The sequence below is a fragment of the Triturus cristatus genome, chromosome 2_1 (assembly GCF_964204655.1).
Source record: "Triturus cristatus chromosome 2_1, aTriCri1.1, whole genome shotgun sequence".
In the NCBI taxonomy this organism is placed as follows: Eukaryota; Metazoa; Chordata; class Amphibia; order Caudata; family Salamandridae; genus Triturus; species Triturus cristatus.
The window spans coordinates 651,024,787-651,096,875 of NC_140581.1; positions in this window are offsets into that span (position 1 = coordinate 651,024,787).

A 72,089-nucleotide genomic window follows, 5' to 3' on the forward strand; every position below is an offset into this window, starting at 1 on the left:
TCTTGGCTGCTAAGATCGCTTGTTTATAGGTTTTTAGAGCCCCGATATAGACAAGTTTTAACTGGGGGTCATAGTGGTGACGCCAACGACGTTCAGCTTGCCGCAAGGCAAGTTTATCTGCTTTAAGTTGGTCCGTGTACCATCGTTGCGCGTCATGGGGGCGCTTAGTTTTTATCTTGTTTAGAGCGGCTACTTTGTCACTGGCCTGGCGTATCCATTCTTCAAAGTTAGCTGCCTGAGCCTCAAGAGAGGTCAGAGATATGGGAGCAGAAGAGGCGAGGATGTCATGGAATTCGGACAGGTTAGCACTTTTCCAGTTACGGGCCATGAGATTCTTGATGCGGGGGGGGGGACACGGGATGTGCAGATGAAGATAGAACGAGATGAAATAGTGGTCCGACCAGGGACAAGGGGAGACTAAAGGGGATGAGATATCAAGATCCGATGTCCAGACTTGGTCAAGGATATGACCCTTAAGGTGAGTGGGGGTGTGGATGTGTTGAGAAAGATTCATGCCTTTCAAAAGGTCGGAGAACTCGACCGATAATTGACTTTCATGAGCATCTGAAGGCCAGTAATTAAAGTCGCCAATCACCACCAGGTTAGCGTGGTCTATTGCTAGTTGGGCAATGGAGTCGCTGAAGAGTTTGGGGAAAAGAGGCATATAGTCAGGCGGTCGATATACAAGAACACAAACGAAAGACGATTTAGGGGAAATAAATTTCAGTGCCAGGAAATCTGATTTAGGGATAGAAATTGCCGTAACCTCGGAGAAGGTGTGCGTCGAGCGGATAATGGCCGCCACTCCACCACCAGACTTCCCCGCAGGCCGGTTAGTGTGTATAATATAGTAACCGGAAGGGATTGCTGCAAGAATATCCGGAGCTGAATCTTCAGTGATCCAGGTTTCTGCTAGAAGAAGGATATCTATGGTGCTTTGATGTAGCAGTTGGAAAATCTCAAGCTGATGGCGAATGAGGGAACGGGTATTGAGATAATAGATCAGCAAAGAGGCAGAAATAAGCGATGGCAAAGGGGAAGAGTCATACACAGAGTCCGATGCCGAGGGGTCAGAGGGAATGTGTATGCCACATGCTTGAGCCGCTCTGACAGTGCTGGAAGTGCTGGAAGTGCTGGAACGACCTCAGGATGAAGGTGCGTAGCCTGGTCTTAAGGCAACACATGGAGGCCTTGAGGACTGGTGGTGTCTCTCCCAGAAAGCCTTGCCATTACTTCCCTGAAGGCATGCATGGAATACCTGGGGATGCAGAGTCTGGTAAGTGTCTTTTCACAAGCTCACACAAAACCTAAATTGTCGCTTCAGTCACTAACCAGATCTCAACAACTTGCGTAACAAATATTTCCCTAATTTACACACTGGAAGCTATCAGTCTCAGAGGTGAACGTATTCCTGTGTGAATATGTTGTGTCGCATATAGGCTATAATGCAGCAAGTCTCTCACCATACCATGATGCCTGTAAGTGCATGAGAAAATAAATTATCCCAATACATCTGATCTCTGAAGGTATAGCTCATATCAATGTCTACAGGTATGATACTAATCATCTAGATGTGGCAGGCAATATGGCATTGAAATGACTACTGCTACCATGATACCCTGTGGCAGTCATTCCCCAAAAATTGAAGTTTCCATGTGCACAATGTCAGATGTTACACAATCAACATCTAATTCACAACTCCCAAGGAGTGCGCAGGCTACATCCCATGCCCTCCTCAGAAACATGTCACTATAATGTCCTTTATGTAGCCCTGGTCACATCAACAGTATATAATAATATGGCATGATATATGACACAACAAGTGGGTAGGGACAACAGAGAAAGCAAGTTACATATCTAAATATATGAAGTGGCAGGTGACCCTTTGACTCAGCACTGCTGACATGAGTACAAATGGCAAAGATGAAACAAAGTTGTGTCAACCACTGTCTTGGACTTAGTTGGGCCTTAAAAAGTGTAACAATACAAACACATCTCTAATGTGTTTGATAGAATGGATGTTAAATGTCATGTGTGCTACATTAACAAAACCCCACAGTTCTCTGGACATGCTATGACCTGTGTTTCCAAAGTACACGAGTATGTAATCTCTAATTGTCAGAATAACATGTGCATGAAAACTGAAACGATCAACAAATGAATCCCTATCTATAGTTTTACTCCCTCTAGGTCTCACTAACTGTTTTACAAGATCAGAAGGTACATATCACACATCAAACTATCACAATAATCTCCATTACCAAACAGGTCTCTTGTTCATACCAATTGGCTGGAGCTCTGTCAATAAAGAGAACTCCACTACATACCAGGAGCATGCCGATATTGAGGATGACAATGCAAGGCAGGCTGACATGGAGGACAGTGCTGGTCCATATTGTCTGACTGAGCACACCCCAACAGTGAGTCTACCTATGCGCACAAGCCTATCCCCCATGCAAATTACTCAGCCACAATTGTTGCCACAACTTGTGCCCCTAGCACAGTGGCCCCCATCGTGTGCCCCCAGTCCAGGTTCCTGAGATCCTTGGCACCACTTTTGCAACTGAAGAGCCAGGACTCAGTGGTGCATCCCAAACTGTAAAAAGGGCACAGGGCTGCCAGGACAGGGGTAGTAGGAGGGTATCTGTGGGCCAGCAGAGTGATGCCACTAGATACAGTCACCCCCAGTCGAACATCGACCAGGTTTTGGGAGCATACAATCAGTTCCAAGACAAGATGGACCAGATGATATCTGAACTCAGGGAGATCGAGCAGATGTAGAGGGACACACACACAGTTAGCAGCCCACAACACCAACATGGGCTGCCTCATTGGGGTGCCGATGGTCATAAACCACACTCTGGCCAGGGTTTTCCACAACCTTTCACCTCTTCCTGTGGTGGCTCCCCATCGGGCCCCTCCACATTAGCTTCAGCCACAAGAAAGGAGGGCTGCCAGAGGAGAAAACAACAGCCAGCACCCCAGTCACTGCATCTGTTGATCCCTCACACTTGCAACAAGGGGTGCCCACGGAAACATCCAGCCTCTTCAGTTGGCCAGACCATAACCAGCAAGAACCATCAGACCTTATATCCCTCTTATTGGAAATGGCCCTTTTTGCATGGTTATCCGCAAACTTTTTGCTTCATCCTCCTTTATTTTTCCTGACCTTTGGCTGTTGGCTCTAGGACTCTGGGCACTTTATCACTGCTGATAAGTGCTAAAGTGCATATGCTCTCTCTGTAAATTGTTATTGTGATTGGTTATCCATGATTGGTATATTTGTTTTACTAGTAGGTCCCTAGTAAAGTTCACTGAGTGTGCAAGGGCTGGTAACTCAAATGCTACTAGTGGGCTTGCAGCACTGATTGTGCCACCCACATGAGTAGCGCTGAAAAGATGCCTCAGGCCTGCCACTGAAGTGCCTGCACGCAGTTTGTTAACTGCCATGTTGACCTGGCCAGTGTACCCACTTGCCAGGCCTGACCCTTCCCTTTTCTTACACATTGGACACCCCTATGGTAGGCCCAAGCGACCCCCCTGGGCAGGGTGCAGTGTATGTGAAAGGTAGGGCTTGTTCTGGTGTGTGTAACATGTACTGATCGTGAAATACCGCCAATTTTGTTTTTCACTATTGAAAGGCCATCTTGTCCTTGGGACAGAATGGGGACTGCTGTGTCCCATGTGTACCTGCATATCTCCCCATAGGAGCAAGATGGAAAATTGAAGTCTGGTATCCCTGAACTCAGAAATTAATAACACATCTTTTAGGAAGGATGCTTTTTAAATTCTGTGTTTGAAAGTAGCACTTTTAGAAAGTGGCTATTTCTTGTTCAACCTTTCTGTGTGCCTCTGCCTGTTTGTGGATTCACTGTCTGGTTTGCAAGTGATAGGGGATGGGATGGCTCCAGGAGGGAGGGTGAGTCAGCACTAGGCTGAATAGACCTATCTGCATCTTGAGTGGTGGGAGGAGTAGCACCTGGGCCTGAATAGGGCTGTGCCTGCCTGCAACAATGCTGGCTCCACCTCCTGCGGTGAGTCTGATGTCCCTGGCCCACACTCACAAAGGAAGAAGATGTGCACTGGCAGAGTGCACCCAGAAATGGTTTGGACTGGGTCCAGGACCCCTCACACATAAAGAACAAAGACGTTTGGGGTATAATTAGGTAAGTGGCAATAAACAGGTAGTGCCATTTTACTAGGGACTTACAAGTAAATTAAATACGGCAACTGGGCACAAGTCAATCCTAACAGGTTTTAAGGAGAAAGCACAAGTACTTTTGCACTGTTTAGCAGTGGTCAAGTGCACAGAGTGCTAAAAGCCTACAAAAACGGGTTCAGAAAACAATAGGATGAAGGGAAAAACTTTGGAAATGTCCAACAGGCAGGTTCAACTCTCAGGCAATTCAGGGTTAGTAAAATGTAGAGCGCGATCCTTGCTGGAAACTTACGCAGCATCTACGAAACAAATCAAATCATTATCTTCACTGCAAAGAAAAAGATGGAGTTATGTTGTCACTGTTGAACAAGAATACCTATCCCTATCATTATGGGCTAAAGGTGTCCTCAAAGCAGCGCTACAGAAAGCTTTGTGATGCAAAATGGTAGGAGTGGAAGGCCTTAAGTGCTGACCATTTTTGTGCATTGTACCCCCTCCTTTGAGTAAGCTATGGATTGCCAGAACAAAGGGAGGTGGAGCACGCTTTTGATATGGAAAGTCACTTTAGGCTAATGGAAGAAATCCACGTGCTGAGTTCGCAGGGTTGTTGCAAAAAGGATGGAAGCCATGACAGTTGAATTCAAATAAGAGTGGTATTGAAACATCACTGAGGGTAGCAGGTTCTTGTAACTCTGCAGTATATTTAGGAGAAGATGGGTGCATCTCCCATTTTTGTTCTGGGGATAGCTTGAGATTGGGAAGAGATTGTAACATTGCTAAGGGCATAGAAGGGGGTTCTTTGTGACCTGGCTGCAGTCCGAGAAGATGACTAGCACCATCATTGCATGTTTTAAAATATTTTAGTGTCCCTCGTGGAGATAGGAGTATACCTACTTCAGATCTGTAATGTGGAAAGTGCCCAGTACTGTTATTTCCAAAGGATCTTGGGGAACAAATGCAATTGTGTGGGAGGAGGGCTGATTGCAGGGTAATAGATATTTGTACATTGTGTCTGCAGTTCACAGATTAACTTGATGTTGTAGTACATGTTTAGTGGATCTTTGGGTTATTCTACATTTGTATACTGTATTACCAAGGCAATGAACTCTGTCTTCCCATTCAAGGTAGCAATGGAATGAGTTTAACTCCTAAACTCAGCAAGGCACTTAAATTACCCATAATAGCTGGTAAATCAAAATCTACTCACTCATTAAAACTCTGCAAAGGCTCAGAATCTCTCTTTCATCTAATGTTAACTTTATTAGATCAATAATTGCAATTAAAGGTTATAGTCCCTCTAGTCTAGGTGTGTGATGAATTTAGACCTCATTGTTTAATAATTTTGATGGATACATCTTTCTGCCTCACTTCAAGTCAATCCTCACAGACATCAAACTTCACCGCAATGCTTTCTTTCCAGCGCTGCCAGGTGGTGCCATGCAGCTTTGGTTATTATTTTAACCCATTGAACATGACAACGCCTTGTTTTATTAGATGTGAATCTGCATGCTAATGCCAGTTTCTGAAACTTTTTCAACCCCTGCGAGAATTGCAGAGTAGAACCAAGAGAGCATCTACAACAATAAGAGTACATTATAGGTTTGCATAACATGATCTTATTATATAAGGCAGTGACCCTTCTTGGGAGGGTAGAAGGCAAATAAGAAAATGCAATACGATTCTGTATCCACCAGAAATATACTTACGGAAGGAGTTCCTCACCTTAAGAGTGAGTCCCAAAGCGGTACCCTCCGAGAGGTGGGAAGGAGTAGTGGCAAATATCCAAGGAAGTCATGCAGCCCAGCCCTTGAGGCTGTAATGTTTAGCAAATGTACTTAGACATGATCACTAGGCTGACCCGTGGATGTCAGAAATGCAAATGCCTCTGGTGAGAACCAAAGAAGCTATCTTGTCCCTAGTTTTTTTTAAACTTTATTGTCCAGTTTTTCCCATATAATAACTATACATAAATGTTGGTTCGCTGTCATATAAAATATCATATCAATCATCAACTCAATTACATATTGTAGCATTATAAATTCAACACTTCCATAGTTATTAGAATCTCTGCATCTGTACATTATTGGAATCATAGTCCCCATTGCTTCCCCTGTCCCCTCCTCGATCCACAGCTGGAATTTGCTTCCCCTTCTGGTTTTCAGTGGTAATATACATATAAGGCCAAACAGTACACAGGATCCATTGCCATACTATGGAGCCCCATAGGTATGTAACACCCAATCTAAAGGGTAACAGCTATCACCCCACACCTTCTGGCACTATGCCACATTCCAGTTGTGAGTTTGAATTTTGCCGTAGTGCTTCCACATATGTCCGATAAGGGCCCCATATGTCTTTAGTGCACAATGAGCTCGCATGATGCTGGCATAAACCTCGCTATTGGTGTTTCAGTATGCCAAACTTCAGAGCCAACCCTGTAGGTCTGGAGCCACCCTGCCGCCCCAGAGCAGGGCTATTTCTATTTTGGCCAGCAGCAATCCAAGGGCCGCAAATCTTCTAACTTTTTTCGGGAAATTAACAGTATGCCCATCAGCGCCACTTCGGGTGTGGGTATAAGAGACAGGTTTATCATGCCTCCCAGTGTGCTGTGTATTTGCTCCCAGGAGGTCTGCAGTTTGGGACATATCCATGTGAGATGTGTAAAGTCTTAGTGTGGGCCAGTGCATTTCTGAAAATTATGTGATCTGGACGGGTCTAATCTGTGTGCTTTGGCAAGAGTACAGTAAATGCGGCGTAGGAATTTGAAATGGAAAAGTTTGTGCCTACTGTTAGGTGAGACTACCCTCGTTACCTCGCAGCACTTCGCCCACTGTTCATCCGTAATGACCCGACCTAGGTCCTTTTTCCATTCTTTGCGAACTTTGTCATCGTTCACCGGCCTCATGCTATCGCATGCTTTGGATAGCTTAGATATGAGGAGGGCACCAGTCTAGCCCTTGATGATCAATGGCGTGAAAGAGTCAGGTTCAACGGGGTAATTGGGTAGTGTGGCTCGCAGAGCAGAACAAATTTGTCCTAGTATGAAGTTATCCATGAAAGAAACGTCTTGATAACAGGCGTCATCTAACACCGAGAAAATATGTTCCTCTGGGTACAAATCTCCCATTTTGATAATGTCGAATTTGGCTAAGGTGCGCTGTACCAGCCTTTCCCCTGTTATTGGCAGCTGGGGGGGTTAAGGAGGGGAATGGCAAATGAGTATAATGTGAGGCCGCCAGACAGCCGCCGCAGCTTGTCCCATGCCCAACTGGTGGTGGAAATTGTCTGTATGTCTTTTGGGTCTCTAGGAACGCCCTTCGGGTGCACAGTGGCCAGCTTTTCCAGCAAGACGAAATCGGCCTCCGGGCGTAGAAATGGAATCTGTGCGTCCGGATGAAACCAGGCATATGCGTAGCAACATTGGGCCACCAAATAATACAAGAGTAGATCCGGCACACCATATCCCCCCTCTCATATGGGAGGGTAAGAAACTGCCAGCGAACCCGTGCCCGCTTCCCTCCCCACACCAGTCTGATGAGGTGCGTGCGCAACGTTAAAAAAAAAACGTTTGTTAGAGGTATTGGAATATTGTGAAAAAGATATAAACATTTGGGTAGCACTACCATTTTAAGGATCGTAACTCTGCCTGCTATAGACAGCAGTAAATGCAGCCATCGTTCCACTTGAGCCTCTAGGGCACATACTGCTCGCCCGTAATTCAGGCTGATGATCTGGGCGCTGTCCAGGTGAATATGTATACCCAAATTTTTAACCGAGTCCCTGCACCACTCGAGAGGGAATCCGCAGACCCATGGAACTGTACTGATAGTTAACAGAAAGATCACAGACTTGTGCCAGTTAATGCCTAGTCCCGAAAAGCGGCTGAATCTGATTATTTCTCTGATGAATGGTTCTAAGTTTTCCGGAGGATCTCTAACATATAGGATAGTATCATCCACATATAGCGAGACTAATAAGGGACCAGTGTTAATTTGCAGTCCTCTATGTAAATGTCTTTCTTGGAAGTGGCGGATAAAATGGTTGATGGCCAGGATAAACAAGAGGGGAGATAGCGGCAGCCCTGCCGAGTGCCTCGTGAAAATGAAAAGGGTTGAGACAGAGTGCCGTTCAAGCGGAGTCTCACAGTTGGCCGCCTGTATAGAAATGCGGTGGTGGCTACAAAGCCCATGGGTATGCCCACACGGCGTATTACCGAGAGAATAAAAAACCATTCCAGTGAGTCGAAAGCTTTTTCCACATCTAAAAGAATTGTGGCAGCGGGAAATTTCAGATCAATTCTATGAGTTATAGAGAATAGTGTTCTAAGATTTAATGCGGTGGATCGGTGTGGGACGAAACCCGATTGGGCCGGAGATATGATAAATTCCATCAACTGGGATAATCGGTTAGCGGTAAGTTTTGCAAATGTTTTATATTCTAAGTTTAATAGCGAAAGGGGTCTGTACGAGCTACAGTGGGACGGGTCTTTGCCAGGTATGCGGAGTAGAATAATGACCGCCTCTCGAAGCGTGTGGGGCAGTATCTGCTTCTCAAGTGCTTCGGCATAGACCTCTATCAACTGCGGTGCAAGTATATCTTTGTATGCCTTATAGAAGTCCCCTGTGAAGCCGTCCAAACCAGGGGCAGATGAGCCACTGAGGGAGTCAATGGCACCGAGGACATCGACCTCCGATATAGGTTCTGCTAAAAAATCCTGCATGTCTTTTTCTAGATATACCGGTGCAATTTCGGACAAATAGGCTTCCTGGGCCGAGAGATCGCTCCCTATTTTAGTAGTGTATAGGGCCTTGAAGTATTCCAGGAATTCTTTATGAATTTCTGTGGCAGTTTGAGTGTCTGACTTGTGGAAGATCGCAGTTCGGTGATGTAAGCTCTGCTATATGGGGTTCGGAGCATCTGTGCTAGAACCCTGCAGGGTCGTTCACCCTCGACATATCGCTCAGCTGACTGATACTTGCCTAAATATAATAGCTCGCGATCCGCAGCCTCACGGAAGTCAACGAGAAGGGCCAAACGTCTACCCTCCGTATCCGGGTTCGAAGTGCAGTGGGTTGTGGCGTCTAGGTCCGTGAGTTTGTGTTCTATACGTGCAAGTGTATTTCGAAGATCTTTAAGAACTCCGGCATGATAAACAATGCAGACTTCCCGGATGTATGCTTTGAAGCCCTCCCATAAGACCGCCCATGTGTCTACTGAACCGGTATTAATGGCCCACCTCAGCATGAAAAAGATCATCGTGCAGGGTGCGGCCCGGAAATCGCCATTGTCGCTCAAAGCCCTCTGGGCGGAGGACCCTTAGGTGAAGTTGTACTAACGCATGGTCAGATAACGTCCTTGGCAGTGTCACCATTGACCGGTACCAGCCGGCAATACCTGGGGAAACTAGCCAGAAGTTGATTCTGGTCCAAGAGTTGTCTGGGTCGTAATAATGAGTGTACTCCGTGAGTGCAGGATTACGTTGGTGCCAAATGTCTAGCAGGGAGAGTTGCTCACACAGTTCTAGCAGAGCACGGCGTGCGCATGGTTTGGTGTCAGGAGAAGTAGCGGTGCTATCCAGGCGTGGGTTAAGGAGCAGGTTGAAATCACCCCCTATCAAGAGAAAACTAGGTTCTAACCTCACTAATTGGGCTTGTAATGAATTAATTTGGGGGAGTCAGTGTTCGGGCCATATACACACACCAGTATCATGCAATGTCCCATGAGTGTTCCTGTGACTATGATGTATCTGCCGTCACTATCTCCCACCACTGAGTTGAGTCTGAAAGGCACCCTCTTATGGATGAGTATAGCCATACCCCTGGCGTAATTACTGTAATTGGCGAAGTACCTTTGTGCTCCCCAGCAAGCAGCAAAACGGGCCGGATCTGATTTGGGTAAATGCGTTTCCTGCAAATAAGCAATTTCCACCTTGTGCTTCATTAGTGCTTCATTAGTTAATGAACAACCTGTCTCCATTTGCGGTTGTCGTTAATACCCCAGACATTCCAGGACATCAAGAACAAGCCAGAGGGACTTTCAACGTTACCCAACTGGGCCATCAGGCGTACGTGTCAAACACAGCATAACTGAGTAATAGTGAAAACAGAAAAACTGTGACAGTGACCATTGTCCTAAACAACCAGAAACATTTGAACAAAAAGAAGATTCCCCCCTTCACTCCCCACCCAGCCTCACTGCAACCCAAGCGAGGCAGATCCATAACAGAAAGAAGAACTTGAAGTACCAATTGTCTTTACAGTTAAATGAAGAACCCCAAGAAGGGCACCTCAGTAAGCACGGATACAAACCCAAGGTATACACCTTGAGGGGTGGCAACGCCACGTCAGCCGACCAGCTACTGAAATGTTACAGAAGTATATTGTGCATTATCCCCATTCAGCTGCACAAAAGAGAAAGAGAGCCATCCCAACAGAGTCAACCAGTACCGGAGCTGGAAAATCATTCAGCACTTGCATCTGGGCCGCTGTGCGGTGGGGAAGGGCCCCGCCGCCCCTGTCCGATTATTATTTTGTTTGTACGCTTGACAAAAGTCTTGTGCCTCTGTCAGAGTGTCAAAGATACGGGCTCGGCCTCCCACATCGACCTTCAACCTGGCTGGGTATAACATGCCATACTTTAAACCCAGGTTCCTGAGGGTGGCCTTGACCCCGTTATACTTCCGGCGAGCATCCTGCACCATTACAGTGAAGTCCATGTAAAAGGATAGTTTAGAGCTCTGCCATGTGATGTCAACTCATTCCCTGGCGAGGCACAATGCCAAATCCCAGTCCAGGAAGTACATAACACGAGCAGTGATGGGTCTGGAGGAACCCAGGGATAGGCCGGGGTCCCAGGGACCGGTGTGCTTGCTCTACCACAAACCATGAGGTGAAGGACTCCCTACCGAACAGGTTAGACAACAGAGTCTCGACAAACACGTCCATACGGCCAGTGGCGGTACTCTCAGGGACTCCAAAATGCAAATGTTATTGAGGGGTGGGCGGAATTTGCGAAAGCGACTTTCGCAAATTATCACGCAAACACACGGAAATATCACGAAGATGGGTCGGTGATGTAGCTACTGCATATTCATATCATGAGTACACACTTAGATCCTCCATGCATTAGAACAATATCTTTATATTTCTATATTAGAACAATGTGTTGCACACTTGGATGCGTTACTCACCCTATGAGGTATACGGAGTTCACCACATCGGTCACGGCCACTTGGCCTACTGGTACGAGTGCTACAACCTGTAGAGAGAGGTTTGCAGCATTTTAAAAAAAACACAGAAAGGCCCAGGAGGTAAGGTAAGGGCAAGACAAATTCAAAAGTGCGAGATATGCAAACAGCAGAGCAAATGCACAACTGAGCTAGTAATGGCACTCATGACTTATTGCTACACACTGAAAACCAAAAACTAGAACCAGGAATGTGTGAGCCAGGCGCGCTAGATAGGGACTCCAAGCACATCACTCAGTGACTCCCTCCCGTGCAACTGGCAGAATATTAACAGGGTAACAACCAGGGGGCCAGACATGGTAACAGCTGGGGGGTCAGATCTGTGGAAGGTGCTCACAGGGGGTGGAGTACCTTCAGGAACTGTGAGGGAAAAGAAAGTGTACCGCGGCATTCCCGGTAGCGGTTGTGAAAAAGAGTGTGCCATACAAATGGGACCGGCCCGTGGGAGAGTAGTGGTAGAAAGGCAAGGTGGCATGTTTGCTAAATAAGCTGGCACATCCTGGGTGGCAATAGGCCTGCCCACTCAAGTGGGAGAAGAAAGCAAAGCTCACTGAGTGGAGTAGTGTCAGAGGGCCTCTGCCGGCCCGGCTGTGGTGAAGGCATGGGCCATAAAGACCAGCATTCTGCTAGCAGCCGCTCGGGTGGCTTGTACCGTGGGCTGGGGTGCCAGAGCAAGCCGGACTTGGCGTAAATAAGGTGTGGGACAGAAGGAGTGAGCGTGCACCCGCGTGGGTGAAATCCAGGCACTTACCGCCAATAGTGCGGTTCCCCAGGTCGGCAGTGCTCGTCCAGTGGCAGGTAGGAGAGCGTAAGTCGATTGGTGGGGCGTTTTTAAAGTGGCCGTTGATTGACTGATAAGGGACACCTGGTGAGAAATTGTTTCCGGAAATCCGCCGGAAACGGAGGGTGGCTGGGAGATGTATTTACCGGGTGCGGTTGTTAAGGCAACCGGGGCACGTGTGGCAGTGTTGCCGAAGGAACGCAAGCTAGGAGAAGGCAAGCAGTAGCGACAACGCGCTACTCAGAGAAAAAAGAATAAAACATCACTGTGCCCCAAGGGGTTCACTCGGATGTAGATCTGCATGGTGAGACCAAGGGCAGTGATGTTACAAGCGCTAGGTGTGCAGCGTGTGTGAATTAGAAGGCAGATTCTATGACTTGACTCTAAGAGCGATTGGTCAAGCAGGGTGTGGGAAGGGGGAAGGGGCGTTGTAAGCACAAGTAGTTGTGCTTGTGGATTGCAGACTCCTGGGGTAGCTGGTTGATGGCAGGTGTTTGGGGAGTGTGCGCCCACAGAATCGGGTGTGTAGCACAGGAGTGTTGGGTGCAGTAGCCGTCCCTAGGGGGTCCTGTGGTGCACTCAAAGGACCTGAGGCTAGAGCTAGGAGATGCAGCATCCTGGGGTGATACATGTGCTGTTATATGGGGCGGAGTTCTGTAAGTGCCAGCCAGGAGATATCATCATTGAGTCCGGTGCTCGCGGTGCCCAGTCTATACACCCACCTCTGCTCTAACCTGATGAGTTTGGTTGACAACCCATGTGTGGTTGTGTGCAGGTCAGGTTTGTCGAGAACAGTCCAGCTCAGCGTGTCTGGTCCATGTTGGAATTCAAAGAAATGTTTAGTAAGTTTTGTTATCTGTTTGGCAAATCTAAATTTGCTCTTGTGTTCTAGGATCCTGGTTCTGACTTTTCTGGTGGTCATCCCCACGTACCTCAACCCACAACGACGAGTGATCAGATATATGACCCGTTCACTATTGTAGTTAGAGTGTTTTTGTAGTACCCAAGGTCTTGACGTGCCTATATCTATGCTTTTAGTCATTTTGGTTTGAGGGCATGTGGCGCATGACCCACATGGGTAATGGCCTTGTACACTGGGTAGGTTCCATAAAGTCATGGGTCTCGGTGTATTTGTAAGCTCAAGTCTAGTATGGATCAAGGTATCCTTCAGATTACGCCATCTTTTGTATGTCAAGAGGGGTTTGTCAAGGGTTAGATGTCATTATTCAGAATGTTCCAGTTATATAGTATAGATTTTTTTACTTTGTGAAAGGGTACTGTAGGTGTTGATGCATACTAGTTTGGATGAGTTCTCTTTGTCGATGGGATGTTCTAGTAGTGCTTCCCTATTGTTATTCAAGGCTTGTTTTGCGCTTCTTTTGATGAGATGTGCTAGATAATGTCTATCGAGGAGGTTGTTTCGTAGTTTACCAGCATGATTGTTGTAATTCTCAAGGCTGGAGCAGTTTCGGCGGAGTCTCAGAAACTGCCCGTATGGCAGATTATCATGCAGCGATTTCGGGTGATAGCTCTCGTATTGGAGTAGCGCATTACGGGCCATTGGTGTCTGATAATGTTCGGTTTCTAGGGTACCTCCTCTAGGATAGATCCACAAATCCAAGAAGGCCAGTCCTTCCTTGCTGTAGTCACATGTGAATCTTGGATGGTCATTCCTATGATTCAACCATTCGTGGAAGAGTTTGATGGTAGAGTCATCTCCTCGTCAGATGACGAAGATATCGCCTATGTACCTCTTCCATAGGATTATCTGTGCTAGAAACGGATTGTCACTCCCAAAGACAACACCTTTTTCGAAGACGTGCATGTAAAGGTTCGCTAGACTAGGCGCGTAGGTGCTGCTCATGGAAGTTCCGGAGATTTGAAGGTACAACTGCATCTCAAATGAAAGGAAGTTTTCTTTCAATGCCAATTTGGCGCAGGTCCTGATGAAGGCAATAGGTGTGATGGACTCGGGTTGATGTTCTGTCAGTAGTTGCTCTACCATTGCAAGCGTCTGGTCCTGGGGAATACAAGTATACAATGATTCAACATCAAATGTAACCAGGTAGTCTGTTAGTGGATCAAATTGTATATCTTCCAGGAGGCGTAGCACATCTGCAATTTGCCTCGCTTCTGGATTTGTACTCCCAAACTCTGTGTCTGTCAGTTCCAGGAGCCAGCCATGTCATCCTTGTTCTTCCAAGCAGCAACATGCGGCCGGAAATGTCGTAACTCTGAAATTTCCAAATGAAGATGACAAGATGTAGGTACCTAGAACATGACAACATATAGAGGGTGCATTAGTATTGAAACATATACAAAATGCAATATAGTCAATACCTGGAGAATAGAGTCTTTCCCTACAATGTAATGTGAACACTGCAATAGAAACAAGACTCACATGTGTCATAATCTTGTTCCAAATACACTATTGACCACAAATTGTCCAGGTGTGGGTTGAGTTATTAATATGCTTAACAGAATTCTGTTATCATCACAACATGAGGTGCTGTAGCAGTCCCAGTAATATAAAGTCATAAAGGTACATACATGCAGGAGAAGAGGTTGTTGATGAGATCCTCACAAAAACACCCTCCATCTTCTTCATCACTACCATCTTCATTTGGAATTTCATGGTCTTCACCTGGTGGGTTGCTGTGCTAGTCATACTCTGCGATAATAGGGATTTTCCTTTGCAAAGCGATGCTGTGTAGCATGTAGCAGGCCACGGTGAATTGCCAAAACTTCCTGAGTGAGTAGTGGAGAGCTCCCCTGTCTTGTGCCCACATCTGAATCTAGCCTTCAGGACTCCAAAAGTCCACTCAACAGGATGCCGTGTTCCCCCCCTAGGCATCATTGAAGCTGACTCACCCTGGCATTCTCGGGGTCCTCAGTGTTGTCAACAACCATGGTTGTTGGTTTGGGATATGCTGAATCGCCTAAATGTAAGTCAGACATAAGTTAAAACATTAGTCACACTGTCAGTGTTGCCCTGCCTTAAGATTACCTGTATAGAGTTAGGACAGTTCATGCTCACCAACAAGCCAGTCCCTCTCTGTCTGGAGTTGTGACATCAACTGCGGTATGCTGTTGTTCCGCAGTATGAATAAGTCATGTGCTGATCCTGGGAACCAGGCACAGAAATTTGAGATGTACAAATATACAAGGCGGGAAATTTGCATGTTAATTAAATGGAAGTGTTTGAGGTTTTGGTAAGCTTGTTCCCTGTTGTGCGGTGTTACCAAGGCAATATGGGTGCCATCAATTGATCCAATCACAAGTGGCATGTGAGCTATTCCATAGAACTCTGCCTTCGCATTTGCCAAATCTTGCTGTCTGGGGAACTGGATGTAGGTGTCAATGTGTCTCATTAAAGATCAAATTACTTCTCCCAGCAAATACCATACCACCAGAAATAGCCACTGTGTTCTGGAAGGAACCTGTGGCAAAAAAATGCAGTGCTACCAGGAGTTTAATTATTGGCGTGACGCAAGTTGGTTGTGTTTTCTGTGGAAGAAAATCAGGCTTCAACTGATGACATAAATCACAGATAATTTGTCTATTCAGCGAAGACTTTTTTAATCACTTCCCTCTCCTCCTTGGTTTGTAGGTCTTGAAATGTGGCTACACAGAAGGCCACCACCTTCTCCCTCTTCCAGGGTACCTATGTGTGGTTTAACAAACAGTGTTAACATTGGGCACAGTGTCCAGAGTGACATATGTTTCACAGAAGGGTAAAGTTATGTTGAATAAAAAACCCTCTCTGTGAAACCGTCATAATGCAGACATAAATTGTGTACAGTCCAACATGCACCTCCAATCACTATTGTGCTCTTCACCTGTATCTTTCACGGAAATGTACTAATCATACCTTCTAACATGTATCATGATCACTCTTATGATGTTATTTGGAAGTTTCCCAGAATCAAGTTACTCACCGTCAGTGTACAGTGCGCCACAGTAAGATTGAGTTTCTACAGAGTAATGCAACTCACTGTTCTTTTGCTGCAAATTAAAGTACAGAGCAAATGTTTGTAACCCTATTTCTAGTGGCACCGAACTGATTAGTATTCACCTATACTGGACTTGCAAACACTAAGATGGTGGATGCCTGACCGCGATTGTAGGACATACTGAAGCTAAGACCGCCAGCAGAATTTGACCGTACGGTAGGCGGTAACGTCCATGGTGCACACAGCTATAGGCTAACGTATTGTTTTGATAGTCGCTGTCCAATGACTGTGACTGTCAATGGCGATAACAGTTTACGTGCGTACATGTACTTCGATATTTGAAAAATAACACTTGTTCTGTTGACACACCTGCGAACAACACCTCCTCAACTTTAGCTGCTGTTTGCAACCTCTGGGACCAGTCATGCCAGGCCAAACAGGTGAGTGGGCTAGTGCCTTCTCTCCAGAAGAGCAGGAGACACTGGGGGATAAAGTCCTTCCCCTGTACGGCCAGCTCTGTGGCTCACCAGAGGAACAGGTGAATGTCCTACATACAAATGTAACTCTGTTTACCTGCGTCATTCCCATCTCCCCAGGCTACAATATGCCTCAGAGATCTATATTGTAGTCAGATTCCTGTAGTAACAAATCGTCGTTCCCACAAAGGGTAAATATGTGATGGATTTTGGGGTACTGTACTGTGCAAAGTTTACATTACCATTGTGATGTGTGATGTTTGAGAAGCCCTATGTCGGACTTGAGTTGCATGCACATATCAATGCATGTATCCTATTCATGATACCTATGATACATTAGCCAATGGGATCATGGAGATTAGCAAAACGGGTGTCTGGATGCTATGTATGGCTCACTGACCCCCTTCAGAGTGCCACACACCCATGAGGTAATGTATTTGATAGGCACAGTGTGCACTAATATCTGTTGATTAGCTTGAATTGTGGGTTACATGTGGGATCTCTATAATTAGCTTGCAGATAGCAAGCCCTGACAATGAGTTGTGGCTAGTGTGACCCATGTTGTGCTGATTCTAGCTCATGGGCCAGGCTGGGACAGAAGCATAGTGGCAATACTACAAATGCAGAGTATTCTCCCTACACATACTTGGTTCTGCACCAAATCTGTAATATGAACCACTAGTGGCCCTCATTACTGATACATACACCACATAATGATTAGCAATTGTGGTGAACCCCAGACCAGCTATCTCTTTACATCAGACCACACTGTTAATGTGTTAAATGTGTCTCATCATCTACCACTTCATCACACAGGTCAATGTTCACTTTCTGATATGTCATGTTTGGACTGTAGAGGTCTATTGCACATGTTTCACATTGAGTGCAGATCGTCATTTGATCCTGATGTAATCTTGTTATCTGAATCACCGGCTTGCTAAAATCCACCATAATCCATAAGACATTTGATGAGATATTGAATACCATCCCTGTGACAATGCCACATGTGATTAAAGGTGTGTCCTGTGATCGCTGCAATACTACAGCACGTCAATCGTAGTTACTCAGATATCACATAATTTTATTGACATGTGCACACATTCCAAGAGATGGGACTCTCAGTGACAGAGGTGCCTGCCCCTTCTATGTTACCTGAATGTTAGTATGTAGTTTATATTATGTTACCTGCCTGTATGGTCTATATGCACATAGTAAATGGGCCTGCCACTAAAGCTAACTGTACAGTGATTCACAAGGTACCTTGGTCTTCATAAGAGCCAAATTATGTGGTGTTTTCCGCAGATCATCACCTGACATTAGTGTTAGAATGTCCCTTGCCTACATAATTGAAGGGCAGCATTGTTCAGTTCAGGGCCTGACTATGGTTGAGCACTGTCAGCATAAGCACAGGAACTTGAGGATCAATGGCTTAATAGTGTGTAGCCTGCGGAAATTACACATGTAGTGTGTTAGGTGATAATAAATGTATGTTGTAGCTGCCTAACAAGTATTTTGACCAAGAAGTCATGTTTACACTAGCTGTCCAGGTCTGTTTCATGGTCTTTCTCATTCATATAGGACAACGCCAATCAAAAGCAGTGTTTGATGTTGGTCTTCTGACATGTGTGATAGCATATAGTACACTGTTGATAAAGACGCTAAACAGTGCTTCCCCTTGGTAAGTAGGGAATATAATGTGACCCAGGATAACAGACATCACTGGTGACATAAATATTGGACTGTAAATTTTGTCATGTGCACCTTACCATGTAGTATTGTCTTGTGCACTACAGATGCCTACATGATCTACATGTCTCCATTTGTTCATTGCGATTCCATCTCAATTGTGTGTATAGGCCAATCTATATTAGCCACTATTTTTACAGTACATATTGCATACACATAGCAGTATGACTTGTACATCCAACAGGATGTTTTATTAGGTATATAGCCATTTGATTGCAGCAGAGCCTTTGCGGAATCTGTATTACTAATTTTCACTTTGAGGACTTAATTGAAAAAAGTAGGTTTCTAAGGTATACAAAAAATCCCCCAAATCTATCCTGCTAGTTAAGGAATTTGTAGATGTCTGGGGATGTAGCTTCACTGTGAGGAAGTGTTGAAATTTGGGGTATTGTGCATGCAGGTCCTCTTGCTAATTTATCCATGAACAAACAGGTACTTATAGGTTGAGTCTTCTGAATGCTTGATAAATGTTCTGTGATCAAATCTGTTAGTAAATTGTGTCCTGGAACATGCAATAAATATTTTTATGTTTTGGATTTCAGCATCATCCCAGGCAGGCAGAGAAGACATGACTGACATCAGTGGGGGAGCAGCTGGCCTTAGTGTTTTTGGTCAAGAAACCAGAGCCGGCTAGCACGGATCAGGGGTGGCAGAGCTGAGGGCATGGGGCGAAGAGGTGGAAGGGTGTAAAGAAAAATTTAATAAAATGTAGCTTACCTCCTCACCACTCCTCATCGTCCCTCTGCTCCGCAGGAACCAGGAAGCACACCCAGGCTCCCCTGATGAATCACAACGCTACAATGCAGCTTTGTGATAGGTAAGCACCCAGGCTCCTCTGAGCGCCATGGTTCAGCACTCAGTCAGGGAATGGGGGCTTGGACATGTTCCCCACACAGGCTGTAATGCAAAGTGCGCATAGCAAAGTATGTGAGATGGGAACTGGGTTTAGGATAGTCGTAAGTGAATTGGGCTTGGGAGGTCTGTGTGTGTGGGTGTTGTCTCTATGGGAATGCTGGGAGTGGTGATGGTGGTGAGTGTGTGATGTGTGGATGCATGCCTCTGTCCCTTGTGGAGTTTATATTTGTGTGTGCTGCTTGCGTCTGTTGGTGTGGATGCATACAAAGGAGTGAGTATGCTTGGGATTGGATGTGTAATAGGGTATGTAGATGGAGCAGAGGAAGGAGGGGGTACGGAACTCAAGGGGCACATTTGAAAGCTGCTGTGGGGGAGGAGGCCAAAGCCTTAAAGGATATCTGTAGGGCAGACTGAGCACCATGGATGCCTTCTAGGTAGGTCACAATCTGCTCCAGATGGATGCCTAGCCTGTGGATGGCACTCAGTAGTGCCATCGGACCTACAGAGATTGTCCTCAGGCAGTCAATAGCCTCCTCACTCAGGGCAGCGGGGGACTGAGGCAGGGATAGAGGTGCCTGGTGCGAAGGAGACCTCTACCCTATGAGGTGAGTGGGGGCCAGATAACTGGGTGGGGAGCAACAGGGAGGGTGGAGATTGACTGTGGGGTGGCAGACAAGGAAATTGGTGGTAGTTTTCCTGCTAGGTCTGCCACCGCTAGGGAGTGTCTACTGTAGGATGACTTAGATGAAGATGACATAATCAAGCTTTCAGCCTCCACAGCACCCTCCTCACTCTCTGGGCCACTGGCTCCATCGATCTCTGGTGCTTCTTGCAGTGGCAGGCAGTCCTCCACTAAGGTGGAAGAGTGTCGCCCACTGCTTTCGGCAGTGGAAATCAAGAAAAAGTAAAATGGTGTTATTACCATATTATTTGTTCCAGCTGCGGCTTGGTGGGTGGGGTGGTCTGCTCTGCTCTGAGAGCAGGAGAGTAGAGGCCCACTCCTAAGTGCGCAATGACTGTTTAGCCTGACGTTGTGTCAGCCACAAAACCGAGGAACAGACATCTACACCCCAACCCATCCCTTCCACTTCCGAAACCATCACTCCCAAGAAAAAAAGCCATCAACCTCACAAAAATCCAAATCTACCACTCTCATGAAAAAAAATACTCTTCATAAATCTCAACCCACCCCTCCCAATGAAAAAAAGACCCCTCCTAAATGATTGCCTACATCACAATATCTCAATATTATTTGTGAACACATTGTGACTTTTGTGGTGCATGCCTGTGCAGTGTCAGTGACCTGGCCAAGGAGGGCATCATGTAGCTGTAATTGGATTTATGTTGTGTATATTTCCAAAGGGGCCCCTAAAATATGTTTGGCAAAAGGACCCCATACCTTTAGCAGTTCCATAGTAGGCCATCTATTTGTTGTGTAATCAATATAAAACGGTACGTGTATAGCTTACCATCAGTTGTGTTGACGACGGCCTCTCTTTTGGACGTCGTTCATTAGGTGAAGTAGCAGCAAGACATTTAAGATCGGCTACATGGTGGCACAGGATGTGTGTATACGGGTCAGTTTCAGCCTTTTATCCCCCCCTTTCTGCCAGCTCGGATGTGGTTGTTGGACCACCATAGGAACCTCGGCGGTTGAGCACATCATGATTTGGCAGGTGGTCTGACTGGCTGTCCGCCCCAACAGATGCTTTTCACTGGGCCACCGCAGCCCAGTCTAGATTTACTGGTGGTGGCGGTGGTGCAGCAGCCTTATCTCCTATATGTAACCACCTACATCTAATAGGGGGTTGAGACTATCTATACGGTGGCGGTGTTCCCGCTACCAATGACATAGCGGTCCCCAGACTGCCAAACTCCTAATCAGGTCCTTAGAGTTGTTGATGTGCTGTGGGATCGTCTGTATTTTTCACTGCTGAAGAGGTTGATGACACTGTAGTTTTCTGTGTAGTGAAGAATAGATGGGTCAAGCAGGGATTGATACAGTGATTAATTGTCTGTTGGTGGTGTCATTGATGGTGCTGATATACCAGAATGTGCTGGCTGGTGTGAAGAGCTCTCTGCATGTTGCAAGGAAACACTTCAGTATCATTCGGCCATCACGAGTTCTCTTTTCTTCCATTTACTTTCCTGTATCTGGATTGTATCATTTATTATCAGAAACGACATTAGAGTACCAGTGTGCTGAAGGCTTAGTCTTGCATTTGCATAATTTAACTAACCCTGAGTCTAAAACTCTGCTCCGCTTGCGGTGTTTGCTGAGTTTTGGCAACTCCGCATACAATGTGGAATTGCCAAAAAAGTCCACACTTTGCAACAGAGTGGAGTTTCTTTTGCGTTTGCGTGCCCAAAATGCATTTTTGTGCTTGTGGGAGTGACTTACCGGGTACCTGCGATTGCCAACGAGGTTTCCTGAGCCGTTCGAAAGTGCCACAGATTTGCTAGGTGGCCACATGGTCCCGCGAGAGTTTGCAATCGCGAACTTGTCCTTCTAGCACACCAGCAGAGTTCTGGTGTTTCTTTTTTGAAGATCGCAATCCCATACATACAGGATAGACCACGACTACAATCTGGAGAAGGTCCTCTCCCCGAGCGGCATCAAAACCTTCTCGAAATGACAGTTTGGAGTAGAAAACTCCTCAAATTGACATTTGGCTATATGTAGGCTTTCCTGTTTTCTGTTTCTATTTTAGGTCAATTCTAGTGGTTTTTTTTTCAGTGTTTTCAATTGATTTCAATACCTTTAAAAAACAGTGGTTATCAGTGGTTACATATTGTCGGGCCATTAAAAACTACAGAAACAGTGTTTTTCCGGTGTTTATGGAATGTTTTGCTTTTATTATGCTTGCTTTCTGTCTGCACTGATAGAGCATGGTATATAGATAGAGTAAGTATAGTGTATATGAGGTCCAAACAGATTTTTGCAAATTAAACTTATTGTAGTACACCATACAATACTTCTTCCGTAAGTCTTTGGTCATGTGTGCTCGATCTTTCCTTTCCATGTAAACTTCTGTGAAAAAACACTCTATACATTGGCACTTGAGATGTGCAACGCCAAAACAGCCAGTACACAATTTGTTAACTCTGGCGACTGACATCGCTTTCCAGTCCAATACAGGTTCTCTTGAAAATTGCAATTCTCAGGGCAGGTTCTGCAACATTTGCGCTGATCTGGGCGCGTATGCCCTCAGAGTTATCGAAGCAGTACCACAGTGAGGTTTCATTGACTTCAAATGCCATTGGTGGTGAAGAGACATTTCTATGCATCATTGCAAGTCATTTCTCATACATTGTAAAATAAAAAGTTCCTGAATTATTCTTCACTGTTGCTTTGCTTACCAAGTGGCAACCACTCTATCATGGAACATGTTGCAGTGCAAAGTCACTAAAGGTGTTGCCCAGCCTACTCTCAAGGAGATGTTTCACATCTACACCAATTATGCTGAACACTTGGCAGACAAGGGTGTTTTCCGACTCTAGTTTTTTTAATTATGTCCACTACAGCAGTTATGTTGTCCCGTAAAAATCTAAGAATGCAGTAGAGTGTACTTTTTTCACATCACTATCAAAATGTGACCAAAGATCCTCACATTTCTTGCCTTTGGCATCATCACTCAGCAAACATTCTGTAAACGGTTGCCACATGGATAATATAGCATTCATAGCCCCTTGGACTGAGAACCATCAGCCAAGGGACACAGTTGGGATGACTCTTTCTTTGATGTCACACAAAGCATAAAATGTTACGTTTTAGTTCTTTTGCATTAGAAAACACACCGGAATGGACTAAATAGTCAATAGAATGACTCATTAACTTTGAAGATTGTAAAGATGCTTTCAGCATACCATCTAACAAGTGGCAAGGATCTCTTACAGGGAAGCACTTCAGCTCGTGTATCAATTTTGACAGGTCATCACAAAACATTTTAATATAAGTAGCTGAATCACTGCAAATACAAACAATATCACTCCAATCTTTGTTGAACTTGGAAATAACCTTTTTTGCAGAGCACTCCAAGTGACACTGTATTCCATGTTTACCAAAAGTTTGGTGTCAAGTTTTAACCACTATCCCAGGTGCTTGGTGATAGCGCCTTTGTCACATATACTTGTTACTATACCTTGCATTGAATGTTTAAATCCCGAGGTGTTGGCAATTCGCCTACTATCAATACTGACTCACTAGAAAGTGGAAAGTGGAAATGTGATGACAGATATTAGGGAATATTCTTGTGAAACTAGCCATTTTACCTATCTGTGAAAGAATCACAAGCAAGCCAAAATATCAAATATGATTTAGATATTTCCTGATTCGCTACAGTTTATAAAATAATTAAACAAGACCTAAACATGCATCTAAAACTTGCATCTTTAGACCAAAGACCACAAAACTGACAAAAAAATTAAAGGAAGAAGAAACAATATTTTAGTGGCATCCCTTAACAACAAAACTCAAGCAGAATAATTCTAGCCCAGACTTTCTTACTGTAAGCTTGTATAACAAAGTTACCTTGTATTGGTCCCTTCAGGAAGAAAGAAAATGACTCTTTTACTCTCTTATTACTTTCTTTGAATGGCATTTAGTTTGTGGTTGTGCAGGTGTTTATTCAGTGTTTATATGTTTTCACTGGTGAGGGCTATTTCTCTTTCAGTAGGGTTTTTATCAGTTATTATAGGTTCAAACCTAAAACCAGACAGCCTATTTATATGCAAGGAGTCCTTTTTCATTTTTTTTTCAACAGGAAGGAAGTGCCCCAGTGTCTCCAACATCTTGTTCCTGTCCAGCAGGATCCTCCCAGTGCTTTGTCCATCTCCTGCTCACTTTTCAGTTGGATTTGGAGCTGGAAGGATCACTCTTTGTGTCTGCTGCATGATATATATCATTGGATTAGAGTACTTTGAATTTGAGATTTCACAAGTAAATTGGAAAATTGGTGTTGTTTGTTTGATTGAGGCCATGCACCTAGATTTTTTTTACCTTTTATTGTTTTTTTAAATTTATTGTGGTGGGTGGCCTGTAGTTTCAGTAAGGGCCTAGTTGTTTCTTTGTAAGTAATTTTTCTTCTCTTATAAAGGAAACACATTGCACAGTTCACTAAATTTTTCTTCACATTTTGAAATCAATTTGCATTATTTATTTAATTCACTATGTAGCCCAAGATTCTGCCAAAAATAGGCATTTCTCAACCAGTAGGCCCAGAGCTACTCATCATGGGTGCGTGAAACAACTGTTCTGTGGTGTCTGTTGAACTTAAACATCATTTTGGCCACGGATGTCATTGGATTAAAAATATAAAATATGTTTTTTATGATATTTCACTTTTTTTCATGAGTGTTAAATTAAATGCCTTTGTTGAATGTGTGTGTGGTTGTAACTTGCAAACCTTTTTAGCCCTGTGGATTTTTGTTTTTGGCATTGTTGCATTAAAGATGTGTTGTTTAGCATGCCTCCTTTGTCTGGCCAGTGTGTGAGCGTGTTTGTAAAAGTGGTCCAGCATTTTCCTTGGCTGAGCCTCCCCATGTGGCCAGGAGGCATTTTGTAACATCTGTGTCCATATAGGCCTGCTTGAGTTCATTGTTTTCCAGGCCTCCTGCTTGTTGCTGTTGTGACCACGTGGCTGGCAGCCATTTTGTGGAGGCATTTAGTGTGCTTTTGCCATAGTCTTGCATGTCTTCCCTTTGTTCCCCTTGGCTTATTGCTTCCATCCATTGTCATTTGTCAGCTGCAGTCCCCTGAATGCTGAATCCCACTTGATGCACAATGCCAAACCACAATATTTGTATTTTAGTTGTTCTTTTTCTTTCCTTTCCTATCCTTCCTGAGTGTATTGTACAGTACACCATGAAAGCCATTGTTGTTGTCAAAGTCTCACAAATGGCTACACTGTATTGTTAATTGTTTTAATAACTGAGGTAATAATAATATTAATAACACTAACAAGTGTGACCACTCACTAAATTATATTATATTTGTTTCTACTAGTAATTGAATGACACTTTGATGAAAAAATCCCAAAACGTTATTCAACTTTTCCAAGAGGAGCTAGCTCTACAGATTTGTTGACGTCTCCCATTAGTCAAGCATGTGCTCTCCCAGAATTCTACTTAATTTCTGAAGAAGATTCTCTTGGGAAGTTGCTGAAATGTAAATCTGGCTTTCCTGAGGAACCCTGTCCACGCCAATTTCTCAGATTGGCTGCTTTTATTGAGAATTCTATTCTCAACAGGATTTGGAACACCTCTTTGAAATCTGGTATCTTCCCTACTATATGAAAGCAGGCATTCCTATTGCCACTGCTTAAGAACACAGATACTGCGGTGCTATGCAATTTTAGACCCATCTCATTGCTGCCTGCATTGGTATAAATCTTGGAAGAGCTGGCATTTTGCCAACTTTTATCTTTTGTGGAAGATAGTGATTTGTTTCATGATACTCAATCTAGCTTCTGTGTGGGTTATAGCATGGAAACCACTTTATTGGAAGTGTCTGAGACCTTCAGAGAAACTTTGGAGTATAGCACCTCCGACATGGTGGTGATGTTAGACCTGCTGGCAGCTTCAACACTGTGGCTCATTCCACCTTGCTGAACAGATTAAGCCTTTTTGGATTTCAGGGTACGATGCTGTCCTGGATTCAATTATTTTTAGAAGAGCACTCTCAGTGGGTTTTTCTTCACCCATTCTCACCTTCTCCCAAACCCCTGGTTAGTAGGGTGCCACAGAGCTCTGCCGTCAGTCTGCTGCTCTTCAAACTCTATGTGGCCTCTTTGGCCACCCTTATTGAGACCTTGGGAGTGAAGGTTGTTTTCTACGCGGATGATACACTACTACTGTTCTATTTTAGAGAACAGTCAGAAGCGGCCTTTCTCAACGTTAAGAAGTGCCTAAAAGGCATTGCCAATTGGATGGACACCAACATTTTAAAATCGAGCTCAGACAGCCTGTGGTGGCCAAGTGAACTGAATCCACCACGGTCCTGTCTGCTTCAGCCAGAAATTTAGGGATCACATTTGATTCTGACCTATTTTTTGCTATCCAAATCAGGCGGATCTCATTCTTTCTGAAGCTAAGATCAGTCAGGGCGCTACTGCATCTGCTTAAGGAAGAGACCCAAAAAACTGTAATACACGCTCTTGTGACATTGAGTTTGGATTATACCAACAACCTTTACCTGGGTCTCCCTGCCTACCTGAGTCGTAGACTTCAAATTATACAGAATGGAGTGGCCAGCCTGATCCGACAGGTCACCTTTTGCCAACACATCTCACCTCATTTGAGGCAAATTCATTGGCTTCCGGTTGCCAGGAGTGTCTGGTTTAAGGGCCTGACATTGGGGTTCAGAGCCATTGAGGGCAAATGCCTTAGATACCTGAGAAACAGACTCGGCCGGTACCAAAAGCAGAGATCACTGAGATCTAACCACCTTCGACTCATGCGCATTCCGTGGTTTGCCAAGGTTCATTGGGGTGGCAGGCCTTTTAGGTTCTGAAAGCCAGGCTATGGAATACCTTGCCTTTCCATCTCATCATGGCCGAATCCGAGCACTGTTTCGTTAAAGAGCTTAAAGTCTAGCTTTTTGAACAAGGGTAGATTTGAGTAGTTGTTTTCAGTCTCTACTTTTGAGCACCAGGATGCCTCTGTTGAGGCAGCTGTGCACTTTACAAATGAGATTGATTGATTGATAGATTGATTGATTGATTGATTGAATCATGTTTGAGTTATTGCCTGTGGAGTCTCTACTGGGGCAATGTAAGGTATCTGATAGCTCAATATACTCCTTATGGTTCCGCTGTCCAATTTATTGGTTGAGAACATGCAGGTTTCCACAGCTATGAAACTCTTTACTTGGCAGTCCTTCAACCACTGGTCACCTTGATGACATCCCTCTCAATATATCTCCGGGTGACCATTATTTGAATTCCCTTTCCAAGACAGCCATGTGAGGCATATTAGTTCTGGACAGGGAAAACAAACAATGGACCTGGAATACAGGGGGTTATTGAGCTGCAAATCTTTAATTATTTTATTTTACTGAAACAAACTCCAGGTTGGAGAGTTTGTTTCATATAAAGAGTTTGTTTCATTAAAAGAAAAATGTTTTGCCAGACAGGACCAAAAACACACCATCCACTCTTCAAACTGCCCTGCCTCAGAAGCTGTGGATGCAATAAAAGCATATAAATATACACTAATTATGTCAGGGGGTCCACAAGTAAAATGGAAGACTGATCATCAGCTGGTGTAGGACAATTTTAAGTAAAGTGCTGCTAGAATACTGTGTCCACTTTCTGCGCCCCTTAGGGCACTTTGCTTTTACAGAAGGGGTCGCAGACGCCTGTATGGTCCCTTTTCTGTTATAGATCGTGGTGCTATGCTGAAGGGGCTTTTCCTCATTTTCATGAGGGCATTGCATGAGGTAAATACTTTGCCTCGGTGCCCACACCGTAATAAGGATGCAGGCAAAGAGATCATCAAAAGGTTGACTGAATACATGCCAGAAAGAGGTTTTGCAAGTTAGTGTGCCACCAAGGGGACCCCTCTGGATGGTTAAAGGGGGTAGCATGGACCCCCAGAAAACACCTTGCAGATTCATGCAGTCACTCACTTTACCATATGCAGGGGGATCTCTGTCCCCCTTGAAAGTACAAGACAGCTGCATCCTGCACAGTAAAAGGTGGACCAGCTGCTTCAATGTGTTATTCCTTCTTTCACTAATGCACAGCTTTGAGGGCAGTAAGAGCTTGATGCTGTCCTGGGAGCAGCCAACAGACTGCTGTGTAAAGGCAGAGGGAAAGGAACATCCTAATCCCAACGGTGGGGCCTCCGCAGGCACCACCCCCATTGTAGGAATTAAGCTTCGACCACTGACCCTACAGGCTTCTTGAGCCTGTCAAAGGTGGTGATCTTTCCCCCAGCCCGAATCGCTACGACCGCCGGCATTTTAATCTGGTGGTCGAACCGATACTCTGGATGTCGGATGGACCACCACCAACGGGCTGTCGATGCCGGTCCGCCCAACATCCTAATCGGGCCCTAACTTTGTAGTCGCAGAGGTGATGTGCTCTCCAATATTGAATTTTTTAACACTGAGTATCATTTTGCCACAACGTTGTGGTAAAAATGTCATGGGACATCATTTAGAAGGTAAGAGTATCAGTTTTTTCTTATTTGTCATGTTGTAATAAATATAGCATATACAAATGTTGTGGTTTTTATATAGTTTAAAGTAAGACTATAATGAGCATGCATATTATTATATTTTTTTATACCAAAGATGGACTTGTTATCTATTTAAGTTCGTATTGGCACTCATACATTTTGGATTTTGTATGAGTTGTTGATTATATGGGTAGGCACTCTTATATTTTCATGTACTTACATTTTGCAAAATTTAGAAAATTATTATTTGAGTTGAATTTTCTAATGTTTTTACAATGTTCTTTAAAAAAAAATGTAATTATAGTGTGCATATTTTCTAAATGTATTTTTTATTAATATATTTTTCCAAAGGTATGGAATATATTAAAGTATTGGCTTGGTAGGAGAAACAACATTTACAATGCAGTCTTTAATACAAATTGCCTTTATCACTCAGTTTTTTCCACACATGTGTCTTTTCTATACCCATACATGCCCTTACAAAGTATATTGGTAAGAATAGGTAAGTACTTTCAATCAGTTTTAAAGTAATTTTTGAAATTTCATTTTTATTTAAAGTTTAATTTCTTATTAAATTTAATGCAAAAATATTTTTTTAAGTGGATTAATATATACGAATGGGATGTAGCAATAGGTGCTAAGTAAGTTTATTAATGTTGTTATTAAATATAAATGCTTGGGTATTACATATTGAAAAAAATATTATATTTTATGTATCTATTAAATAGATAAAAACAAATGTAAAATAGATAGCAGGCAAGGGTTGCCAGGGATATGGACAAAATATTATAATGCTATTTTTATTGATAAAATAAATAAATAAGCATAATATGTTTTAGGCAGGGGATTGAAGGGCTATGGGACATTGGGTGGGGAAGTGTACTATTACTTAAGTCCTGCGTATGAGAACTGCGGTCCCAAGACCACCATACCCATGGTGACGGTCCAACCGCTGCCTCTTTGGCCGTCCAATCATGACCATGGAGATCAGACCACCAGATGACCACTGCCATTGTCAAGATCATGGATCCTGCAGTGGCGGTGGTGGGGAAAGCAGTGATCAATGGTGTCAATGCAGATGCTGGCACCACCATGCTGATCATGTTCTTCACTTGACCCGGCAAAACCGGAAAACTTTCGGCCAATATCCCTCCTTCCTTGGGTAGCTAAGATCGTAGAGGCTCATGTTAATACCATATTAATGAGATTCCTGAATACCAATAACATCTTGGATCCCTCTCAGAATGGTTTCTGCTCCGGTCACAGCACAGAGACTGCTCTCCTGGCTGTGCCAGAACATCTGCGGACCATCCTCGATTCTGGTCACACAGCGGCACTGAACCTGCTTGGTCTGAGTGCCGCATTTGACACAGTTTTGCATGGGATTCTGCTACAGTGTCTGGAGGAAGCCGGTGTTGTGGGCCTAGCACTAGAATGGTTCAGATCGTTTCTGACAGAGAGATCATTCCGAGTGTCGGCCCCCCTGTTTCTTTCCCAGGCTCATTCCACCGGTCAGGGGGTGCCTCAGGGCTCTGCACTGAGCCCCGTATTGTTTAATCTATATGTTCAGCCTCTTGCAATGGTGGCCAGGAATATGGCTCTCACCATGGTCTCGTATGCAGATGATACGCAGCTGGTGGTGGCCCTTTCTGATGGTTCCACACAGGACGCTTCTAGGTTTAGGAGCGGCATGGTCGCCGTTGCGGAGTGGATGACCATAAACTGCCTCCATTTGAATGCTAATAAAATGGAGGTATTGCTGGTGGGGAAGGCCAGGAGCTTCTGAAGTGAGCAAAGGTGGCCTAACGCTCTCGGTAGTATCCCCACCCCAAAGTTGGTGGTCAAGAACCTGGGGGTATGGATTCTACCCTCAGTTTTCAAGATCATACTAAAAAAGTTGCTGGTACTTGTTTTGGCCTCCTTCAGGGACTTAGGCCTCTGTTGAAGTTACCTACGCGCCAGCTGATTGTTCAACCAGCCATTCTATCTAGACTAGACTATGCTAGTTCGCTCCTTCTGGGGGCTAATCAGGCTGAGGTAATACGACTGCAGGGTGTCCAAAATGCTGCCGCCAGAGCCCTGTTGGGGCTCCCACGTAATTGTCCCTCTACTGGTGCCATCCGGGGGCAACATTGGCTACCCATGGCCAAGCGGATCCAATTTAGGGCTCTCTGCCTATCTTTCAAGATCTTGAAGCTTGCATCGCCCAGCCTCCTAGTTAACCTGCTAGGCCTGTATGTCCCAACTCACCAGCTGCGCTCCCTGGGGCAGCATCTGGTTAGAGTCGCCCGTGTGAAGTGCCTTCGGGTTGGGGGCCAATCCTTTCGTTGCTTGGCAGCCAAGCTGTGGAATTACTTGCCTCCCCAGATCTGTAGCATGGATCGCCTGCTGGACTTTAGGAAAGCAATCAAAACTTTTATTTTTCCCTCTACCTAGTCATTTCTTGTCCTTCTGTATGTTCCTTGCGCCTACCTGCTCTGTTTCTTAGCCCTGACCCTTATGACGCTGGCAGCGCCGGGTCACCTCTTTGCTGAGGCAGCTGTGCGTTCTATAAACTCAGATAACATAACATAACATTTCCACCGACCTTTTCATGGCAGGGACCCCACCATGAATAGGTCAGCATAAAGGCAGGTACAGGGCCCCAATCAGGGCTCCGGGGTGATTTTGTCAATAGAGGTGTGTACATGGGGGCACATGTTGTGCCCCCCTCTGCTTGTACTGTTGTGCGTGCACTGTGTGCCATGCAGGACATGGTGCATAGTATACAGTGCACTGATGTGCAAGTACCGGTGCCATGGCAAAACACACAAGATGATGGACGGAATGTTGCACATTGGCAAAACATTCACCCCCAGTCACAGATCTGGGTTTAATCCATCGTTATTTTGCTCACCACGCCACCCAGTTCAGACATGGCCATATGCAAATCAGTCTTGACCCAGTGCCTCATGGGAACAGTCCAGCCCGAACTGCCAAGCCAGGTCTTCCCTGGACCGGAATCAAGCATCCTAGGACCGGTTTCGGGGTTTCACCCCTCTTCAGCCAGGATAGCTTGACTCCAGTGGTGCCATGGCACGGGCATGTGCTGCAGGCTCTCTTTGAACAGAAGCATGCTGCCATTGCGGTACTGCCCCTGCAACACCACTAGTCTGGTGTTAAAATCATAATGTGGTGGTCAGGATGCTTGTCCTGACCGCTGCAATGGCAGTCCGGCGGTCAGACCGGCAAAGTCCAAATCGGACATTTAGTCATTTGTTATTAATAATCAGGTATTTATTCTTAAATACAATAGAATATTCAATTGATTAAATGAATATGTTGAAAGGGTATAAAATGTTTTAGGCACCAGATGCAGGGAATATAGGAGTGGGGAAGTGTATTAATAATCAGGTATTTACTATAAGTAAGGTCAATTTTCAGATAATTTTTTTGATTAAATAATTTGAAAGGCAATGCAAAATGGAATTCAATGGATACAGAAGTGGTGGTTGGGGAAATGTATTAAAACTCACGTATTAACTATTAATACTCAGGTATTCATTTTTGGTTTTAATTGAAGCTTAACTTTATTTGATAAATATTATTAAAAAAACTATGTAAAATTATGTTTCAATAAGGGATGCAAATAATATAGGAGAAGTTTCTTTCTCATCCGGTATTAATTAATGATACTCCGGTATTATTTATGTTCAATTTAAGATTACATTAACAGATTGAATATTTTGAAAACGTATATAATACTTTTTAAGCACAGAATGTAAGGGATATGGGAATGTTATGTGAGAAGTTTATTATTACTTAATTGTTAACTAGTAATACCTGGGTATTACTATATCAAATCATATAAATCATAAACATATTACCAATTAAATAAAATCACACTATTGATGTGTGTGTTTTAGAAGTATTGTATTTATTTTAAAAGTAATTTTCAAATTAATTACAAACACTGTTTATTAGTATTAAAATATATTTTTACTTAACAAAATAAATTAAGAATCTGATCAATTTTATTTCGCAGTTTAAATGTTTTAAGCATTTTCCTACACTTTTCCATTTATATCACGGGGAACTACTTGTCATTTTTCACTATTTACTTTTCATGGAGCAGTGGGATTAAGATTAATAGCAAAGAGGAGCTGCTCTCAGACAATTTATTGGAAGGAGAGAGTGAGGGAGGTAGCTAGATGCAAAATGTTGCATGCAACTTTAAACCAGTTTGACATTCCAATGGAGGTTGTTTTCATGTGCGCAAGTTGGGGCGTTTTTTTGGTAATGATATTAGGTTTAAAAAGAAGTATCTTAAATAGAATATACTTCTTTTGATAGCTTTTTCTAAAAAACAGCTCTTTTTAAAAATGTTGACATCCCGTTGTTTTCACAGATCTTTAATTTAAATCAAATAAGACAGGCGAGAATTTCGAGGGACACCAAACTTATTTTTTGTTCGGCCTATGAATGTCATATGAATGCTTATGAATGTCATTTTTTTATTTTTTTAAAAACATTCGGGTTTCATTTGATTTGGATGGATATTTCTTTTTTGGTGCAACGATGATGGATTAAGAAGTCTGGACTTAAGTGGTCTTTGGGATTACCATAGGTTTTTGTTGATTGGATCATTAATAATATCGCCAAAAGTTGAAAAACAAAAACTGCTCCAGGTAGAAGATTTGTGTTTTTTTGAAGAAATCGTTTCCATAAAAATAAGAGAGCAATGCACTTTTAAAATGCAGCGGTTTAATAGTGAGGAATGTTCACCTTTTTTCCAGGTAGTTAGAAGCTTCCAACAAAGGAACTGTTGGATTTTGACAATTAGTCATTCAGATATTGCTTTAATTTTTTTTAAACTCTGAGGATTGAAACTACCTTCTAAAGATTGTGCCTGTCTCAGTTCCTGAAAATATTTAAAAAATTTCCAGGAAGTGATACAGGTTGGGGTAAAGTTTGCAATTTGCCCTACTAAAAGAGTTATGCCAACCCTCGAAGTCCTTGTTCTTGCACCTCCTAAACAGGTCAAGTGGCAGTGCCACCATTCATTGGAAAATCATGATTTTCTCCTGTGGCCCGCCCGCTTACATAGCCAATCCATATATCTTCAGAATCATTTAGAAGAGGGATGACTTTTTTCCTCATTTTGTGTAAAAAACGAATTGTAAAATTGTATTGTATAATACAGGGGATTCAGAACACAATGCATTTAATTTTCTTAGTTGAAGTTGCAATTTACTGCTTGGCATGTAATCCTCAGCTAAGGATGTTGATTCAATTTTTTCCAATATGCCTGGGCAAAGTGAAAAAATTAATTTTGGTATTTGGGTATCGTTTAACAATAGTATTACTCATTTGCAATTCAAAATCAATTATTTTGCTAGGACTTTTATTTATTGTTGTGTATTTTATAACTAACAACAATTCATTATAGGTTGAGGATTACTTGTCAGGGAATAAACAATAAATTAACGGAATAGTAGTATGATTAATGTTAGCATGCATTGTATAAATTTGGGTGAATGGATTTTAATCTGCCAAACTTCAACCTAAATATACTGTTTTCTAGAGAAACTGCATTACCAAGGGTTGCAAAAACAAGAATATGTTTTTCAGGGTGTTGATTGTCATAAAGAAGAAAAGGTTCATGGTTTAATGACTCTGGATGAAAAACTTGTTATGAAGGCTTCCTTTTTTCTGTTATCAAACAGCTTTTTGTTTTACTTTTTTTGGATACTGTTTTTCTGAAATTATTGAAATGTGATTGCTCAACAATATGACTGAGGTTTTAAATATGCTAGATAATTCTGTGAACAGGAAAACAATATCATATGTTTACAAAATATTGTCCTGCTTTTAATTGAAATAAATGGTTAGTTTTGAGGTTTATTTTTTGTGCAGTTTTTTTAATGTCTTGTTCTTGGATGTGAAGGTTAAATATTTGTCTAAGCTGAAGTTGATAAGTTTTCATTGAAGTTGATAAGTTTTCATCTTCGGTTGTAATGCAAAGAGAATAGATTAAATTTGTTAGTAAATGTCCTCGCCTCACCTCTGTCCACTATCTTCCCTGAGATGGCCCTTAGCGGAGTTAGGAATAGTAAATCTACCCCTAGGCCCTGTGCAGGACGGTTTCTGGCACTTGGTGGAGTTAGGAACAGTAAATCTGCCCCCTTCACTGCCTAGTATGTTCCATGAATACACAAACACAGCACCGAAGAACACACAATCCAATTTACATTCCCTAATCTTTTTCTTCTCTAGTTCTTTTAATTCAGGAACACATCCCAGTACATCATTGTTCAACATAAAAGCAGCCGACATGTGGTTCATCCTCCTCGACTTTTTCAAGTCTGCAACAAACTGAAATATCACTGGTTTATCATTGGATTCACAAGTTAGGTCCCCATCACAAAGGGGGACAAAAAATCCCTCCTACCACCATGGTGTCGGCGAAAAACCCCTCACCGGGACTGGGGAATATCCGATGGTCAAATTACGATACATGTACTGCAGATTCCTTCCGGAGCAGTAGGAAATCACAGAATATCCCTCCGCAATGGCAAAAATGCATGAAACTCTGACCGATTCAGACGGAAAAGCATTTTCCTGAGAACCAAATGCTGATTCCTCAGCAGTATGACCACTGAGCAAATTGTGTTTCAGACAGCGGTGCCGTCGCAATGAACTCCGCGTTATGACTGCCGCGGTCAGACTAGTATAATATAAAAAATAGGCCCAAAGCAAACTCAGCAATTAAAAACACACACAGGTGTTGGTCATTCCTCAGGCGGACACACCCACATTGCTGAGTACAAAACGCACCCCTTACCTGACCAGGATCCTTTGCCAAAACCCAGCATTCTAGGCCAACACAACTGCTAGGAGAGGCAAATTCTTCACACTGCACATCATCACACCAACCTATCACCACACACCAACCCTCATTAAACACACACCTCACACACCTCCTACACCTTCACCACCACATCTACATTTTCCAATGTATTTCTATTATTAACACCCTTCGCCATGTCTCAGAATAAAATGCTACAATTTTCTGAGACGGATTGTCAGTGATGGTAGATGAGATCATAAGGGTTAACCCACAGTTGTTTGGTAACCTAGTTCAACAGACCCCAGTTGACAGGAAGAATCAAATGTGGGAGAGGATAGAAAGCAAAGTAAATGCAGTAGGTACCACCATGCGCACAACTAGTGACATCAGAAAGTGGTGGCATGACCTTAAGACCCGTGTCAAAGAACAGACCAACAGGAACCACCTTGCAGCTCAGAGGGCTGGCGGGGGCCCTCCAATTTCACCACTACCATTCACTAAATGGGAGGAGAAGGTGCTTTCCATCCTGCATCCAGAGAGTTCAACAGGAATACTCCGGGGAGTGCAGACTGGTAAGTAACTGCCAAAAGATCAGCACATTGTCAGGTTATTTTTTAAACACAAATTGAGAAAGCCTGTAACATCTCATTATTACATATGTTGTTTCCACTGCTCCCACCCCATCACCCAATGGACAGCCATTTTACTCCTCAGATCTTGAGCCTACAGGTAGGTAGCAATCTTCCGGGGTATGGGATATGGGATATGGGGACAGGATAACACCACTACAACTCCCACCAGGCCATCTTTCTTCACTCTCAAACAGCATGGAACACTCCCCCACCCCAGAGCCATGTGGCAGGCATCTCACTCCTCTGGTTCACCTAACAGGTAGGTAGTCATCCTAAGCTCTCTTGTCTCACTCTCAAACAGCATGGAACACTCCCCCACCCCAGAGATATGTGGCAGCCACCTCACTTCTCTGATTCACCTTACAGAAGGTAGCCATCTTATGAGGGGGGGAGTGGAGACAGGAGAACACCACTACAACTCCCACCAGGCCATCTTGCCTCACTCTCAAACAGCATGGAACACTCCCCCACCCCAGAGCCATGTGGCAGCCATCTCACTCCTCTGATTCCCCTTACAGGAAGGAAGCCATGTTATGAGGGAGGTGGGTATGTGGACAGGAGAACACAACTACAACTCCCACCGGGCCATCTTGCCTCATTCTCAAACAGCATGGAACACTCCCCCTACCCCTGAGCCAGGTGGCAGCCATCTCACTCCTCTGATTCACCTTACAGGAAGGTAGCCATTTAACGAGGGAGGGGGTGTTTGAACAGGAGAACACCACTACAACTCCCACCATGCCATCTTGCCTCAAACAGCATGGATGTAAAGAAGAATCATGGCCCACTCTATGGATGTAATAGTAGTACCTCAAAGAACCCCAACCCGACATCCATATTATTCCCTAATTTACCTTTCTTGTCCCAGCACGATGAGTAGCTCTCTTCCAGCAAAGTAAGACAGAAAGAAGTTAAGTCTTCCATTGTGGATCCACTACCAATAGAAGGAGGCGGGTACATAAGCAACAGGAACCAATCAAAGCGGGAGGTGGATTGGAGGCGGTGGTCAGAAGGCTGTACCCGGAAGACGCTGAGGACTGCAGCGTGCACGGATGAGGATGGCAAGAGGAGAAAATGCCATCCTACTCGGTTACCCGGGAGCACTGCAGAGACGTCGCCCAAAATTGCGAACCAGGGAGGATACTGACAGCAGCCCCAGAAGCTGCAGAGGAAGACAAGACTCAGGAAGCTTGGAGCAAAGAGTGCTGGTCATGCCCGGAGGCGTAAACTCCCCACCGCAGCTCCAGAGAGGTTTGCGGCTATTGCAGTTCTTGTCGGGGGAGGGAGGGAGAAAGGAAGGGCGTGGGCTCAAGGATAAAAGCAGCAAGCCAGTATTAATATTTAAGTAGATTGCTTACGTCTTTTGTTATTTGTTCTCCTTGATGTTTTCTTTTTCTTTTCTTCTGCGAGGAAATTTTTTGGGGGCAACGGATGGGAAAGTAAGGTCTGTCGCACGTAACTGTAAAGTGAGTGAGACTAAGAACTGAAGCAGAGAAACAGTTAGCTTATAGGGATTTCCACGAAGTAGGAGATAGAAACAATTATAAAAAAGGGCGAATGGTGGAGAGCTGGCATAAAACTAACTCAATTAGGAAGGAGTGGTGATTGAGGTTGCTTCTCTTCCCTCCTCTTCGCACATTCTCTTCTCTACCACCTAAAAACTGCCCCTGAAGGAAGTGGCCCTATTAGGGTCACCCAGGTCACTAATGACCACCTCCCAGCCTTCCATACTAAATAAATCGGTCAGACAGTAGAGAATACAAACCAATAACTGTTTATTCATATACACTCAGAGCGCAGCCCAATCTGCCCGGTCGCTAGGAGTGCTGCAGTGGGACTGACATCAACAAGCATAATGATACATTATGTAAATTTCGTAACTGGGTTGAAACACACCCACAGTGGAATTTTCCAAGCAGATGCAGCTGGACAGTGAAAAAAAAAAGTTTTGATTCTCATATCTCACACCACCTAATACAACCCAAGGTCGTTTCACCCTATACCCACCACCATACAAGTGGGAGAGGGCCTCTATCTAGTGAGAGAGGTATGCAGTAATATGAACAGTCTATCCATGAGTGAAGCAAAACCTAAACTTTGCAGAAACGAAACATAACAGAGGCCTTTTCTCAGAAATGCAAAAGGATTAGTTTCGTTTGTGGTTCAAAATGACGCCAGAATAGAAAATGGTACTGTGGCTGCTAACTTTACATATGCAATGAACAAACACAAATATTTCTATTCTAACAACCCTTCCAAAGATTCACAGCTCTCGTAAGAAAAGAGTGCTATCAAGCCCTCTTGGGTGTAGTGACGGTGACTATCCTGTGCAAGAGCATATTAAGGGCATGACATTTAACGTTTTTTCTCCTTGTCTTCTCTCATGCTCCCTGGGAGTGAGCCACCACGGAAATATGAACACATAATAAAGGAAAGCAGAAGAACAGTCTTAAGAAGAGAGGAGAGTCAAAGCCATCATCGCCCATCTCACAAATCAATACAGTCTTCATGTTGTATATCACTCCTATACAACTATTGACTGAATTCCTTTAAGTAATAAAACAAAACTGCCAAAATTGATAGACACATCCGGCCTCCCAGATTTGTTTTTTTGCCCATCCCTCTGACATCTGGTGTCAAAAGTGGGATCTGAGACAGTGGAGGCTATTGTGCATAAGATGGCAGTAGGCCAAGAAAAACTAGGAAAGATTATTAAAAACATTTCTAGCTGTGGCCGAACAAGAGAGAGAGAGAGACTCCATAAGACGTTAACTGAACAAAGCCAGTCTCAAGAGGTTGTAATTGGGAAGTTGGCAGATGCACTCAGCCAGCAGTGGTCCTGCAAAAGTATGTTGGTGACTAGGACCCAGACTTTTTCTTCTCAAACTTTGAAAGAATGGCAAGATTTGCAGCTTGGCCTGCTGATAAATGGGGACAATACTTAGGACTGCTCCTATCGGGTGACCTCCAGGCTGCTTACCAAGCTGCCAATCCACTAGGATTCACCCCCTATGAAGAGATCAAAAAGAGCATCCTGGAATGGTTGGTGGTGGATGATGAAACTTACTGAATTAGTTTGCGACAAATCAAGGATGGGGCTCAAGAAACCCCAAGAGCTTAATACTACAGCGTCAAGGATATGGCTGATAGGTTGTTGAAACCCTCAACATCCACCAAGGAAGAAATAGTAGAAACAGTGTACCTAGAAGAGTATCTCTCTTCCTTGCACACCCACAAACAATGGTGGGTCCATCAACATTCCCAATCGACCTTAGAAAGAGCCGTGGAAATAGCCAGTGCCTACTACTGTGCACAGGAGATAAAGAAAGGTGTGGAAACTCCCAAGTGGGGATCTGACCAAGGGCCAAAAGACTGCCACCCCAAAAAAAGTGGAATCTGTCACCATAACGCCAGGACCTATCGCCCCACCACCATGACCCCCTCTATCCCACTAGGGACCCCAATGTTTCAATTGTTGATTATATGGGAATATTGCATGCTCATGTCCTCAAAGAGAAGAACCAATGAATATAGGGTTGATGAAAGTACTATATAGCACCCAGGCAGGGCCAGTACCCCGTTATCATCACCAGGTCACTATCAATGGAGAATCCCGCAGGCTTTAGTGGACACTGGTGTGTACAGAGGGGCACATTCTCAAGGAGTTATCGCTGGGTTATCGGCACTTTAGAAGGAAGGACTAAATGAAGGCTGGATAACCCCACAGGAAAGTGCTTTTCTGCGAACAACCCACCCGGTAATGCCGTATTTCTACACATTACCTAAAATTCATAAGACCCAAGGACCTACCCCTGGAAGACCCATAATATCGGGGATTGGATCCATGCTAGAACCTTTATCTACCTTTGTAGATTTTTTTCTAAGACCACTAGTGAGACAGATGCCGACCTATCTTCAAGATACCAAAGACGTACTCCGTCTTCTCCCTACAGTAGACTTTGATCCAGAACAAGATCTCCTTGTTTCTTTTGATGTCGAATCCCTTTATACATCGATTCCACAAGACGAAACACTGGGCACCATTGCTTCAATTCTGAACGATGCTAACTTGGATTCCATCACTCCGGTCCATTGTATTAAGGGCCCAAGCACGACTAGCAATGAAAGAAAATTTCTTCATATATGAAGACAGGATCTACTTACAAATCTCAGGCACGAGCATGGGAAGTGTTTTTGCGCCGAGTCTGGCGAACCTCTATGTTCACAGGTTCGAGCAAGAACACATTCTCAATGAGGATAACCCCTTCCATGAGACTATTAGACTATGGAAGAGGTATATTGACGATATCTTGGTGGTATGGAGAGGTAGTTTGGAATCAGTTGAACTCTTTCAAGAATGGCTGAACACACGTAACGCCTTTTTGAGGTTCACCCTCGAAGCACACAAGACCAGGATATCCTTTCTGGATCTGTCTATCTTTGTAACACCCAATGGCCTAGCAAGCGAACTTTATCGCAAACCAATGGCTCGCAACTCTCTGTTGAGATATGACAGCCAGCACCCTGAAGCCTTACGTGATAATTTACCGTTTGGGCAATTTTTACGTCTGAGACGTAATTGCTCGACTCTTGATCGATACAAACAACATGCTAGTGATCTCTCTAACCAACTATCAGTAAAATTATATCCCAAGAAACTGATTAAAAATGCATGCAAACGTGCCATGAACAACCATAGAGATGCGCTGCTTGAACCCAAGCTTGAAAAACCTCAACTAGAACGCCTTACATTTGTCAATACCTTCAGCACGCTTACGAATGGCATCCAGAAAAGCATCCGTAAGAATTGGCGTATCTTGAATACATGCAATCAAAAAATTCCAATGCCTCTCTTTGCCTTCAAAAGGGGTCAGAATCTCTGAGATAAATTGGTCAACACTCTTACCAGGGAGCGAGAACCACAAACACAGGGGACTCTGTGGAATCTACCAGCTATACATGGCCACTATCCTTGTGGTACTGGTGCAGTTTGCCCGCAAACTAAACATTCTAAAACAATCAAGATAGGTACAACCAGGCCATGGATACAAAAATCCTTCACTAACTGCAATAGTGAGAATTTGATCTACTTACTACAATGTCCATGCCAATTCCAGTATGTGGGTATGACAACCAGCAGAGTTAAACTAAGGATGCAAGAGCACAAGAGCACTTTCATATGCAGAAAGACCAACACAAGGCTCACTCGTCATTTAGTTGAAAAAAAATCATCAGGCAGATGATTTCACATGGACGGTCCTAGAAAAGCCATTTATACCGTCTCATACCACTGACAAGACCAACTTTCTTTTCAACAAAGAACAACGATGGGTATTCAAACTGCGGAGTGACCAGCTTGGTCTTAATGACTCGATCCCATGGACCGTTTTACAATAGTCTATGCTGGACATACATTAGACACTGCTGCAGGTGCATTTCCCTTTATATGTCAGACAAAGAGGTCTTGTGCACACTAGGGACTATAATTAGGTATAGGGGCTAGTCGTCCTATCGATCAGTGTTTATCCAGAATTACGAGTATAAATCCATCTGCTTTAGACAGACACTGGTTTCCTTATTAACATCTTTGGGTACCTGGTGTGTGTTGGTATCTATTAAGTTTTGGTACCAAATTATTTGAAGGACTAGTCCTGGCTGTCAATAAAGTTATGTGTATGCCATGATTTGCACAACATGATGGGTCCTTTAGCCCATTTAGATGACAACATGAATCAGATATCTCATCATGTTTCCAGTAGATATAGGTGAGATTTTCCAATGCGATCTCTTTGAACTAGTGTGCTTTGCATACACCAGAGTTAGGTATCTGGCATTTTTTGTCAAATTATATATATTTTTGTCCCACTAATACGATGCACTTTCAAGTACGATCATTGTATGCATCGGTGGCATTAATAGCTTGATTCCCTCCATCTATATACTACGCACACGTTTTCAATGTTGGTGTCAATAAGGTTTTCCACTACATGACTACTAGTTTTTGAAAGAACTACCATTCACATCTGTTAATACTGGAATGTGAATGTTCTAACCTTTAAACGTGATTGGATATACAACCAACGTGGACAACGTCATTAGCCTGAGACCGCACCGATATGTTTCCTTAAAAAGTATTTTTGCTTTGCAATCATGGTGTATACTTGTGCTGTCTTAAGTCGTGAGAACACTTCCGTGCTAGCCACGTGCAGATTCATAATTAAAAAAATTCCTTATGGCTTGGCGCTTGTCTTTATATCCTCCAGCGATATCGTGGTCTGTATTGCTCCAGTCGATAAATATAACAGAAACTACCATTCCCTTGAACAATGATGTCATTCTGTAGTCCTAGTTCAGCGATCTGATTGGCATTGGATCTCACGCTATGAGCACGCTTATAAACACCACCTGATCGGAACCTCGGCACCTCCCACAAACCCAGGGTAGTCCGAGCCACCGACAGACAGGTGAGTGTTTGTAGTTTGTATCCTGTATAAGCGTTCTGGTGTACCGTTTCACCTACTCGCCTTTATCACACGAGAGTCCCCCTATTGATCAAGGCACGCCGTATGTTCGAACTACATTTATTATTTTTTATTGAAAAAATCATGCACGAGCGGCTATCGGTATTTCTATGTCCCCGCTCCTTATCTAGTGAGAGTTACTCTTACCCCACCTAGCCTGTTACGCTGCAATCTACATGCTCACGCGTTACTGAATTGGGGTTGATTGCCCTAACAGAGATAGTCTATTCACACTTCCTTTATCCCCAAGACATTGTTCTCACGCTGTTTATCTCATGTATAGGCAAAACCTGAACGCTTTAACTCTTTCCATCCCTTTCCAGATAGTTGGTACATGCTACCACAGTAGGTACCCACAGTCGAGATAGAGATCTCAATTGTGTCTTCTTTCTTCTTTTGTTTTTCTTGTTTGTCTCCCCAAGAAGAGTACGGACATTTCTCACCAGAGAAGGTGATAATTCACGAGGCAATAGTTTTACATGAACGTCTGGTTGACATAATGTAGTCAAGACGACCAATAAAAGCATTGTAGCATACTTTTGAAGAAGTACACAGGACTCTTCATACGAGTATTGATCCACTCTTATATCTGAATTTCCTTTAGAGCGGGGTCTCCTATTCCTGAGTTAGTGACCAGGCGAGGTGAGGTCTGTATCTCGAATGATGCAGGTGAGTGCACTGTTTATTAGTTTAATTTCGGTGCGCCAACATAAAACAGTTATCAACACATAAGAATCGCTCAAACGCTGCGATGTCTAGACTTTTTAGGAACTTATCACACCATATCCATAAGACCATAAAAAAACTATTTTTTGTTTACATATTTATTTATTTCAGGAGTGAAGATTACCCTGCTCATTCGGAGATCTCATCACCCAAGGTTGTACGTTTTGACAATTTTGTTTTACACATTTTATACATTTTGTCAAATTTCACTTTTTGCAGTAGCCAGTTTTGATATATTGGTCCTGAAGAAAGCCGGGCAAAGTTCCACTTAGGCTGAAACTAGTCAACCCATTGTGAAGCAACCTATTTGTTCAAAGTTGCTTAAAGATATTTTTAATAGGATTGGCATTGAGATGGTGATTAAAGGCTGTTTCTCTCTTTCCCAACTCCTTTTTAAATGTCACTTGTTTGCACTGCACTAATATCATTTCCATCAAGCAAGAGAAAATTCACTTATTGGTCAGTCGCTTTTTTGCTTGTTTTCCTCCTTCTTTGACTTGACTTTGTCTTGTTCGGTTGCAATCTGTTGCTACATGATCCCCCTCAAGGCTTTGAGGAGCAGTAGCTAAAATTGAAGGATTACCAGATGATGACACTGGCCTCTCTTGGCAGTTGATGGAAATCCTGTCAACATTATGCGAATCCATCTCTTCTCACTGTCAGTGTTCCTTCACAGTAATTGTCACTGGTAGGATAGCTTATTTTGGTGCTACTTGTTTGGTTGATCTGTTCCTTAAGGTTTTTTTCCCCATTAGACCACCAGTTCCCTCTGTATGTGTGTTAAAGAATTGGGGAGTGGAACTGAAGATTGGTCGATAAACTTTCCCTTAGACCCTATTTCTCCCTCCTGGAGTAGTGTATGAGATTATCGGCACTTTATCCCAGCCAAAGTCGCGAAAAATATCTCACCCCATTCACAAGCTGGTGTAAACAGCCGATATCACCAGTTTTCCAGCGATAGCATCCTCCAACAACATCGCCACAGATGGCCCCGGCAACTATCGCTAATGAGATGCAGAGTAGGCGTTACCGTGCAAAAAGCCGAGACAACACCACACTGCAACATTCTCAACGACCAGCCAGATCAGTGATAAGATCACTAAACATGCGATAAGGCACATTAGCAACAGGAAACTAACACCTGCTCCGACCTTGTGCAAAGTCGGACTACAACCTGCACCAAAAAAGAGAGCCCAGCCCAGAGCCACACCTGAAGAACAAAGATGCCATAGAGCCACTGAATATGCGTGCCGGACACCCAAGAGGGCCACAAAACCTACCGCCACCACCCCTAGGACTACACCCCACCCCCACCACCCAGGCCTCACCCCGGGCACACCCCACCTCCCCCGGACCAAGACACTGCACATCAACGGCACGAAAACATGAACAAAAGCATCCGCCTGATGTCGCACAATTGCAACAATCAACATACATGTGAGCACGAATGCTGCAACTGTTGGGATCCCTGCCAATGGCAGTGTTGCGAATCAGTTTCCGTCTGAGTTTCTGTCTTGCCTACGTCACCTGCGTCAAGCCCTGGTTCCACTGTCGATCATGCACATTCGAGAGGCCCATGGAGGTCTGCCTATCCAACGCAACGGTAGCTGAATTGGATTATGATGCACTGATCTCTGGCATGTGTTGGCAGTTGCACATGGGAGATTGCACACCTCCTCGTGTGCAGTGACCACATCGAGGCACTCCCCTATTGGGCTGTGTTGTGAAACAAGGAAACGGAGTTGAATGAGCACATCTGCCTCGACCAGTTAATGAATTAGCTCAGAACACATTGCACATGAGGCTGCACTGGCATTCTGGCATTCATGCACGAGTAACTACGTTCCTGCAGCCACATCGGATTGTCACTAGGGGTGGGCATAATTTGCGTAATTGTCCTATGCAAAATTCTGCAAAACGGCAAGTAATCTCCAAGAGCACGCAGAATTTTGCGTGCTCGCGGAGATTTTGGGCTGACTAATGCATTACTGAATTTGAGCTTCAACTCGGGCACCTGCTTTATTTATATCTGTAAGTGCTTCTTGTTTAGGTTTAGTTTTTGTGACAGGAGCATCATGCCAGAATGAATCCTGCCCTGCATATTGATCCACGAAGATGCCACCTTTTTGTGCAATACCTCTACTCAGCTGGAGTACTTTCTACTGGCTGATCAGTAAGTTCTACCTCGTTGGGTAAATGTAATGTAGGAAGACGTTGCATACCGGGGGTGTGTGTGCGGTGGGGCCAAATGGGCGGGCTTCGAGGCAGGTACACAGACTCTAGTGCACTCTGTCTCTTGGGCCCAGTTTTACCTTCCGGCACCCTGTGCTCCCACCTTGCTCCCAAGTTCTATCTAGTGCTCTCTGTCTCCTGGGCCCTGTTTTACCTCACGGCGCCCGTGCTCCCGCCCCGCTCCCGGGCTCAATGGCAGGGCGCTCGGCTCACCTGGTGGGGATCTTGACTCGCAGGTACCGATCCACGGCGATGGCCAGCAGGGCCAGCATGGAGCTCTGGGTGAGGATGAGGCAGGTGCAGGCCACCATCAGGCAGCTGTAGAAGTCCGTCTGGAGGCCGAAGCTGATGATGATGTCCAGAGGAATAACGAGCGCTCCCAGGGTGATGTCTGCCACAGCCAGGGACACGATAAAGCAAAAAGTGGTATCACGAAGGGCTTGGTTCACGGTCACTGCCCAGATGACCAGCACGTTGCCCAGCACAGACACCATGGCGATGAGCACCTCGATGGCAATGTAGATGGCTTGGGATACGGGGATCCCCTGACACATGCTGCCCTGGACCAGAGGGAACTCCCGGGGGGACTGCCAGCCTCAGCCATGGAGTGCCTGCAAGCGCATGGCACGGGTGCTCAAGGTGTGTCCGGCAGGCCGCGGGCAGTGCCCTCAGCACCGGCTTCAGTTCTTATGGCATATCCAGGGAACTCCCTCTCGCTCCTGAGAGAATTCTAGGGCAGTGACCAGTTGCGGTGCCCTGGACCCTCGCGGGTCTCCTGGCAGCGTAAAACTGGAACTACTGTACAGAGCTTTACCGGGGCAGCTCACGGGTTTTCGGGGCACCCTGAGCACGCAGGTCAAACTGGCTTCAGGGCACTTCGAGTGCAGCTGAGCAGGACTTCAGGGAAAGCCGACACTGTATCCCAGAGACTTTAGGTAACCACACATGCAGCTGAGGCAAGATGTCAGCACGATGACAGTGCAGCTGAGCAGGTGTTCAGGGCATTGAAGAAGTGCCGCTCAATAAGACTTGACATCATCACAAGTGCAGGTGAGCAGGATCGGGGCACACTGAGAGGGCAGCTGAGAAAGCCTCAGGGGCAAGAGGTGTAGCTGAGCAGGGCCTCTTCAGGGTAGATTAAGTGCTGTTTTGAAAGGCTTCACAGTGCGGTGAGAGAGCAGCTTGGTTGCTTCAGGGCACACGCTAAAATGAGAGTGCAGCGCAGAAGGGCTTCAGTGTAGGTCAAAGTTTGACTCTTGAGAACTTCAGGACACAGCAACTTCTGCTCAGAATGGCTCCATGGTGCGATGAGAGTGTGTCTGAGTGAGATTTCCGCGCGTCACATGTGCAGCTGAGCAGTGACAGGACTCGGTGACACTGAAACTGAGTAGGTCTTCGTGCACCAGAGCCGATGGGGAGGAGTTGAGGCAACGGCGAGATATGCATAAGCGGGTGACTTTAGGGCACCATCACATGCCTCCTGTTTATAAAAGGTCACTTAGAGCGCGATCTCAGCAGCAGCTTTATTTATATCTGTTAGTGCTTCCTGTTGAGGTTTAATTTTTGTGACAGGAGCATCGTGCCACAATGAATCCTGCCCTGCGGACTATTTATCCAAGAAGATGCCACAGTTTTGTGCAATTCCTCTACTGTACTCGCCCACAAATTCTGTCCCGCTGCCATTCGCAAAACTTTTGGCAATTCCGCGTGGAACGAGGAATTGACAAATGTTCACAAATTCCACGAGCAGAACAGAATTTCCGCCCACCCCTAATTGTCACCCACAGCACAGGTCCCAAAACCTTGTTGCATCGTGGGGAATGCTCACATATCCCACCACTACAGATGACATGTCTGCCTTCGTCTGGACTCTAAATGCATGTGCGTGGCACTACGCGTATGTACACACACACCTGTGCAAGGTGATGCAGTTCCATGGTCGGAGCACAACAGCGTTGTTTGGCAATGTTAACAATTCAGACACACTGCTGGGGGTAGAGCACACACATGACAATGTCGCACGACATGTGACCTTGTCGGACCCTTTCACCTGATTACTGTCAGCAGAGCAGACAGTTGGCGCAGTCCGGTGGCAGAGCACTATGCAGACCCCATGGGCTGTAAGTCGTGCCCCCTCACACGGGGCAATCAGCAGACGCCAAACAACACATGACTCGTCCAGCAAGGCAAGGTGGGCTGAGACCGTTGCCATCCATAATGATTGGTGTTCAGCTCTGCCTCCCCATTTCCTGCATCTCGAAAGGTTCCCATGCTGCGTGCAAGTGTCTTAAGCATGTCCCTGCATATTGTGGCCGTTGCCTTGACCGTACTGACACGCAAATGCCAATAAAGTCTACGCAACTTCACTGGTGTCTAACTGTGATGAGTGTTGATAAGATTGACCACTCATGTGCCACAATGAGCATTGTCCCTACACAGGGATGGTCTGACTGACGCATGTACAATGGAGGTAGGTCCTTTTTGAAAGCTTCACCTCTGTGAGCCATACATTGTTTTGGGATAGTTGCTGGCAGACCTGTGCACTTACGTGTCTTCAGCAATGTGAGTACGGTGTCCAACCTCTGACCATGAGGAGCAATGTCATATATCATAACAGAATGTGTCCACACAGATGTGTGTGAGTAGGTATGCAACGTGAAGTTCTGTTGTCACTTGTGATGTAGGACACCACTCCTGGCCTGCTACCGATTTGGTCATTCCTACACACAGCCCTATTCAATACATGGACGTGTGCCTCTCTTGGGGGTTTGTGAGATTGCTGTCAATGTGCAATGGGGACGCAGCTAGTACTCACCTTCACAGTCATCCAATTGGCCATGTGTCTCAGGGATAAACATGCCCATTGATGTCATTCACCAGGGTGTACCTTCTTGTGCAATCATTGTCCCTACATCCAGCCATACTTTCATACATGAGTGAACATAGTCACAACACATCTGTGTGATTTTGAATGTTTTATTCACATTCGTGTGAATGACGGAGCTGGAGTCGTACATGGTCATCCAAGCCCACATAACACGGGAGCCCAGTGGTGGGCCAACCAGAGTCCTTTGGGGATTGAAAAGTGATTGGGAAAAGGGGAGTGCAGTCCGCAGCAGGATTGCTATGTAATTGTCAAGCAGTGAAGATGTGGCAGTCCATGTCGGGGTCTGGGTGGATGTCGCAGAGTAATCCTGGATACAGTGGGAGGTGTTGTCTGAGGGCATGATGCATAGGGCTGAACCAAGCAGGAACAGGCCATCCGGCAGTGATGGATGCTACTACCTCCTTTCTCACACAGTAATTACCATCCACATCTTACTCCTTTGATACTTCTTTGGTGTCCAGTGTGTCCGGTGTGTGTGGCGGTGTAATGGCTGCATCACTGGGTGCCAATGACACATCAGGGTGTGAAGGTGATGGGGCTGCATCACTGTGTGCCACTGACACATCAGGGGTCGGAGGTGGGTGTTTCTAAGTTCCTGCTGCACTTATCTGGGACTGACTCAGTGGCAGCAATGGCAAGATGATGAACTGCAGGGCATGGAAGATCCCAGCTAAATGTCGCTGGTGTTCAGCCGTGGCAGCCCTACTTCCAGCCTGCATCTGCTCCATGGTCTCCATTGACCTCTGCATCTGTGCCAACTCTGTGCTGTCATCGCTGGTGCCTGTCTGACTGGACAGTTCCTGTATCCGAGTAATGGCCCCAGTGAGGTCAGCCAAGGATTGTCGGTGAGCATGGTGCGGACAGGGGGTGTCCGTAAGGGACTGTACATGGTCCCTAATGAGACTAAGACAACCACGTATGGCTTCGAGTTTGGCTGCCATGAGTTCGAAACCCACCCGCAGCCGATCCGCCAAATTTACCTGGCAGCCCAACACACGGCGTTGAAATTCCATGTATTGTTCGTGGGGGTTCTGGGAGACAGCCGTAGTGGTGTGTGTTTCCTGATGTGTGGTCTGCGCAGGTAGTGGGGTCACCTCGAGGCAGCTGGCCTGCCCTGCTCCTGGGGGTGGGCTGCGGAGGCTGTCCATTATCCGTTGGGGGGTGTCTTGACATATGTGCAGGTTGTCCTCTACATCATCAATGATGGGGTTTGTGGCCTGCTCTGTAGTCAGTGTTGATTGTCCCTCTGCAATGTTCAGGCGAGATGCAGGTTAACAGAGTTTCCCCTGTATATTGACTCTTGGCAGATATTTACATACAGCCTGCATGACAATGCACATTGGGACTGTTTTGGTGGAGCTGGCTATTTAATGGCAGACAGTGGGATTTTGAAAAACCTGTTGTGTCCTCTGTCCTGTGGTGTAGGTGTTGCACTTTGTACCACATTGCCACCATTGCTGATGTTCTGTGATTATGATGTGTGTATGCTGCATTGTGGGGGAGTTGCCCCTGCAGCTCTGATTTCGTGTACCCTTATCCCTTTGAGGTGGTGTGCCTTTCGGGGGCTGACATGTTAGCGATTTGGGTCATATGTCCTCTTGGACAGATTTTGTGGCCTTGTGCATTGTTTGCCTGCTGCCTGTATTGGACGGCATGTGTTGTGGGTGCAAGTGGGTATGTCAGAGTGTGACCTGTTCCTTTATGGATGTGTTCCGCACTGGGCCCCCACCATGTCGAATTGTGCACCATATCATGTATATTGGCTGCTGCCATGCTATCGGTCAAGCAGTGTCACTTGCATAGTCAGTGTGGCTCACACAGCCACTGAGTTTCTGTATTCATCACATGTGTATGGCTGGGTTGTGTCGGTGATCTGGAGGGGGTTCATGTGTGCCCATAGTGGACGGGGGCCTACTTGGTGTTCTTATGTGTGCTGCAGTGTGCCAAGGGTATCAGGGAGATGTTCCACAATCATTGTGGGTGTGCAGTGTGCTGCACATAATTGTGCATGCATGCCATTGGGCCCATTTCCCCCGTCCCCCAGTCCCTGGTGGTTACTCACCCTGTTGCTGTTGGGTCAGGTAATTTTGAGCTGTGTCCATGCCCCCAACTCCTGCTACCGTCTCCACACTAATGACTGTGGCCACCATTTGCTCCAGCTCATCCAGGTCCTCCTGTGGCACAGGCGGCCCACCTCCAGTCACCCTTGCTGGCGGAGAGCTTCTCCTTGGTTTGGCTGTGCACTTCATGCCAGCGCCACTTGACCTCCTCCATTGACCTCCTCGACACTCCGACTGCATTGACTTTGGTGACGATGGACTGCCATATTTCCGTTTGGGTTGCCAGTGCCGCAAGTGGAGGTGACAAACAGTTGTTGATGGTGTTCTATCACCTCCGTGACGATGATGTGGTCTTATTGAGCTCTGAACCCAGTCTTCCTCTTCCTCTTCTCCTTGCCCTTCCCCAAACACGGGGTTCCTGGCTGGTCCTCTGTGGGGCTTGTGGGGTTCGGCTTGTCCTCTGCTCTGGGTCCGGGTGCATCCATGGTGCTACACAGCATGAATAGTTTTTTTTTTGTTTTTTTTTTGCTTTTATGGTTCATTTTACCGCATGAGGTGTTGGAATTGCAGGCCTGTCACTGTTTTTTGCTGATTTTGGTATCGCGCTTTGTGGCATCGCAACTTTTTGGGCATTTGTGTTATGCATTTTTTGTTTGTCGCGTTGGTTTTTACGCGGTCATTAGATGCGTTATCATGCTGCTATCGCATGGTGCCACCGGGTTGGGAATTGGACGTTAAGACAGTGTTATTTTCTCACGATGGACTGCAATATGCAAAGTTGCATTAAGCTTAATTTGCAATGGTTAATACATGTTCTTGAGAATATCCCCCAGAGTGTTATGCAGCCTCAGGCAGTCCCTGGGGGAGTACGATCTGTGACCGACATGGTAAATGGTGCATAGAGATCATAAAAAATACCCCACCACTGAGGTACAAATTCAACATAAACCCTCTATGAAACATATATCCTTGTGGGTGGGATTAATTCCCAAGTTTCCTGAGCCCCTAGTACTGGGAAGAGACTATCCCCACATGAATAGTGTAGTCCAGGATACCTGGAAATAAAGGAAGTAGTGGAGGGAAACAGCCCCTTTTTCTCAGGTATCAGAAAAGGAATGCCTGTAGGGAAAATCCTGGAAAAGTCGAAGGCATGGTGACTTCACACTTATAGTGCAATGGTGTGTTGATACTCCGTCCCCATGACCCCTGATACTGTGGACAGGATGTCTTTTGCAAATTGTACACGTACGATCATGACTGGGCCATGTCACACTTTATGCAACACTTCCCTGTGAGGTGTTTAGCAATCTAGATCAGACTTAGCATGTTGACGTGATTGTGATGGACCTTGTCTACTGTGCTCATGGTGCATGTAAGTTATGTATAGATGTATTCAGGTAGACAATGGAGATGAGGGGTGTCTGCCCACGAGCTCAAGGCATGTTTCTGCATTGGTCAATGTTTATCTGAAATCACCTTAGACATATCAGAGACATGTATAGTGTAGACACAATCCTACCATTGTGCTAATTGTTAAGTGTGGTTCACATGTGTATGTACTGTTTGGACATTCACTTGAGACATGCAGCAGAGTATTATGATGGCATGCCAGTGTCAGTGTACCATTTGCCTAAAGGGATGTCCTGTGAAATCATAATGCTGAAAATCATACTCTATGAACTGACTATTTCAGCCATCTAATTAGTGCACCATAATATTTTGAAATAAACAGTCATATAGATCAATTGTACCCATGACTGCCCTTAGCCTTCTCACATTACTGATAGAATGTTGTGTCATGTACATGACTGTACCCTCCATATCACATGATGCAACCCACTGAGACAGGACTCAAAGGTGTCTGTAGTGTCAGACACAGTGAGCATTTATCAAAGGTTTCAATTACTGTTTAATGTCTGTCATGGTCACTCATATTACGCATCACAGAGGATGTCCATGCTCAGCCTGATCTAAGTGGCCAGCCTCATAATGTTAATGTAATGACCAGTTAGTATGGCCATCCTCACAGACATTACCATTGTACCCATTACTCTTGATCAGAGGGTTATTTGTGAGATGGGCTAGATGACTATGCTATTTATGTATCATGTGTGGTGTTGCTTTCAGACTGACACACAAATGTCCACTAGATATTAAAGTAAACCTGCACTACAGCTCAAAGTCCATCAGCGCAAGGCCATATGTAGGGCCATCACCCGGAAGGTCTGGCCCCTTGGGGTCTCCAACCGGCAGAGTACCCACTGCCACAAGAGGTGGGACGACATCTGCCACCTCAGCAGAAACGTTGCAGAGATACAACTGGGGATAGCCCCTCGAACTGGCAGGTTGGCGTGCTGGACCTTGACCCCACTAATGTCCAGCATCCTGGCGGTGACCCAACATGAGCTGGATGGACGCTTGAAGGCCCAACAGCAGCAAGTTGGGGGTAAGTATTGGTCCGAGTGAATCTTTGTGCATGACTGACCAACTTAATTCCAGACATCATAAACACAGGAAGGTAAGCGATGTCTCATGTGTAATGCTATTTTTAGATTTTTGGGGGGTCGATGATTGTCATATGGAGCCATCAGCATCCAAGTGTTTCCATATTAGGTTTCATTGAGCTGATCAGTGTCAGCCCAAATGTCCTTTCCATAGTTGCAGATTACATCTTGGAAATGATGTCTGACCTGACCCATTTAGACACATGAACGTAGGTCTGTGAATTGGCTATCACAGTACCATTGTTATCATTGTGTGTGCAGTGTGGCTCACAAACTCTTGTTACTCATGGGATGGTGTGGTTGTGGCTTACGTTATGGCCACTTAAGCACTCAGGGTGCCATGAGTTTCTGCTGTATAAACTTGATCCATGTGTTGTGTTAAGCCAAATGATACAGATAACAGCATCCCAGAACAACCTTCACTTGCCTATCAGCAGCATGGCATCAAAATACTGTTTTGGAATACACATTCACACCAGCTGCAATAATGCACTGATGGTGTAGATGGTAAAGAGTAGAGTTCTGTCTGAGCTGATTTATTTTAGACATTGTGTACATGCAGATATGTATTTGTGATGAACAGACAGTGTAAGGTGGATGCTAAGGAGCAGAAAGTGGGTGCAGGGTGAAAGTGTTTTCCCGTAAGTGTTGACATGGTTGTATGGGATCACGGTGTTTCAAAATTTGTAATGGGGCAACAGTTATGTGTTGAACCTTGCGAGAAAGTGAGCCTAGGTCACTCTGACTGGCAGTGCTTACTGTGTGGGCATTGAGGATGTGTGAACATATGCATCAGTGGCGTTAAAGGTGTGGCTACTGATTTGCATAACTGAGTGTGCTGTGGAGAAATAGATGTACCCTGTGTGTCAGCAGTCAGCCCAACATAGGTATGTCAGACAACAGACAAGGTCTTTGGCCAACATTCCCTGTCCATGTGGAGGCCACTCTTACATTCCAGCATATATGCTTTTTGCTGCCTTTTGTCCTTCAAGGCTTGCACTGACATTGTCAGATGAATGCCTTAAGATTTCTAAGCACATGAAGGGCCCTAGACTGAGATTGCCCAGACAGGCCAATGTGCCTTGGACATTGTTCACAATTGGACATGTGGCTTACTTACTTTTAAACATTCAACATCTAACACATATGAAGTCCACTGATGTGTCTATAACAGTTTCACCATGTGACAATGGACAGCAGTGTTCATGATGAATGGAGGCGTAACTCAGGTGTGCAGTCCACTTGCAGCTCTGTGATGCGTTGGGATTGAGAATCCACTGATCCAAAGTCTGTGATCTGCATGACAAGCAGATGTTAGTGTATGCATGTAAGGACATTTCTCTATTTGTTTGTTACTGTTTGAATGTGTGGTGGGTGAACACTTCCATCCTAACTTCAGAGGGGCACTACGTCATTGGATGTGTAGCTCTTTTGCAAGCAAGCATGTAGGTGTGGATATACAAAATTTAATGTGAGATTCATTTGATTGGCACTGGCTATGGTATTTGCCATTGTCAACACACCATGTTGCATGGATGGAGACACAACATGTGTCTATACATCAAGTTGACATATCAAAAGATCTGCAGATACAGCCAGGACTTGTACACGTACTTTCATGTTCTGATGTGTTACATTCAGTTTTTTGTCTACATATTTGTGCCAAGGCCACTGTATTAACCATGTTTCTCTGTCTGTTACAGCATCTGCCAAGTGCAGGGAAGGAGAGGGTCATGGCACTATTGGGGAAGCAGCTGGCATGAGTCTTCCGTGTGATTTCAGTGACATGGAGGGGACCAGTGCCTCAGAAGGGGACAGGAGTGCCCAGGAGGAGACAGGAGCGGAAACTCCAAGCAAAGCATCTTCTCATTCCAGTGGTGACTTCATGTTGTTGGCAGACACAGGAAGTTCTACTTCTGGATCTCCGTCTGCCAAACCCCGTACTGTGTTCACCGTCCGTGCTGCTCACCAACCTTCTATCTGGGCCCGCTCACCTAAGAAAGGTAGAGTCTCCTTCCCCCCAGTAACTGCAGCCCCTGCTCCTGTCTCCCCTGCTGCCCTCAGTGTGGAGGCCCTAGACGTCCTCTGGCAGATCTCTGTGTGCCAGATTTCAGTCCTAAATGCCCTCCAGCAGCATGGCAACAAGTTGTCACAAGTTATAGCGTTCCTGGAGGGCATTCATTTGGACTATGCTGGCCTGCAGATGTGTGTCCAGTCTCAGCCCTCCACAGTGACAGCAGCCATTTAGAGCTATCAAACTCCCATCCCAGCTCTTGACCCTTCACACTTCCAGTGCCCCCATCTGACCTGAGCACAAGCATGCCATAACACACATGCACCCAAATATCCACACGCAGCACACATCAACACCACTCCAAAAAAAACAGACACATCACACCCACAAAAACATACACATCACCTGGCCATGCACACATGACACCGCACCCACAACACCATCCCAGGACACTCAGAGACATACCCACCGTAAACATGCATTCACGTCTCACACCCCAGATACCTCACCCTCCAAAAGCCCTCCCATCACCACACCTTACGTACCCTGCGTGCACTGGACATCTACCACTGCTGATCCCCCTCCCAGAGTGAAGAGGGCTGGCTTGCGTCGAAAAACTCCCCCCAGCCCCCAGGGGCACCCCTGAGAAGGGTGGCCCCAGCACACATGCAGAGGTAGTCACATAAAAACAGGGGAGAAAGGGTAAAATAAGCAGCCAGGATGATCACACAGAAAACTCAGAAAAACTTGTGAGTTCAGAGCCCCCACCTCCATGTCCTGAGAAGAAGGTGGCTGAGGTGGCCACCTCACTTACCATTCCTGTGAAAGCCCTTCAGGGCTATCGCATTCCCAGAAGAGTCAAGCTCAGTCCTCCCTATATTCTGAGTCAATCCAATCCCTCCTCAAGCCAGCCATCCCTCCCAGAGCCACTACTAAACCTCCCCAAGCCAGCTCTCCCCTTCCCAAAGTCACTACTCTACCTCCCCAAGCCAACCCTCTCCCTCCCAGAGCTACTACTCCACCTGGCCCTGCCAGCCCACCCCAAGACACTACTCACACTACCACTGCCAGCCTCTCCCTCCCCGGTCCAGTGCACCCACTACGCCATCCAGCACTCCCCCTCCCAATTCCAGTCCTCCCCAAGTTTGAGCCAGCCTCCCACTTTACACCCAAACCCCCCACTGAACAGTGCCAGGAGTGCCCATTTGATGCCCCTTTCCTAGGGAGGTTTCCATGGCAGTGATCTGTATGACAAGTTTTCAAGCACACATGTGCTTTGTTTGATTTGGACTGGCACTTTGCCTTGGCATTTTTGCACTCTGTCTGAGAGATGTTGGGGGGGCAAGCATTGGTGTAGTAGATTTAACCTATTTTTACCCTAGAACTGCAGCAAATTATAATGGTTTACATTTTGGCGGGGGTTGGAGCAATAACCCTATTTATCCCGAGAATCCTGTCATCCCTCAATTATTCCAACCTGCAGCCTGGCCCGGGTCTTATGGGGGACCGTCGGGATATTGAACCGACACTTGCCATAGGGTGGCCATCAGGGTTTTAAGCCCAGGTGATGTTCCTGTGCTAAACAAGTTGGGTGAAAGCAATGCCATTCTTCCCTCTCAGTTAGACGAAGCCACTAACCCACCACAGGATATTAACCCGCTCGCAGGAAGACTAAGTGGGAGCAGTAGATAAAGTTTTATAGATCTGACGGAGGGGGCACTAAACACCGAGCCCCGCAGGGAGCCGGTTGTGGCGGATCCAGTCTTTAAGATTTTTAGCTGGAACGTTGCAGGTATCTCGAGGAAGCTGGGACTACCAGACTGGAACGCCCTTGTGGAGGGTTACTCTATTTGCATTTTTCAAGAAACATGGTGCAGGGAGCCCTGCCATAAGGTAGGATATTCGACATATTTTGTTCCCGCTGTCCCCCCTGTTTTAGGGAAGGGACGCCCTTCGGGTGGTCTCTTAATATGGGTTGATGTCGCTCTCGATTGTCAGGTGGTTCAGCACCCCTCCAACTCTCCCGATCTCCTCAATATTACTATAAAGGGTACACAGGGTGGCCTCCTCCTGGACATCTTTAACATCTACGCTAGAGGCACGAAGGGTGGTATACAATCGGCCACAATATCCCTATTAGAAGGTCTGCTCAGGCAGCGCCCCAATAAATCTCGCATCTTGGTGGCAGGAGACCTGAATTGTATGTTCGAGCCTTTGGGCTTGGACGGTACATTGGGAAGTGGTGAGGAGGACTCCAGGAGGGGGATTCCTGCCCTAGCGCTGCCACCTATTAAGAGGTGGACCCAAGTGGCGGTACAGATTAATTCCCTCAACATGGAATTTGACCTTAGGGCTGTTAATTGGAGGTCAAAGTCTGACTTAGTGGGAGCTCATACTTATAATAGGCCGAATCATACGTCTAGAATAGATTATATTCTTCTTGACGTAAGTCTATGGAGCATCCTGAAAGATATGGAGATCATACCGACAACTGAGAGTGATCATAATCTCCTCTCACTCGCCCTCTTTCCCCAGTGGTTAACTGACAAGGGGGGATTATCATCTTATATAGCTCCAAACCCCCACAAAGTTTTCCCATCCAATTGTGGTAGACGGCTGAAGCTAAGCTTATCATGTCCGAGGAGAAAGTGGCAGATATAGGGGCACTCCTGGCTGCAGCACAGTACAAATTGGAGTCGCTGACCCGATCGCCAGATGAGGTTACGCTGACCTTCTGCGACTTAACTAGGGCGCTGAGCAACCTGTTTATTCTCCCTAGCATGGCTCCTCGTGCTAACAGCAGGAAGTTGCTGCCCAAAACGCAGGGTTGGTTTACAAAAAAATGCAGAGTCAAGAAAAAAGTGCTGCTAGGGGTTGTCAAATCTAAATCCCAGGTTGCAATTAGGCTCGCAAGGAAAGATTACTCCCAGACCTTAGAGGTAGCAAAAAGAGAGGGGGAGGAGAAGTTCTGGGCGGACCTCTTGACTGCAAACTTGGACAGGAATGCTAGGGGATTTTGGAGTTTGGTAAGAACCAGGGATAGGCCTGTTGGCACATTGCTGACATGTAATATCCCAGCTCAGAATTGGTTTAGCCACTTCTTGTCCCTTTATACCCCTGCCAAGGGGGTCCTTCATGACTCCTTTGCTCTGGTGGTCGAGGCAAGGGACACTGAGGCCGATGCCTTTACTGACAGAGAATTGGAGGTCGTAATCAAGTCCCTGGTCCCCCTAAAAGCTGCTGGGCCTGACGGGATACCCGGTGACTTGTTATGTGCCAATCCCAAGCAATGGGGGAAGTTGGTTTCCACTCTACTGAATGCTATTATGGGGGGAGCATCTGTACCTGAATCCTGGAAAGGGGCGGAGGTTGTCCCGATATTCAAGAAGGGATGTCGGGACAACCCCGCTAACTATAGGCCCATAAGCCTTATCGATTCATCCCAAAAGGTGGCAGGGAAGGTGATTCTGGGGAGGATCCTCCAATGGGTGGATGACAACAAGATCTTGTCAGATTTCCAGTCTGGTTTTCGCTCTGGAACTGGGACCATCGAGCAAGCCTTCAGAATGGCGCTCCTGCATTGGAAGGTGGTGGTGCTGGGCAAGGGCAGTCTTTATCTGGCCTTTATCGACCTCAAGACTGCCTTTGACCTGGTACCTAGGGAGGAACTGTGGAGGGTCTTGCAGGGTTTGGGGGTGCCTTCTTATATCCTATCACTCCTGATAAAACTACACACAGGCAATTATGCGCAGGTGCGGTGGGGTAAGAATGTGGAGAAAACTGACAGAATTCCAGTGAGTAGGGGCGTCCGCCAGGGATGTGTGTTAGCTCCCACCCTATTCTCTCTCTATGTGAATGGTGTGGTTGAGTATCTGCTACAAGAACCTGCTGATGCACCCTCCCTGGCGGGCACTCGGATCCCCACACTGCTCTTTGCAGATGCTACTCTCCTCATTGCAAAGACCCCCCAGGGCCTCCAAAAACTTCTTAACCGCTTCCAGGAGTTCTGTTCCCTTAGGGGATTGGTGATCAATGTTGACAAGACCAAATATTTGATCATGAATCCTCCTAGGAAACTGGGGCGCCTCCCGGTCTTGAACTCTGCTCACCTGAAGAGGGTATCAGAGTTTGACTACCTGGGAATCCGCCTTAGCGACTCTATGAGTTGGACTCCGCACATTCACAAGATGCTCCTTAACCACGAAAGGGTGGGTGGTGTGTTGCTTAGGGAACATCGTTCTTCCACAAAACAATTTATTGCCCCAGCTATGGAGATTTATAAAGCTAGAGGGGTTAGTGCTGCCTTGTATGGGGCGGAGTTGTGGGGTACAAGCAATCTTGATGTACTTCCAAAATCGGAGAGCAAATTCTTGAAAGATCTGATGGCTCTCCCTTTGAGCACACCCACAGTTCCAGTGTTGCTGGATCTAGACTGCAGATCAATTGCGGACCAAGCTCGACTTCGTCCCCTGCTCCTGTGGGCCCGCTTGTGGAAGGTGCCCGAATTAGCCTCCTATGTGGAGGGACTGTTCGAGGTGATGTCAATGGGGGGCTGGCATAGGATTAAATGGTTGAGGGACATTAAACATCTTCTGGGGGAGTTGGGCTTAGGTGAAGCTTGGGTTACTCGATCTGCCCCTCCTAAAGCCACTTTAAAGAAATTGTATTGGGATTGGGTTTCGTCCAAACTCACTGTCGATCCACGCCTATGTAAGTCAACTGTAGCCTTTTTGAGGATTAAAGACGTGGTAGCTTACGAACCCTATCTCGACATGATTTCCATTCCATTTGATAGGGCTTTATATTTTAAATTTAGAGTAGGGATTCTACCTGTAGGTGACCTGATATCCCGGTGGAAATTGTCCCCCCAGCCCTCCCCCTTTTGTGCCCTCTGTTCCACGCGGGTCGAGACGGTGGCACATATTCTTTTTGAATGCCCTGACTATTGCTCTCCCAGGAGGCGCTGGCTCAAACCCCTTTGTAGACAGTTGGGAACTCGCTATCACACTGTGGCCCTACGCATTTTATTGTCCGACACATCCACTTTGGTGGTTTGTGGTGTGTCTAAATTTTTTAAGTGGACTTGGTTGATTCGTGCAAAAAGGCTTTCCGTATCAATTTAATCCTGATTTTAACTGTATTAATTGTATTTATTAAGTTATTGTTTTTTACTTTCTTTTTTTCTGGGAAAGTGTTTTATTTGTTGTTTTCCTTAACTGTTGAAATGCTTTTAAGATATTTTATGTATCGAAATAAAGCCTATCAATCAAAAAAAAAATCATGAGAGATGTTCTTGTTTAATAATAAATTATAATTCGTAGAGGACCCTTGTGGCTGTGCTTGCTAATGATGCTGGACAATGTTGGTGTATATGTTGTCAAATCAAGTATATTGGTACCAATGTTACTGAGGCATGTGAGTCATTCATGTGCAGGTGTGGAGGACCCCAGAAAGGTGAGCAGGTATTATGATTCGTGGATCATAGGGTAAGTGGGTACATGATACACATCTGTTATAGGCAACTCTTGGCCTCTGCATTGACTTCTGTGGGCTCAGCTTGGAAAGCCATCAGAGATTTGCTTCTACTACCTCAAGACCTGCAATTTGTCCTTACTGTGTGGCTTGTGTGGTGGACAGGGTGCATAATACATGAATGGATAGTTTGATTCGTAACCACCTTGTTAGGTGGACAGTTCTCTTCTGTGTGTAGTGTTTCAAAGGCACATGTTTGGTCTTGACAAGATATGCATATTGATTGCCGTGGGTACCACAGATGTTGGAATATGTACTGTGGATTTCAAGATCAAGCATTCACACATGTACATGACAGTTGGTGACAGCATGATTACATGGGACATGCAACAAGTTCTGTGGACAAGGGCATATTGCTGCCAGTGCTATGTGTGGTGTGTTGTGACGTTGGCGTACTAGTATCCAGCTACTTGTGGGCCACATCAACTGTGATTAGGGAGAGTGTGTTGATCTAATGTGTGAGACAATGGTTTTTGGACAACCCAAATTTCTGATTTTCCTTTGTGACCATGAATTCACTGTGCAGCGTAACTCTGCACAAGATAGTTTTAGTTACTGCCACATCTCCTACATTGATGTTCCATGGGACTGTATCCACTCAACTTAATGCTAATACACACTATGCTAGTCCTGTACACCAGGCTAGTAAGTATGCGACACTTCACTATATGGTGTTATGCTTTAACTGCCCCCACTATATTACACTACAGTGTACACAACAGTATTACCCACCACTACAATTTGTTATCCTCCAATATTTCATATGGCACTCTAAATCAATCCACTGTGCAACATTTCTCTCTACGCTACTCCACTCTAAACCATTACACTGTATAGCATTCCAGTGTATGACACTTCACTACCCACAACTCCAGTATGTGCCACTATACTGTGGCACAATCCATTCTGACCTACTCCATTGTGCCCCTCACCAGTGTTTGGTGCTCCAGATTATGCTATGGGAGACTATCACATTCCAGTGACAACAAATGCATTGTAGTACACTTCACTTTGCAACACTGTGCTCTAAGCTTTTCCCTTGCATATATAGTTGCTTATGTTGTACAGCAGTATGTGACATCTGGAGTGTTGATCTGTTTGGTGAGCAAATCCCACCCATCCTCACATTTGTTGTAGATAAGTATGTGACATATGTGGGGTTGCATTTGAGGTTGTGGCATGAGATGCAGACGGCGTCATTTAAGAGGATGTGCAGTGAGTGAGGACTGTGGTCTGAAGACTGTATAGGCATGTGGTGTGGGAGAAGTAGTTTGATTGGTTTGAGTAGGCCAGTCCATGTTGATTTTTGTGGACACTGGGACACCAACTTACATGTGAGCGGGGGTCTGATGGCTGAGATGTTGCATACATGATCAAAGTTGCTTGCCTTTGTGCATGGATGAGTGAGTGAAGGCCTTTGCCACTGTGTTGATGCTTTTGGGTGTGGAAGCCACGGAAGCAATTTCCATATACGACGAAACACGTGTTGGCTGGTTCTTCCATTGATCTCTGAATTTTAAGAAAGAATTAAAAGGCTGAACATTGCACAATGTCTCTGAAGACAATCTTTTCCTCTCGTTTTATGTATTTTGTACTGTAGCACTTACTTACATGTACTGTGTTAACCTACCATTTATGTGTGCTAGGTTTTTGTTTTGTCTAAACAGATATGAGTCAAGCTGTCCACTGTTGATGCCATGAAGTTTACAGAGCAGGGCAGCAATACTCTGGTGTGATGAAGGGCATGCCCTGTTTTAGGCTGTATGTTCTGCCATTGTATGGTATGTGCTGTCATTGGCTGATTGTGGTATGATATGTCCTGTGATTGTATGGCATGGTACCTCTCTTGATGTATCATCTACCTCCACTCCGTGACACATCTCAGAACTCATTGTACTACTGTGATTTCCAATTTCACATTTGGTGTACTCTTCCTACCTCGGTGCCTCCTTGGATCATTCCCAGCATAATTTCACTAGCATGAGCTCTCTAATCACTTTAAGAAGACTCTGCCCTCCTATATGTTTCATATTGCTCATTCCAAAAATCATATTCCTAATATGATCTCACAATGTACACTTTCTGGACTTTTCCCTCTACTCTCCCTCCACTATCGTTGCCAATCCAATTCACCTACTCTCATGGCCACCACTCACATCAAATGTGTTTTCAATTGACTATTCTATCACTGATCCTTTATGGCTTACAGAAGCATTCGACTGACCAGTAAGCACTACAACGCCTATTCAGGGGGAGTGGGCTTAATATGATCTCACGGATGATGTGCCTGTGCTGATCGAGCTTAGTGCTGCCCTATGAGTAGTGTGTGTAAACATTTGTAAGCTAAAATTACTACACATGCATTGCACCAGACAGAGCACAGCTTTCCTCTTTACAAACTTAGCACATGCATACATTCCACACAGGCCACTTCTAGTAGATGGTCCTGACAGGTCTCTTCATTTACTTCATGCTAGACGCTGTCCCTGTCCCTCCTTCATTACATAGCTATGTAAAGCTACTTTGGTATAACTTTGTCAAAAACTTTGGTTTGGCTGTGGGCCAGGGAATGCTGTGATGATGTGGCAACAACAGGGTTTTGAGTGTGCTGTGACTTGGCAGGGCTCAGCACCAGCAGTTCTACAAAGTAGGTGCCTAAAGGTGTCTCTATTGATCTCTCCATTTCTGCAGTCAGCCTGTTAGATAGTCTTTACTCTGCAGCAATAACACTCTCCATTTACTTTGAGCTACCTTCTGAGGGACTCTTTATAATCTTTTGAAGTATCACCATTTAAGTTACAAAGTATTTTCAATGTCCTATGTCAAGAGACCAAGGCACTGCTGTTGCTCATGTATCCTATGCACCTAACCACAATTGACATAGCCAATGGCCCAAGCTTGGCAGTCAGGCAGCACACCATGCTGCACACAGGGTTACTGCTTAGCCGTTCTAAGCCACACCCTTCACTGCATGTGCCACGTTACTTTGAGAGCCCCACCAGTATTTTGGGATACCACTACATGCACTGGGCAACACTGTCCTCATCTGAGGAACATCTGCATTCACGTGGCCATCTTTTCCCACCACTTTGCACTGCTGTGCCATGACCACCACGGCCAGCCCATTTATCTGCATTGTGTCTGCAAATTGGCCCGGCTGAAAATGAGGTGACAACGGCACTTCTTGCACAGTTTTGTGTGTGACCTGCCTATGGTTCCCTGTGGCCTGCAAGGTGTCCGAGGCTGACAGGTTTGTAGTCTCTGAGCTGTGTGTGGGTGATGTTGGTGTCAAGCAGATGCGTGCAGTGGTGTGTGTTGGACTTACTTCGCGTGGGGTCCACGACAGCATCATATCTGATAGTAGTGGATCAGGTAGAGCAGCGGCAGGACTTGTAGTGCAGGACCCATGAATCCATTACATGCAGGTACATGGAGGGGTGCGTGTCAGGACGTTTCTACTCTCTTTTTCTTCTTTCCCCCATCTCAAATGGGCAGGCTTTACTGCCGTTTTCTTATGACAGGATTGGTGCATGTTATGCGGTTGGCGGTCGGAGCAGTTTCTTTGTGTGAGTCTCCATTGGCTCTCTCCGGCTCTGGCATGGTGGGATTTTTCTGGTGGATCCGGAAGCACAATCGAGGAAGGTAAATACATTATCTTTGCTCATTGTAATATGGCGGTCATGATGTCCGCTTCCGGTGTGACGAAAATATCTTTTTCCCCCTCTCCGACTGCACCGCGGGGGAGTATCCGTCTGCCATCGTAATGGGGCCCTTAGTCTTTATCTATTGCAGGTCGCAGTATAGGCACGCAGTAGCCAAGCCTGATATGGTGATAATTTTGAAACACCGCCCTTCTTCATGGGGCTACATGATTTTAAATGCACATTAAAAATTCAAGCAGGGTGAGTGTGTGATGGTACACCCACGAGTTGATCGCACTACACAACAGTGTAAATTACATATGTACAAATTATTGTTACATATAATCATCCAGCCTCGAAAAAGTCAAGGAGGACAAAACATGTGCTGGCTGTTTCTATGTTGAACAATGATATACTGGGGTGTGTTCCTGAATTAAAAGACAACTGTGCACATTCATACTTTTACTGGAATTACCTAATAAGAAATTGGAACTAGAGAAGAAAAAGATTAACAAATAAAAACTGAATTGTGTGTGCTTCAGTGTCGTGTTTGTGTTTTGATATCACTCTTCACTGCCCTGTAGTGATGTTCATTTGCACCAGAGGTGGATGGGTGCAGGCACAATAGCACCACCGAAAAACGGACATTGTATGCTACTATTAATATTGGGCCCGATTCACAAAGGTAAAATGAGATGAAAGTCTAACTTTACGACTTTCAGTATTCACAAAGGGCATTTACTACACGTACTTGTGAAAACTGAAAGTTGTAAAGTTAAACTTTTGGTATTCACAAAGGGCATTTACAAGTTGTAAATGCCCTTTGTAAATATCAAAATTCATAAAGTTAGACATATGTCTCAGTTTACATTTGTGAATCAGGCCCATTGTGTTGGACATTTACTGCCGTAAACAGAGGATACATGTGCAGAAATCAGGCGCAGCCACCATGTGTTCCCTTGCCATGGTTTTGTAGACAATATTGTATCTTGTGCATTGCCTTGTCCTGCATTGTATTGTGTGATAAAATTGTAATTTTTTTCTACTTGCGCTATGTAAGTACATTTGGAAGGTTCATTTAATGTGTAAAGTATTAGACATGTAAAGGACAATTTCCACCTAAAAAAATAGTATAATTTTATCAATTGAAAATGCTTTTTAATTCTTATGTAAATTACAAATTAATATCTCTATTAAAAAATGTATGGCCAAAATATATGTGCTGAAGGTATGCTTGACAAATGTATGTGTGGTAAAGGTACTTTCATTGTTATCCTATGTGTATGCATTGTGTATGTTCTAAAGACTTTTGTGTGCTAAAGGCATGCATGGTAAAGACTGCATGGCACAGGCATGTGTTAGAATAGACCCGTGAATGCTTATGCAGTGCCCTATATGAGTTAGCATTCGCTGCACCATTTTCTGTTCAGACGCCATTTCGAATGATGATTGAAACTAATCCTTTGCCGTTTCCGAGAAAAAGCCTCTGTTAAGTTTTGTCTCTGAAATGTTGAAGTTTTGCCCCAGTAATGAATAGACTGTTCATATTAACGCATACCTTTCTCACTAGATAGAGGCCCTCTCCCACTGGTCTGGTGGCGGGCGCAGGGTAAAATGACCTTGGATTGTGTTAGGTTGAGTGAGATACGAGATCTGAAACCTATTTTTTTGTATTTCATTGTCCAGCTGCATCTTCTTGGAAAATTACACTGTGGGCGTGTCTTTGCCCGGCTCTGAAATGTACATAATGTATCTCTATGCTTGTTGATTTCAGTTCCCTCTGTACCACTCTTCGAGAGTGTGCAAACGGGGCTCCACTCTGAGCGTATCTGAATAAAGCACTCTTCCTTTGGAATGGAAGGCTGAGAGGTGGTCTGATGTGACCCGGGTGGCCCCAAGCAGCTCACTTTCTTCACATGCATGGTAAAGGTATGTTATAAAATGTCACACAGTGTTGTTTATGGTTACGAAATTCTTTTTTAAATGCTCTCTAACATATCATAAAATATATACAATTTATTTGAATAATGTGCAATATTTTTGGAATGTTCAAATGTATGCACTTCGACTAATATTTGTGGGATTAGAGTTAGAATAATAAACATTCTATTCATGACATGCATTTTGCAAATAATTTTGAGATTTGATCTTGAATAGTAAATCTAACAGCCCGCCCCCAAATATATCAATTTTCCCAACCTTTCTCGGAATGGAGTTAGAGTAGTAAATCTGACTCCATCTGAATTTGTGCTCTGCTCCTCATATTTGTGAGGCTGAAGTTAGATTAGTAAATCTGACTCTCAGCTCATTTTATGCAATTTAGGCAAAGTTAGAATGAGTTATAATAGTAAATCTGCCCCTCTGGATTCCCCAGTTGGAGTTAGTATATTAAATCAACACTATTTTATGTTGGTTGTTATTGAAAGTTTGTGGCGGTGTGGCATGCACCATGTCGTGCATGCCACAGAGTGCAGGAACAAAGGTGCAAATATATGGGGGCACAACATGTGGCCCTATTGCATGCACCCCCATGGGCAAATTCGCCCGTGAGCTCTGTTAGTACCCTCTTACTTGCATGTCCACGGCTCATTTCATGGTGGGATCACCGTCATGAAATGAGCGGTGGAAATGCACCTCGAAATATGATCTGTGGTGCTGGCATTGGCACCACCAACATATTCCTGCCCCTTCCACACCGTCACATGATCCTGAAAACCGGCGGAAGTGGCGGTCTTGTGGTGGTCCATCTGCCACACTCGGAATATGCTGGGGACTGACAGTGGTGGCGGTGGTCCACCCCCTGGTATGGCGGTCCCAGGACCACCGAACTCGTAATAACCCAATGAATGTCTAATGCTATAAGGAAAATCATGACAAATATTGGCATCTGAACAGTGTTCATGCAGATCAAATTATTAATGTAGGAGCAAGGATCTGTCACCTACAGGAACGTGCGATTACCAAAAGAAATATTTGTGAGAAGCGACTTGAAGAATAAAATGGTGATGGAAGAAATATTATGGAAACAAACATTCAAACTATTTTACGTCTGCCGTCACAATAAAGGATATAATAATGGAAAGAATAAAAATATCTACACATTGAATGATAAGAAAACTAAGGAGATAAGTACCTTCTTAAGCTGGACCAGCAAGTTTGTAATATATGTTATTAAATGTATGTGAAATTGGAAAAAAGTGGGAACACGACCTGTACTTTAAAGCAAAGAATATTTGAACAGTTAGGTCAGTGAAAAAGAGGAAATTCTCCTCCACCATGCCAAAACTGTTAGATAAGTATCATCGCAGACCTGAAATTTTATGTGGTGGATTCAATTTGTGTATCACAGCATTTCCCAAACTGTGGGCCCAGTTACGATGTCGGGGGGAAAAGATTCTCACCAGCTGTTGGATGCTTTCCACCCGACATCGTAGTTTTAGTCCAACCACTGCATTAGAACGACTGCTGTCAGAGTGAAACCTGCGGGGGGATTCTGATGCGCTTTGATGGCTCAAGAATCCTGTTGGAGCATCGGAAGCTACAATAAACCCCTAATGATGGTGGAGCCAGGTTCAGCTCCGCCATAGGGATTTTGAAGGAATATTCTGATAGCCTTTTCATGTAGACCTATCTGACATGGAAAGGCTGTCGGAAAGTGGCTTTGGGGGCCCCTAATAGGGCCTCTTCCCCCCTGGCCCTCTGCTATGGGGCATGAGGGGACATTTATTGTGCCCCTAAACATCCCTGCACTGTGTGGCAGGCACCATATAGTGGGTGCCACCTGGTGCAGGGATGTTTGAAAACATCTATTACTCAATGGAAGCTTGTGCTGTGGGCCTTTTCCACCTGCTGCACAAGCTGCCATTGGGTAATGTCTGTTTCCGACTGCCCATAGGGCGCTAGCATCCAACTCCAGTGGTCGGAACCGCCAACCTATGGTCGGTCGGTTCCAGACCGCAGTCGAAATCGTAACTAGACCCTGTGGGTCTTTACCCATTTTTGGGTCGTGAGCCATTTTTTGATGGGTCACCAAAGTCCGGGTCTAAAAGGGTTTTTTTTACTTAACAAAGCTATTGCAAGAAAGAATGTGCTCACTATATATGATTGTTCACAATTATACCACGCGTATGACTTACAAACATTAATTGAGAACTATGGAAGGGGCATAATGGCCAGAGCGGGTGAGTTTGGATTTGGGAACCAGGCTTAATTTCTGGTGTTGGCTCACACTTCTTTGATTCTAGGTAAATCACATAATCTACCATGCTTGTAGTAAACAAAATGACCTTTTGTAATGTAATCTGGTGCTCATTGGTGCCCATATAAAGTGATCCATTGCCCTTGGATTTTGTATAATTGTGCTACATAAAACCGCTATATATTTATAAATATTTGTAGATGGATAGATATATACCGAATGGTGATGGTAGCCAAGCCATAGTTATTAATAAGTTTCCCAGGTATAGGAATTCCGTGGATTTGTGCTTGCTAATAACTTGCCTCTGTTTGATGAATCTCCACAAAACTTTCCAGACCAATAGATCATCCTATATTGTCAGAGGAATGGAAAGTTTCATGGTGATTAGTCAAGGGGTTGCAAAGAGAAAAGGGCTGTCCCAACACGCTTTGGGCCACCAAAACATTTTCTGTGGACTTTTGTATTCAACGTATGGTGAAAACTGTCGAACGGATTTCCATGAAAGTTGGCAGGATTATGCATTATGGTGTGTAGATGGACCTTTTGGGTACTACAGATAAGTAGGAAATGTATGTGTGTATGCTATAAGGTATTTTAACTTAGTGATATCTGTTGTAGCAATAGTTACTTGACTTTTTGTGGTATTTTGTGGAACTACCATGGTACATAGCTATGACAAGGCATTATGCGCCTGATTACGAGTTTGACAGTGTGGGAGTGGGCGCTATGCCACCGCCCCATTCCCACACTGCCAAACTCATCTGCACACCACCTTCCAGATTAAGAGTTAATTTGTGGTATGGCGGGCAGTGCTTTGGCGGTCCCATGGCGGTGCCTGATAGAAGGACACCGCAATGGGATCATCAAAAGCATGATTCTGCACGGCATGGGCTGTGAAGTCCATGTAATGCAGGAACTGGAGGTGTATGCTATGGAGGAACTAGGGGTGCCTGCAGACTGGGAGGCACACTATGTGCCCCACTGCATGTATCCCATGTTCCAGAGGCAAAAGGGGGCCCTGTAGGACTGCCTTAGTTTCCTTACCACCATAGTTTACATGGGGGGTTCACTGTCATGAAAACTGTGGCAGTGAGGAAACTCATAACATGCTTCATGGATCTCTGGCAGTTGAAGCGGTCCTGTGGTGGTAGGACCACCGCAGTCATGGCAGTCGGGCTACCAGTGCGGTGGTTCCCACCACACCAACACGAGTTTGCCAATGCGATGGACCGCCAAATTCATAATCAGGCCCCATGTGATTGGCTAATGACTACATTTACAAAAGTTAAAGACAGCCATGTTGTTTTAAGTAAACTTTGGCTGTGTTCTGTGTTACGCTTTAGAGATAAGTATTAGTTTTATATTTGTTCCCTGCCTTTTTTTAAGTGGTAAAAGGTAGGGGAAATTATTTATAAGTTTCTATATATTAAGAATGAAATGTACAGAGCACCGTGGTACATAAAAACATTGTATTTTCTATTTTTTACATATTTATTTTTTACAAAACTCTCTACGGAGTACAGTGGAAATACATAGAAATCACCCCCACTTTTAATTGTGTTTCAAAAACATGGTTCTCCGTAAAGAACTGTAAGAATCTATGGTAAAATATAGATACATATCTCTACCTTTTACCACTTTAATAAAGTGGTAAAAGATAGGGAATAACAATAAAAGCCTTCTACTACCTATATCTCAGGCACTAACCCCAAGGACAGCAAAAGTGTGCCTTTTACACTTTTGAAAAAACAGCCATTTAGCAATCAGATAAAACCTTTCATTAGCATGCATACCGCAAAGTTACCGTGGTATAACACCGCACAATATATAACTAAGGGGCCAATTACGATGTCAGACAGAAAGCCTCCTCCCGACAGTCGGATTCTCTGCGACCATGTCGGAGCACTGCGACCGACTCACTCGGTTCACAATCCACCCGACTGATTACGATGTTTGCGGTTGAAGGGGAAATCACGCGGTCATTCCGAATCGGTTCCAGCTGGCTTTCAGAGGAATTGTGACAGTCAGAACCACATTGTACACCCCTATGGACAGCATTTATGACCTCGGGATTATGATGTCGATTTCCACTTCGACCTGTTTGAAACAAAAAGGCTGCCCTGGCATGGCCCCTGTAAAACCCTGCACTGTGTGGGAGGCACTGTGGGGTGCGGGCGACAGGGTTCAGGGTTTTCCACACACACCCCATTTCCCCATAGGAAGCTCTGTTACAGCCGGTTGTTGGCTGAAACACAAGTTTCAATAGGAAACAATGGGAATCCGACCGAACTGTGTTCGGTCGCATCCTAATTGGATGGGCAGAACCACCTAGTTGGTTGGTCCCAATTTCGAGTCGGTGTTGGCCAGAAAATTTCCGCCCGGCATCGTCATAGCCCCTAAGTATTTCAACACTTAAAACTTGAACATTACTTACAATATTTACATCTACTACCCAAAATTACAACCTTCACCTCAAATCTACATTCCTGCCACATTACATCTACATCCATTCACTCACATTCACGTTACATCTGTTTCCAGTACCATACTCAACTTTACACCACTCCACTCTATGCTAGTTCACTGTACACCCCTCCACTGTAACCAGCCCCACTCTATGCCACTCAACTCCACACCACTCCTCTGTCCGCTATTACACTCTACAGCACTCCATTGTATGATACTTCAATCTACGCCTCTCAGCCATATCCTCTTCCACTCTGCGCTACTCCACTCAATGGTATTTTACTTTAGGGAACTCCAGTCTACGCTTCTTTTCTGCATTATACAAAGCACATTGCTGCCTGACTTTTCTATATGCTTAACAGTCTAACAGCAGCCAGGAGGAATTGTTTCAATAATACAGAGTTCATCTTGGCATCTTTCGTGCGTGTTTGAGCTTGTTTACTTTGCACTGCCATGTGTTCAGAATAACGTATTGAAAATGTAACTGAAATTGTATGTTTCCCAAGAAATGTATTAGCACTGAGGATTTACATTTATAAAAATAGGGCTTGCTTTCTATGAATTACTTTTTCTCTGTCCTACTTCTGAAATATTTACAGCTTAAACTCAAATTAGAACAAACCCCTGCTTATATTCAATCAAATTATGTGCATTACATTTTTTTGTTATATATGGTTGTAATTCTTTTAAATGACCACCGCCTTTCATTTTAAATACTATTTTTAACTCAGCTACTTATATCTGATTGTACTGTGACCCCAGGCACAGGAATGTGTTGAACAGCAGGAAATTAGCAGTGGCCCAGTAATGTTCACCAATGTTTCTCACCCACAAGAACTTTATGCGGAATAAGCTAAAGTGAAATGTACTTATGTCTCTCTTCCTTGCACTTGTATCCCTCATGTCAGTTATTTGGTTAATCTATGCATAACATGCACATGGGCATTTCATAGCCCGTTCATGGAAAAAGAATGAGTGCCTGAGAATAATGTTGTCAAATAGACACTGCACCGGTAATACTGTGCATGAACAGATATGTTACATAACGAAACACTACACATGAAGACATGGTGCCTAATTCACAAACTGCACTTTGTAGTACATTTTGTAGTACTACAAAATCCAATTCACAAACTATGAGAAGCGTTTTACGATTCTGCACTTCCCATGCTTATGTCTGTGTAGTTCCTTGCCCTGATTGAGTAGTCTCTGGGTGTGAAGAACTCTGCACACATAGGTTTATTAATTGCACTCTGCACGTAGCTTGTGAATACTGAAAAGTAGCAAACGTACACAAAAGTGTAAGTTTTGCTTTGTGAATCAGTCCCTCACTGTGCATTATTTTCTCATAAAATGTTATTGACCCCACAGGTTGAGCCACATGCACACACATCTCAGAATGCAAAACCTGGTTTTGTGAGTGGTCAAATACTTTGACTGGTTTAATTGTT